We start from the raw sequence: 72089 nt of genomic DNA on the forward strand, positions 1-72089 counted from the left end.
CATGGAGGCCAAGAATCAAATGATTCATTGTGACATCAAGTGGCCTAAAAGGGCATGGGATGCATTGTGACAGCACAGGGGTTAAGAGAAGCAAGGAACCATTGTGACCCAATGCAGGCTAACAATCTAAGAATCCCTTTTTACACCAGGGGGCGCAAAAGGACCACGGATGAACTCTGACAGCATGGGGACCTATAGAAGCAAGGAAACATTATGACACCATGAAGGCCAAGAATCAAATGATTCATTGTGACATCAAGTGGCCTAAAAGGGCTTGGAATGCATTGTGACACCACAGAGGTTAAGAGAAGCAAGGATCCATTGTGACCCAATGGAGGCTAATAATCCCAGGATCCCATTTGACACCAGGGGGCGTAAAAGGGCCAGGGATGAATTGTTACAGCATGGGGCCGAATAGAAACAAGGAATCATTATGCCACCATGGAGGCCAAGAATCAAATGATTCATTGTGACATCAAGTGGCCAAAAAGAGCATGGGATGCATTGTGACACCACAGGGGTTAGGAGAAGCTAGGATCCATTGTGACCCAATGGAGGCTAACTAATCCCAGGATCCCATTTGACACCAGGGGGCGTAAAAGGGCCAGGGATGAATTGTGACAGCATGGGGCCCAATAGAAAGAAGGAACCATTATGACACCATGGAGGCCAAGAATCAAATGATTCATTGTGACATCAAGTGGCCTAAAAGGGCATGGGATGCATTGTGACACCACAGAGGTTAAGAGAAGCAAGGAACCATTGTGACCCAATGCAGGCTAACAATCTAATGATCCCTTGTGACACCAATGGGCCTAAAAGGGGCAGGGATGTATTGTGAAAGCTTGGGGCCCAAGTAAAACCTGGTACAATTACGCCACCATGGAGGCCAAGAATCAAATGATTCATTGTGACATCAAGTGGCCTAAAAGGGCATGGGATGCATTGTGACAGCACAGGGGTTAAGAGAAGCAAGGATCCATTGTGACCCAATGCAGGCTAACAATCTAAGAATCCCTTTTGACACCAGGGGGCGGAAAGGGACCACGGATGAACTCTGACAGCATGGGGACCTATAGACGCAAGGAACCATTATGACACCATGAAGGCCAAGAATCAAATGATTCATTGTGACATCAAGTGGCCTAAAAGGGCATGGGATGCATTGTGACACCACAGGGTTTGAGAGAAGCAAGGAACAATTGTGACCCAATGCAGGCTAACAATCTAATGATCCCTTTTGACACCAGGGCTTGTAATAGGGCCAGGGATGCATTGTGAAAGCATGGGGCACAATAAAAACATGGAAATATTATGACACCATAGAGGCCAAGACTCAAATGATTCATTGTAACACCAAGTGGCCTAAAAGGGCATGGGATGCATTGTGACACCACAGGGGCTAAGAGAAGCAAGGAATCATTGTGACCCAATGCAGGCTAAACATCTAATGATCCCTTGTGACACCAATGGGCCTAAAAGGGGCAGGGATGTATTGTGAAAGCATGGGGCCCAATTAAAACCTGGTACAATTACGCCACCATGGAGGCCAAGAATCAAATGATTCATTGTGACATCAAGTGGCCTAAAAGGGCATGGGATGCATTGTGACACCACAGAGGTTAAGAGAAGCAAGGAACCATTGTGACCCAATGCAGGCTAACAATTTAAGAATCCCTTTTGACACCAGGGGGCGCAAAAGGACCACGGATGAACTCTGACAGCATGGGGACCTATAGAAGCAAAGAAACATTATGACACCAAGAAGGCCAAGAATCAAATGGTTCATTGTAAGACCAAGTGGCCTAAAAGGGCTTGGAATGCATTGTGACACCACAGAGGTTAAGAGAAGCAAGGATCCATTGTGACCCAATGGAGGCTAATAATCCCTGGATCCCATTTGACACCAGGGGGCGTTAAAGGTCCAGGGATGAATTGTTACAGCATGGGGCCGAATAGAAACAAGGAATCATTATGCCACCATGGAGGCCAAGAATCAAATGATTCATTGTGACATCAAGTGGCCTAAAAGGGCATGGGATGCATTGTGACACCACAGAGGTTAAGAGAAGCAAGGAACCATTGTGACCCAATACAGGCTAACAATCTTATGATCCCTTGTGACACCAATGGGCCTAAAAGGGCCAGGGATGAATTGTGAAAGCATGGGGCCCAAGTAAAACCTGGTACAATTATGCCACCATGGAGGCCAAGAATCAAATGATTCATTGTGACATCAAGTGGCCTAAAAGGGCATGGGATGCATTGTGACAGCGCAGGGATTAAGAGAAGCAAGGATCCATTATGACCCAATGCAGGCTAACAATCTAATGATCCCTTGTGGCACCAGGGGGTATAAAAAGGGCCAGGGATGGATTGTTACAGCACGGGGACCAATAGAAGCAAGGATCTATTATGCCACCGTGGAGGCCAAGAATCAAATGATTCATTGTGACATCAAGTGGCCTAAAAGGGCATAGGATGCATTGTGACAGCACAGGGGTTAAGAGAAGCAAGGAACCATTGTGACCGAATGGAGGCTAATAATCCCAGGATCCCATTTGACACCAGGGGGCGTAAAAGGGCCAGGGATGAATTGTGACAGCATGGAGCCCAATAGAAACAAGGAACCATTATGACACCATAGAGGCCAAGAATCAAATGATTCATTGTGACATCAAGTGGGCTAAAAGGGCATGGGATGCATTGTGACACCACAGGGGTTAAGAGAAGCAAGGAACCATTGTGACCCAATGCAGGCTAACAATCTAAGAATCCCTTTTGACACCAGGGGGCGCAAAAGGACCACGGATGAACTCTGACAGCAAGGGGACCTATAGAAGCAAGGAAACATTATGACACCATGAAGGCCAAGAATCAAATGGTTCATTGTGACATCAAGTGGCCTAAAAGGGCTTGGAATGCATTGTGACACCACAGAGGTTAAGAGAAGCAAGGAACCATTGTGACCCAATGCAGGCTAACAATCTAATGATCCCTTTTGACACCAGGTCTTGTAATAGGGCCAGAGATGCATTGTGAAAGCATGGGGCACAATAAAAACATGGAAATATTATGACACCATAGAGGCCAAGACTCAAATGATTCATTGTAACACCAAGTGGCCTAAAAGGGCATGGGATGCATGGTGACACCACAGGGGCTAAGAGAAGCAAGGAACCATTGTGACCCAATGCAGGCTAAACATCTAATGATCCCTTGTGACACCAATGGGCCTAAAAGGGGCAGGGATGTATTGTGAAAGCATGGGGCCCAATTAAAACCTGGTACAATTACGCCACCATGGAGGCCAAGAATCAAATGATTCATTGTGACATCAAGTGGCCTAAAAGGGCATGGGATGCATTGTGACACCACAGAGGTTAAGAGAAGCAAGGAACCATTGTGACCCAATGCAGGCTAACAATCTAAGAATCCCTTTTGACACCAGGGGGCGCAAAAGGACCACGGATGAACTCTGACAGCATGGGGACCTATAGAAGCAAGGAACCATTATGACACCATGAAGGCCAAGAATCAAATGATTCATTGTGACATCAAGTGGCCTCAAAGGGCATGGGATGCATTGTGACACCACAGGGGTTAAGAGAAGCTAGGAACCATTGTGACCCAATGCAGGCTAACAATCTAAGAATCCCTTTTGAAACCAGGGCATGTAATAGGGCCAGGGATGCATTGTGAAAGCATGGGGCACAATAAAACAAGGAAATATTATGACACCATAGAGGCCAAGACTCAAATGATTCATTGTAACACCAAGTGGCCTAAAAGGGCATGGGATGCATTGTGACACCACAGGGGCTAAGAGAAGCAAGGAACCATTGTGTCCCAATGCAGGCTAATAATCCCCGGATCCCATTTGACACCAGGGGGCGTAAAAGGGCCAGGGATGAATTGTGACAGCATGGGGCCCAATAGAAACAAGGAACCATTATGCCACCATGGAGGCCAAGAATCAAATAATTCATTGTGACACCAAGTGGCCTAAAAGGGCATGGGATGCATTGTGACACCACAGGGGCTAAGAGAAGCAAGGAACCATTGTGACCCAATGCAGGCTAAACATCTAATGATCCCTTGTGACACCAATGGGCCTAAAAGCGGCAGGGATGTATTGTGAAAGCATGGGGCCCAATTAAAACCTGGTACAATTACGCCACCATGGAGGCCAAGAATCAAATGATTCATTGTGACATCAAGTGGCCTAAAAGGGCATAGGATGCATTGTGACACCACAGAGGTTAAGAGAAGCAAGGAACCATTGTGACCCAATGCAGGCTAACAATCTAATAATCCCTTGTGACACCAATGGGCCTAAAAGGGCCAGGGATGAATTGTGAAAGCATGGGGCCCAAGTAAAACGTGGTACATTATGCCACCATGGAGGCCAAGAATCAAATGATTCATTGTGACATCAAGTGGCCTAAAAGGGCATGGGATGCATTGTGACAGCACAGGGGTTAAGAGAAGCAAGGATCCATTGTGACCCAATGGAGGCTAATAATCCCAGGATCCCATTTGACACCAGGGGGCGTAAAAGGGCAAGGGATGAATTGTGACAGCATGGAGCCCAATAGAAACAAGGAACCATTATGACACCATGGAGGCCAAGAATCTAATGATTCATTGTGACATCAAGTGGCCTAAAAGGGCATGGGATGCATTGTGACACCACAGAGGTTAAGAGAAGCAAGGAACCATTGTGACCCAATGCAGGCTAACAATCAAATGATCCCTTTTGACACCAATGGGCCTAAAAGCGGCAGGGATGTATCGTGAAATAATGGGGCCCAATTACAACCTGGTACAATTACGCCACCATGGAGGCCAAGAATCAAATGATTCATTGTGACATCAAGTGGCCTAAAAGGGCATGGGATGCATTGTGACACCACAGGGGTTAAGAGAAGCTAGGAACCATTGTGACCCAATGCAGGCTAACAATCTAAGAATCCCTTTTGACACCAGGGGGCGCAAAAGGACCACGGATGAACTCTGACAGCGAGGGGACCTATAGAAGCAAGGAAACATTATGACACCATGAAGGCCAAGAATCAAATGGTTCATTGTAAGACCAAGTGGCCTAAAAGGGCTTGCAATGCATTGTGACACCACAGAGGTTAGGAGAAGCAAGGAACCATTGTGACCCAATGCAGGCTAACAATCTAATGATCCCTTGTGGCACCAGGGCATGTAATAGGGCCAGGGATGCATTGTGAAAGCATGGGGCACAATAAAAACATGGAAATATTATGACACCATAGAGGCCAAGACTCAAATGATTCATTGTAACACCAAGTGGCCTAAAAGGGCATGGGATGCATTGTGACACCACAGGGGTTAAGAGAAGCAAGGAACCATTGTGACCCAATGCAGGCTAATAATCCCAGGATCCCATTTGACACCAGGGGGCGTAAAAGGGCCAGGGATGAATTGTGACAGCATGGGGCCCAATAGAAACAAGGAACCATTATGCCACCATGGAGGCCAAGAATCAAATGATTCATTGTGACACCAAGTGGCCTAAAAGGGCATGGGATGCATTGTGACACCACAGGGGCTAAGAGAAGCAAGGAACCATTGTGACCGAATGCAGGCTAAAAATCTAATGATCCCTTGTGACACCAATGGGCCTAAAAGCGGCAGGGATGTATTGTGAAAGCATGGGGCCCAATTAAAACCTGGTACAATTACGCCACCATGGAGGCCAAGAATCAAATGATTCATTGTGACATCAAGTGGCCTAAAAGGGCATGGGATGCATTGTGACAGCACAGGGATTAAGAGAAGCAAGGATCCATTGTGACCCAATGCAGGCTAACAATCTAATGATCCCTTGTGGCACCAGGGGGTATAAAAAGGGCCAGGGATGGATTGTTACAGCACGGGGACCAATAGAAGCAAGGATCTATTATGCCACCGTGGAGGCCAAGAATCAAATGATTCTTTGTGACATCAAGTGGCCTAAAAGGGCATGGGATGCATTGTGACACCACAGGGGTTAAGAGAAGCAAGGAACCATTGTGACCCAATGCAGGCTAACAATCTAAGAATCCCTTTTGACACCAGGGGGCGCAAAAGGACCACGGATGAACTCTGACAGCATGGGGACCTATAGAAGCAAGGAAACATTATGACACCATGAAGGCCAAGAATCAAATGATTCATTGTGACATCAAGTGGCCTAAAAGGGCATGGGATGCATTGTGACACCACAGGGGTTAAGAGAAGCAAGGAACCATTGTGACCCAAAGCAGGGTAACAATCTAAGCATCCCTTTTGACACCAGGGGGCGCAAAAGGACCACGGATGAACTCTGACAGCAAGGGGACCTATAGAAGCAAGGAAACATTATGACACCATGAAGGCCAAGAATCAAATGGTTCATTGTGACATCAAGTGGCCTAAAAGGGCTTGGAATGCATTGTGACACCACAGAGGTTAAGAGAAGCAAGGAACCATTGTGACCCAATGCAGGCTAACAATCTAATGATCCCTTTTGACACCAGGGCTTGTAATAGGGCCAGGGATGCATTGTGAAAGCATGGGGCACAATAAAAACATGGAAATATTATGACACCATAGAGGCCAAGACTCAAATGATTCATTGTGACATCAAGTGGCCTAAAAGGGCATGGGATGAATTGTGACACAACAGGGGCTAAGAGACGCAAGGAACCATTGTGACCCAATGCAGGCTAAACATCTAATGATCCCTTGTGACACCAATGGGCCTAAAAGGGGCAGGGATGTATTGTGAAAGAATGGGGCCCAATTAAAACCTGGTACAATTACGCCACCATGGAGGCCAAGAATCAAATGATTCATTGTGACATCAAGTGGCCTAAAAGGGCATGGGATGCATTGTGACACCACAGGGGTTAAGAGAAGCAAGGAACCATTGTGACCCAATGCAGGCTGACAATCTAAGAATCCCTTTTGACACCAGGGGGCGCAAAAGGACCACGGATGAACTCTGACAGCATGGGGACCTATAGAAGCAAGGAAACATTATGACACCATGAAGGCCAAGAATCAAATGGTTCATTGTAAGACCAAGTGTCCTAAAAGGGCTTGGAATGCATTGTGACACCACAGAGGTTAAGAGAAGCAAGGATCCATTGTGACCCAATGGAGGCTAATAACCCCTGGATCCCATTTGACACCAGGGGGCGTAAAAGGGCCAGGGATGAATTGTTACAGCATGGGGCCCAATAGAAACAAGGAATCATTATGCCACCATGGAGGCCAAGACTCAAATGATTCATGGTAACACCAAGTGGCCTAAAAGGGCATGGGATGCATTGTGACACCACAGAGGTTAAGAGAAGCAAGGAACCATTGTGACCCAATGCAGGCTAACAATCTAATGATCCCTTGTGACACCAATGGGCCTAAAAGGGCCAGGGATGAATTGTGAAAGCATGGGGCCCAATTAAAACCTGGTACAATTATGCGACCATGGAGGCCAAGAATCAAATCATTCATTGTGACATCAAGTGGCCTAAAAGGGCATGTGATGCATTGTGACAGCACAGGGGTTAAGAGAAGCAAGGATCCATTGTGACCCAATGCAGGCTAACAATCTAAGAATCCCTTGTGACACCAGGGGGCGCAAAAGGACCACGGATGAACTCTGACAGCATGGGGACCTATAGAAGCAAGGAACCATTATGACACCATGAAGGCCAAGAATCAAATGGTTCATTGCAAGACCAAGTGGCCTAAAAGGGCATGGGATGCATTGTGACACCACAGAGGTTAAGAGAAGCAAGGAACCATTGTGACCCAATGCAGGCTAACAATCTAATGATCCCTTGTGGCACCAGGGGGTATAAAAAGGGCCAGGGATGGATTGTTACAGCACGGGGACCAATAGAAGCAAGGATCTATTATGCCACCATGGAGGCCAAGAATCAAATGATTCATTGTGACATCAAGTGGCCTAAAAGGGCATGGGATGCATTGTGACAGCACAGGGGTTAAGAGAAGCAAGGATCCATTGTGACCCAATGGAGGCTAATAATCCCAGGATTCCATTTGACACCAGGGGGCGTAAAAGGGCCAGGGATGAATTGTGACAGCATGGAGCCCAATAAAAACAAGGAACCATTATGACACCATGGAGGCCAAGACTCAAATGATTCATTGTGACATCAAGTGGCCTAAAAGGGCATGGGATGCATTGTGACACCACAGAGGTTAAGAGAAGCAAGGAACCATTGTGACCCAATGCAGGCTAACAATCTAATGATCCCTTGTGACACCAATGGGCCTAAAAGGGCCAGGGATGTATTGTGAAAGCATGGGGCCCAATTAAACCCTGGTATAATTACGCCACCATGGAGGCCAAGAATCAAATGATTCATTGTGACATCAAGTGGCCTAAAAGGGCATGGGATGCATTGTGACAGCACAGGGGTTAAGAGAAGCAAGGATCCATTGTGACCCAATGCAGCCTAACAATCTAAGAATCCCTTTTGACACCAGGGGGCGGAAAGGGACCACGGATGAACTCTGACAGCATGGGGACCTATAGAAGCAAGGAAACATTATGACACCATGAAGGCCAAGAATCAAATGGTTCATTGTAAGACCAAGTGGCCTAAAAGGGCTTGGAATGCATTGTGACACCACAGAGGTTAAGAGAAGCAAGGATCCATTGTGACCCAATGGAGGCTAATAATCCCTGGATCCCATTTGACACCAGGGGGCGTAAAAGGGCCAGGGATGAATTGTTACAGCATGGGGCCCAATAGAAACAAGGAATCATTATGCCACCATGGAGGCCAAGAATCAAATGATTCATTGTGACATCAAGTGGCCTAAAAGGGCATGGGATGCATTGTGACACCACAGAGGTTAAGAGAAGCAAGGAACCATTGTGACCCAATGCAGGCTAACAATCTAATGATCCCTTGTGACACCAATGGGTCTAAAAGGGGCAGGGATGTATCGTGAAAGAATGGGGCCCAATTAAAACCTGGTACAATTACGCCACCATGGAGGCCAAGAATCAAATCATTCATTGTGACATCAAGTGGCCTAAAAGGGCATGGGATGCATTGTGACAGCACAGTGGTTAAGAGAAGCAAGGAACCATTGTGACCCAATGCAGGCTAACAATCTTATGATCCCTTGTGACACCAATGGGCCTAAAAGGGCCAGGGATGAATTGTGAAAGCATGGGGCCCATGTAAAACCTGGTACAATTATGCCACCATGGAGGCCAAGAATCAAATGATTCATTGTGACATCAAGTGGCCTAAAAGGGCATGGGATGCATTGTGACAGCGCAGGGATTAAGAGAAGCAAGGATCCATTGTGACCCAATGCAGGCTAACAATCTAATGATCCCTTGTGGCACCAGGGGGTATAAAAAGGGCCAGGGATGGATTGTTACAGCACGGGGACCAATAGAAGCAAGGATCTATTATGCCACCGTGGAGGCCAAGAATCAAATGATTCATTGTGACATCAAGTGGCCTAAAAGGGCATGGGATGCATTGTGACAGCACAGGGGTTAAGAGAAGCAAGGAACCATTGTGACCCAATGCAGGCTAATAATCCCAGGATCCCATTTGACACCAGGGGGCGTAAAAGGGCCAGGGATGAATTGTGACAGCATGGAGCCCAATAGAAACAAGGAACCATTATGACACCATGGAGGCCAAGAATCAAATGATTCATTGTGACATCAAGTGGCCTAAAAGGGCATGGGATGCATTGTGACACCACAGGGGTTAAGAGAAGCAAGGAACCATTGTGACCCAATGCAGGCTAACAATCTAAGAATCCCTTTTGACACCAGGGGGCGCAAAAGGACCACGGATGAACTCTGACAGCAAGGGGACCTATAGAAGCAAGGAAACATTATGACACCATGAAGGCCAAGAATCAAATGGTTCATTGTGACATCAAGTGGCCTAAAAGGGCTTGGAATGCATTGTGACACCACAGAGGTTAAGAGAAGCAAGGAACCATTGTGACCCAATGCAGGCTAACAATCTAATGATCCCTTTTGACACCAGGGCATGTAATAGGGCCAGGGATGCATTGTGAAAGCATGGGGCACAATACAAACATGGAAATATTATGACACCATAGAGGCCAAGACTCAAATGATTCATTGTAACACCAAGTGGCCTAAAAGGGCATGGGATGCATTGTGACACCACAGGGGCTAAGAGAAGCAAGGAACCATTGTGACCCAATGCAGGCTAATAATCCCCGGATCCCATTTGACACCAGGGGGCGTAAAAGGGCCAGGGATGAATTGTGACAGCATGGGGCCCAATAGAAACAAGGAACCATTATGCCACCATGGAGGCCAAGAATCAAATGATTCATTGTGACACCAAGTGGCCTAAAAGGGCATGGGATGCATTGTGACACCACAGGGGCTAAGAGAAGCAAGGAACCATTGTGACCCAATGCAGGCTAACAATCTAAGAATCCCTTTTGACACCAGGGGGCGCAAAAGGGCAATGGATGAACTCTGACATCATGGGGACCTATAGAAGCAAGGAACCATTATGACACCATGAAGGCCAAGAATCAAATGATTCATTGTGACATCAAGTGGCCTAAAAGGGCTTGGAATGCATTGTGACACCACAGGGGTTAAGAGAAGCAAGGAACCATTGTGACCCAATGCAGGCTAACAATCTAAGAATCCCTTTTGACACCAGGGGGCGCAAAAGGACCACGGATGAACTCTGACAACAAGGGGACATATAGAAGCAAGGAAACATTATGCCACCATGGAGGCCAAGAATCAAATGATTCATTGTAACATCAAGTGGCCTAAAAGGGCTTGGAATGCATTGTGACACCACAGAGGTTAAGAGAAGCAAGGAACCATTGTGACCCAATGCAGGCTAACAATCTAATGATCCCTTTTGACACCAGGTCTTGTAATAGGGCCAGAGATGCATTGTGAAAGCATGGGGCACAATAAAAACATGGAAATATTATGACACCATAGAGGCCAAGACTCAAATGATTCATTGTAACACCAAGTGGCCTAAAAGGGCATGGGATGCATTGTGACACCACAGGGGCTAAGAGAAGCAAGGAACCATTGTGACCCAATGCAGGCTAAACATCTAATGATCCCTTGTGACACCAATGGGCCTAAAAGGGGCAGGGATGTATTGTGAAATCATGGGGCCCAATTAAAACCTGGTACAATTACGCCACCATGGAGGCCAAGAATCAAATGATTCATTGTGACATCAAGTGGCCTAAAAGGGCATGGGATGCATTGTGACACCACAGAGGTTAAGAGAAGCAAGGAACCATTGTGACCCAATGCAGGCTAACAATCTAAGAATCCCTTTTGACACCGGGGGGCGCAAAAGGACCACGGATGAACTCTGACAGCATGGGGACCTATAGAAGCAAGGAAACATTATGACACCATGAAGGCCAAGAATCAAATGGTTCATTGTGACATCAAGTGGCCTAAAAGGGCATGGGATGCATTGTGACACCACAGAGGTTAAGAGAAGCAAGGAACCATTGTGACCCAAAGCAGGGTAACAATCTAAGAATCCCTTTTGACACCAGGGGGCGCAAAATGACCACGGATGAACTCTGACAGCATGGGGACCTATAGAAGCAAGGAAACATTATGACACCATGAAGGCCAAGAATCAAATGGTTCATTGTAAGACCAAGTGGCCTAAAAGGGCTTGGAATGCATTGTGACACCACAGAGGTTAAGAGAAGCAAGGATTCATTGTGACCCAATGGAGGCTAATAATCCCTGGATCCCATTTGACACCAGGGGGCGTAAAAGGGCCAGATATGAATTGTTACAGCATGGGGCCCAATAGAAACAAGGAATCATTATGCCACCATGGAGGCCAAGAATCAAATGATTCATTGTGACATCAAGTGGCCTAAAAGGGCAAGGGATGCATTGTGACAGCACAGAGGTTAAGAGAAGCAAGGAACCATTGTGACCCAATGCAGGCTAACAATCTAATGATCCCTTGTGACACCAATGGGCCTAAAAGGACCACCGATGAAATGTGAAAGCATTGGGCCCAAGTAAAACGTGGTACATTATGCCACCATGGAGGCCAAGAATCAAATGATTCATTGTGACATCAAGTGGCCTAAAAGGGCATGGGATGCATTGTGACAGCACAGGGGTTAAGAGAAGCAAGGATCCATTGTGACCCAATGGAGGCTAATAATCCCAGGATCCCATTTGACACCAGGGGGCGTAAAAGGGCCAGGGATGAATTGTGACAGCATGGAGCCCAATAGAAACAAGGAACCATTATGACACCATGGAGGCCAAGAATCAAATGATTCATTGTGACATCAAGTGGCCTAAAAGGGCATGGGATGCATTGTGACACCACAGAGGTTAAGAGAAGCAAGGAACCATTGTGACCGAATGCAGGCTAACAATCTAATGATCCCTTTTGACACCAATGGGCCTAAAAGCGGCAGGGATGTATCGTGAAAGAATGGGGTCCAATTAAAACCTGGTACAATTACGCCACCATGGAGGCCAAGAATCAAATGATTCATTGTGACATCAAGTGGCCTAAAAGGGCATGGGATGCATTGTGACACCACAGGGGCTAAGAGAAGCAAGGAACCATTGTGACCCAATGCAGGCTAATAATCCCAGGATCCCATTTGACACCAGGGGGCGTAAAAGGGCCAGGGATGAATTGTGACAGCATGGGGCCCAATAGAAACAAGGAACCATTATGCCACCATGGAGGCCAAGAATCAAATGATTCATTGTGACACCAAGTGGCCTAAAAGGGCATGGGATGCATTGTGACACCACAGGGGCTAAGAGAAGCAAGGAACCATTGTGACCGAATGCAGGCTAAACATCTAATGATCCCTTGTGACACCAATGGGCCTAAAAGGGGCAGGGATGTATTGTGAAAGCATGGGGCCCAATTAAAACCTGGTACAATTACGCCACCATGGAGGCCAAGAATCAAATGATTCATTGTGACATCAAGTGGCCTAAAAGGGCATGGGATGCATTGTGACAGCACAGGGATTAAGAGAAGCAAGGATCCATTGTGACCCAATGCAGGCTAACAATCTAATGATCCCTTGTGGCACCAGGGGGTATAAAAAGGGCCAGGGATGGATTGTTACAGCACGGGGACCAATAGAAGCAAGGATCTATTATGCCACCGTGGAGGCCAAGAATCAAATGATTCTTTGTGACATCAAGTGGCCTAAAAGGGCATGGGATGCATTGTGACACCACAGGGGTTAAGAGAAGCAAGGAACCATTGTGACCCAATGCAGGCTAACAATCTAAGAATCCCTTTTGACTCCAGGGGGCGCAAAAGGACCACGGATGAACTCTGACAGCATGGGGACCTATAGAAGCAAGGAAACATTATGACACCATGAAGGCCAAGAATCAAATGATTCATTGTGACATCAAGTGGCCTAAAAGGGCATGGGATGCATTGTGACACCACAGGGGTTAAGAGAAGCAAGGAACCATTGTGACCCAAAGCAGGGTAACAATCTAAGAATCCCTTTTGACACCAGGGGGCGCAAAAGGACCACGGATGAACTCTGACAGCAAGGGGACCTATAGAAGCAAGGAAACATTATGACACCATGAAGGCCAAGAATCAAATGGTTCATTGTGACATCAAGTGGCCTAAAAGGGCTTGGAATGCATTGTGACACCACAGAGGTTAAGAGAAGCAAGGAACCATTGTGACCCAATGCAGGCTAACAATCTAATGATCCCTTTTGACACCAGGGCTTGTAATAGGGCCAGGGATGCATTGTGAAAGCATGGGGCACAATAAAAACATGGAAATATTATGACACCATAGAGGCCAAGACTCAAATGATTCATTGTGACATCAAGTGGCCTAAAAGGGCATGGGATGAATTGTGACACCACAGGGGCTAAGAGACGCAAGGAACCATTGTGACCCAATGCAGGATAAACATCTAATGATCCCTTGTGACACCAATGGGCCTAAAAGGGGCAGGGATGTATTGTGAAAGAATGGGGCCCAATTAAAACCTGGTACAATTACGCCACCATGGAGGCCAAGAATCAAATGATTCATTGTGACATCAAGTGGCCTAAAAGGGCATGGGATGCATTGTGATACCACAGGGGTTAAGAGAAGCAAGGAACCATTGTGACCCAATGCAGGCTGACAATCTAAGAATCCCTTTTGACACCAGGGGGCGCAAAAGGACCACGGATGAACTCTGACAGCATGGGGACCTATAGAAGCAAGGAAACATTATGACACCATGAAGGCCAAGAATCAAATGGTTCATTGTAAGACCAAGTGTCCTAAAAGGGCTTGGAATGCATTGTGACACCACAGAGGTTAAGAGAAGCAAGGATCCATTGTGACCCAATGGAGGCTAATAATCCCTGGATCCCATTTGACACCAGGGGGCGTAAAAGGGCCACGGATGAATTGTTACAGCATGGGGCCCAATAGAAACAAGGAATCATTATGCCACCATGGAGGCCAAGACTCAAATGATTCATGGTAACACCAAGTGGCCTAAAAGGGCATGGGATGCATTGTGACACCACAGAGGTTAAGAGAAGCAAGGAACCATTGTGACCCAATGCAGGCTAACAATCTAATGATCCCTTGTGACACCAATGGGCCTAAAAGGGCCAGGGATGAATTGTGAAAGCATGGGGCCCAATTAAAACCTGGTACAATTATGCCAGCATGGAGGCCAAGAATCAAATGATTCATTGTGACATCAAGTGGCCTAAAAGGGCATGGGATGCATTGTGACACCACAGGGGTTAAGAGAAGCAAGGATCCATTGTGACCCAATGCAGGCTAACAATCTAAGAATCCCTTGTGACACCAGGGGGCGCAAAAGGACCACGGATGAACTCTGACAGCATGGGGACCTATAGAAGCAAGGAACCATTATGACACCATGAAGGCCAAGAATCAAATGGTTCATTGCAAGACCAAGTGGCCTAAAAGGGCATGGGATGCATTGTGACACCACAGAGGTTAAGAGAAGCAAGGAACCATTGTGACCCAATGCAGGCTAACAATCTAATGATCCCTTGTGGCACCAGGGGGTATAAAAAGGGCCAGGGATGGATTGTTACAGCACGGGGACCAATAGAAGCAAGGATCTATTATGCCACCATGGAGGCCAAGAATCAAATGATTCATTGTGACATCAAGTGGCCTAAAAGGGCATGGGATGCATTGTGACAGCACAGGGGTTAAGAGAAGCAAGGATCCATTGTGACCCAATGGAGGCTAATAATCCCAGGATTCCATTTGACACCAGGGGGCGTAAAAGGGCCAGGGATGAATTGTGACAGCATGGAGCCCAATAAAAACAAGGAACCATTATGACACCATGGAGGCCAAGACTCAAATGATTCATTGTGACATCAAGTGGCCTAAAAGGGCATGGGATGCATTGTGACACCACAGAGGTTAAGAGAAGCAAGGAACCATTGTGACCCAATGCAGGCTAACAATCTAATGATCCCTTGTGGCACCAGGGGGTATAAAAAGGGCCAGGGATGGATTGTTACAGCACGGGGACCAATAGAAGCAAGGATCTATTATGCCACCATGGAGGCCAAGAATCAAATGATTCATTGTGACATCAAGTGGCCTAAAAGGGCATGGGATGCATTGTGACAGCACAGGGGTTAAGAGAAGCAAGGATCCATTGTGACCCAATGGAGGCTAATAATCCCAGGATTCCATTTGACACCAGGGGGCGTAAAAGGGCCAGGGATGAATTGTGACAGCATGGAGCCCAATAAAAACAAGGAACCATTATGACACCATGGAGGCCAAGACTCAAATGATTCATTGTGACATCAAGTGGCCTAAAAGGGCATGGGATGCATTGTGACACCACAGAGGTTAAGAGAAGCAAGGAACCATTGTGACCCAATGCAGGCTAACAATCTAATGATCCCTTGTGACACCAATGGGCCTAAAAGGGCCAGGGATGTATTGTGAAAGCATGGGGCCCAATTAAACCCTGGTATAATTACGCCACCATGGAGGCCAAGAATCAAATGATTCATTGTGACATCAAGTGGCCTAAAAGGGCATGGGATGCATTGTGACACCACAGGGGTTAAGAGAAGCAAGGATCCATTGTGACCCAATGCAGGCTAACAATCTAAGAATCCCTTTTGACACCAGGGGGCGGAAAGGGACCACGGATGAACTCTGACACCATGGGCACCTATAGAAGCAAGGAAACATTATGACACCATGAAGGCCAAGAATCAAATGGTTCATTGTAAGACCAAGTGGCCTAAAAGGGCTTGGAATGCATTGTGACACCACAGAGGTTAAGAGAAGCAAGGATCCATTGTGACCCAATGGAGGCTAATAATCCCTGGATCCCATTTGACACCAGGGGGCGTAAAAGGGCCAGGGATGAATTGTTACAGCATGGGGCCCAATAGAAACAAGGAATCATTATGCCACCATGGAGGCCAAGAATCAAATGATTCATTGTGACATCAAGTGGCCTAAAAGGGCATGGGATGCATTGTGACAGCACAGGGATTAAGAGAAGCAAGGATCCATTGTGACCCAATGCAGGCTAACAATCTAATGATCCCTTGTGGCACCAGGGGGTATAAAAAGGGCCAGGGATGGATTGTTACAGCACGGGGACCAATAGAAGCAAGGATCTATTATGCCACCATGGAGGCCAAGAATCAAATGATTCATTGTGACATCAAGTGGCCTAAAAGGGCATGGGATGCATTGTGACAGCACAGGGGTTAAGAGAAGCAAGGATCCATTGTGACCCAATGGAGGCTAATAATCCCAGGATTCCATTTGACACCAGGGGGCGTAAAAGGGCCAGGGATGAATTGTGACAGCATGGAGCCCAATAAAAACAAGGAACCATTATGACACCATGGAGGCCAAGACTCAAATGATTCATTGTGACATCAAGTGGCCTAAAAGGGCATGGGATGCATTGTGACACCACAGAGGTTAAGAGAAGCAAGGAACCATTGTGACCCAATGCAGGCTAACAATCTAATGATCCCTTGTGACACCAATGGGCCTAAAAGGGCCAGGGATGTATTGTGAAAGCATGGGGCCCAATTAAACCCTGGTATAATTACGCCACCATGGAGGCCAAGAATCAAATGATTCATTGTGACATCAAGTGGCCTAAAAGGGCATGGGATGCATTGTGACACCACAGGGGTTAAGAGAAGCAAGGATCCATTGTGACCCAATGCAGCCTAACAATCTAAGAATCCCTTTTGACACCAGGGGGCGGAAAGGGACCACGGATGAACTCTGACAGCATGGGCACCTATAGAAGCAAGGAAACATTATGACACCATGAAGGCCAAGAATCAAATGGTTCATTGTAAGACCAAGTGGCCTAAAAGGGCTTGGAATGCATTGTGACACCACAGAGGTTAAGAGAAGCAAGGATCCATTGTGACCCAATGGAGGCTAATAATCCCTGGATCCCATTTGACACCAGGGGGCGTAAAAGGGCCAGGGATGAATTGTTACAGCATGGGGCCCAATAGAAACAAGGAATCATTATGCCACCATGGAGGCCAAGAATCAAATGATTCATTGTGACATCAAGTGGCCTAAAAGGGCATGGGATGCATTGTGACAGCACAGGGATTAAGAGAAGCAAGGATCCATTGTGACCCAATGCAGGCTAACAATCTAATGATCCCTTGTGGCACCAGGGGGTATAAAAAGGGCCAGGGATGGATTGTTACAGCACGGGGACCAATAGAAGCAAGGATCTATTATGCCACCGTGGAGGCCAAGAATCAAATGATTCTTTGTGACATCAAGTGGCCTAAAAGGGCATGGGATGCATTGTGACACCACAGGGGTTAAGAGAAGCAAGGAACCATTGTGACCCAAAGCAGGGTAACAATCTAAGAATCCCTTTTGACACCAGGGGGCGCAAAAGGACCACGGATGAACTCTGACAGCAAGGGGACCTATAGAAGCAAGGAAACATTATGACACCATGAAGGCCAAGAATCAAATGGTTCATTGTGACATCAAGTGGCCTAAAAGGGCTTGGAATGCATTGTGACACCACAGAGGTTAAGAGAAGCAAGGAACCATTGTGACCCAATGCAGGCTAACAATCTAATGATCCCTTTTGACACCAGGGCTTGTAATAGGGCCAGGGATGCATTGTGAAAGCATGGGGCACAATAAAAACATGGAAATATTATGACACCATAGAGGCCAAGACTCAAATGATTCATTGTGACATCAAGTGGCCTAAAAGGGCATGGGATGAATTGTGACACCACAGGGGCTAAGAGACGCAAGGAACCATTGTGACCCAATGCAGGCTAAACATCTAATGATCCCTTGTGACACCAATGGGCCTAAAAGGGGCAGGGATGTGTTGTGAAAGAATGGGGCCCAATTAAAACCTGGTACAATTACGCCACCATGGAGGCCAAGAATCAAATGATTCATTGTGACATCAAGTGGCCTAAAAGGGCATGGGATGCATTGTGACACCACAGGGGCTAAGAGAAGCAAGGAACCATTGTGACCCAATGCAGGCTGACAATCTAAGAATCCCTTTTGACACCAGGGGGCGCAAAAGGACCACGGATGAATTCTGACAGCATGGGGACCTATAGAAGCAAGGAAACATTATGACACCATGAAGGCCAAGAATCAAATGGTTCATTGTAAGACCAAGTGTCCTAAAAGGGCTTGGAATGCATTGTGACACCACAGAGGTTAAGAGAAGCAAGGATCCATTGTGACCCAATGGAGGCTAATAATCCCTGGATCCCATTTGACACCAGGGGGCGTAAAAGGGCCACGGATGAATTGTTACAGCATGGGGCCCAATAGAAACAAGGAATCATTATGCCACCATGGAGGCCAAGACTCAAATGATTCATGGTAACACCAAGTGGCCTAAAAGGGCATGGGATGCATTGTGACACCACAGAGGTTAAGAGAAGCAAGGAACCATTGTGACCCAATGCAGGCTAACAATCTAATGATCCCTTGTGACACCAATGGGCCTAAAAGGGTCAGGGATGAATTGTGAAAGCATGGGGCCCAATTAAAACCTGGTACAATTATGCCACCATGGAGGCCAAGAATCAAATGATTCATTGTGACATCAAGTGGCCTAAAAGGGCATGGGATGCATTGTGACAGCACAGGGGTTAAGAGAAGCAAGGATCCATTGTGACCCAATGCAGGCTAACAATCTAAGAATCCCTTGTGACACCAGGGGGCGCAAAAGGACCACGGATGAACTCTGACAGCATGGGGACCTATAGAAGCAAGGAACCATTATGACACCATGAAGGCCAAGAATCAAATGGTTCATTGCAAGACCAAGTGGCCTAAAAGGGCATGGGATGCATTGTGACACCACAGAGGTTAAGAGAAGCAAGGAACCATTGTGACCCAATGCAGGCTAACAATCTAATGATCCCTTGTGGCACCAGGGGGTATAAAAAGGGCCAGGGATGGATTGTTACAGCACGGGGACCAATAGAAGCAAGGATCTATTATGCCACCATGGAGGCCAAGAATCAAATGATTCATTGTGACATCAAGTGGCCTAAAAGGGCATGGGATGCATTGTGACAGCACAGGGGTTAAGAGAAGCAAGGATCCATTGTGACCCAATGGAGGCTAATAATCCCAGGATTCCATTTGACACCAGGGGGCGTAAAAGGGCCAGGGATGAATTGTGACAGCATGGAGCCCAATAAAAACAAGGAACCATTATGACACCATGGAGGCCAAGACTCAAATGATTCATTGTGACATCAAGTGGCCTAAAAGGGCATGGGATGCATTGTGACACCACAGAGGTTAAGAGAAGCAAGGAACCATTGTGACCCAATGCAGGCTAACAATCTAATGATCCCTTGTGACACCAATGGGCCTAAAAGGGCCAGGGATGTATTGTGAAAGCATGGGGCCCAATTAAACCCTGGTATAATTACGCCACCATGGAGGCCAAGAATCAAATGATTCATTGTGACATCAAGTGGCCTAAAAGGGCATGGGATGCATTGTGACAGCACAGGGGTTAAGAGAAGCAAGGATCCATTGTGACCCAATGCAGCCTAACAATCTAAGAATCCCTTTTGACACCAGGGGGCGGAAAGGGACCACGGATGAACTCTGACAGCATGGGCACCTATAGAAGCAAGGAAACATTATGACACCATGAAGGCCAAGAATCAAATGGTTCATTGTAAGACCAAGTGGCCTAAAAGGGCTTGGAATGCATTGTGACACCACAGAGCTTAAGAGAAGCAAGGATCCATTGTGACCCAATGGAGGATAACAATCTAATGATCCCTTGTGACGCCAATGGGCCTAAAAGGGCCAGGGATGAATTGTGACAGCATGGGGCCCAATAGAAACAAGGAACCATTATGACACCATGGAGGCCAAGAATCAAATGATTCATTGTGACATCAAGTGGCCTAAAAGGGCATGGGATGCATTGTGACACCACAGAGGTTAAGAGAAGCAAGGAACCATTGTGACCCAATGCAGGCTAACAATCTAATGATCCCTTGTGACACCAATGGGCCTAAAAGGGGCAGGGATGTATCGTGAAAGAATGGGGCCCAATTAAAACCTGGTACAATTACGCCACCAGTGAGGCCAAGAATCAAATCATTCATTATGACATCAAGTGGCCTAAAAGGGCATGGGATGCATTGTGACAGCACAGTGGTTAAGAGAAGCAAGGAACCATTGTGACCCAATGCAGGCTAACAATCTAATGATCCCTTGTGACACCAATGGGTCTAAAAGGGCCAGGGATGCATTGTGAAAGCATGGGGCCCAAGTAAAACGTGGTACAATTATGCCACCATGGAGGCCAAGAATCAAATGATTCATTGTGACATCAAGTGGCCTAAAAGGGCATGGGATGCATTGTGACACCACAGAGGTTAAGAGAAGCAAGGAACCATTGTGACCCAATGCAGGCTAACAATCTAATGATCCCTTGTGGCACCAGGGGGTATAAAAAGGGCCAGGGATGGATTGTTACAGCACGAGGACCAATAGAAGCAAGGATCTATTATGCCACCGTGGAGGCCAAGAATCCAATGATTCATTGTGACATCAAGTGGCCTAAAAGGGCATGGGATGCATTGTGACAGCACAGGGGTTAAGAGAAGCAAGGATCCATTGTGACCCAATGGAGGCTAATAATCCCAGGATCCCATTTGACACCAGTGGGCTTAAAAGGGCCAGGGATGAATTGTGACAGCATGGGGCCCAATAGAAACAAGGAACCATTATGACACCATGGAGGCCAAGAATCAAATGATTCATTGTGACATCAAGTGGCCTAAAAGGGCATGGGATGCATTGTGACACCACAGAGGTTAAGAGAAGCAAGGAACCATTGTGACCCAATGCAGGCTAACAATCTAATGATCCCTTTTGACACCAATGGGCCTAAAAGGGGCAGGGATGTATTGTGAAAGCATGGGGCGCAATTAAACCCTGGTACAAATATGCCACCATGGAGGCCAAGAATCAAATGATTCATTGTGACATCAAGTGGCCTCAAAGGGCATGGGATGCATTGTGACACCACAGAGGTTAAGAGAAGCAAGGAACCATTGTGACCCAATGCAGGCTAACAATCTAATGATCCCTTGTGACAATAATGGGCCTAAAAAGGGCAGGGATGTATTGTGAAAGCATGGGGCCCAATTAAAACCTGGTACAAATATGCCACCATGGAGGCCAAGAATCAAATGATTCATTGTGACATCAAGTGGCCTAAAAGGGCATGGGATGCATTGTGACACCACAGAGGTTAAGAGAAGCAAGGATCCATTGTGACCCAATGCAGGCTAACAATCTAAGAATCCCTTTTGACACCAGGGGGCGGAAAGGGACCACGGATGAACTCTGACAGCATGGGGACCTATAGAAGCAAGGAAACATTATGACACCATGAAGGCCAAGAATCAAATGGTTCATTGTAAGACCAAGTGGCCTAAAAGGGCTTGGAATGCATTGTGACACCACAGAGCTTAAGAGAAGCAAGGATCCATTGTGACCCAATGGAGGCTAATAATCCCTGGATCCCATTTGGCACCAGGGGGCGTAAAAGGGCCAGGGATGAATTGTTACAGCATGGGGCCCAATAGAAACAAGGAATCATTATGCCACCATGGAGGCCAAGAATCAAACGATTCATTGTGACATCAAGTGGCCTAAAAGGGCATGGGATGCATTGTGACACCACAGAGGTTAAGAGAAGCAAGGAACCATTGTGACCCAAGGCTCGCTAACAATCTAATGATCCCTTGTGGCACCAGGGGGCGCAAAAGGACCACGGTTGAACTCTGACAGCATGGGGACCTATAGAAGCAAGGAACCATTATGACACCATGAAGGCCAAGAATCAAATGGTTCATTGCAAAACCAAGTGGCCTAAAAGGGCTTGGAATGCATTGTGACAGCACAGAGATTAAGAGAAGCAAGGAACCATTGTGACCCAATGCAGGCTAACAATCTAATGATCCCTTGTGGCACCAGGGGGTATAAAAAGGGCCAGGGATGGATTGTTACAGCACGGGGACCAATAGAAGCAAGGATCTATTATGCCACCATGGAGGCCAAGAATCAAATAATTCATTGTGACATCATGTGGCCTAAAAGGGCATGGGATGCATTGTGACAGCACAGGGGTTAAGAGATGCAAGGATCCATTGTGACCCAATGGAGGCTAATAATCCCAGGATCCCATTTGACACCAGGAGGCGTAAAAGGGCCAGGGATGAATTGTTACAGCATGGGGCCCAATAGAAACAAGGAACCATTATGACACCATGGAGGCCAAGAATCAAATGATTCATTGTGACATCAAGTGGCCTAAAAGGGCATGGGATGCATTGTGACACCACAGAGGTTAAGACAAGCAAGGAACCATTGTGACCCAATGCAGGCTAACAATCTAATGATCCCTTGTGACACCAATGGGCCTAAAAGGGCCAGGGATGTATTGTGAAAGCATGGGGCCCAATTAAACCCTGGTATAATTACGCCACCATGGAGGCCAAGAATCAAATGATTCATTGTGACATCAAGTGGCCTAAAAGGGCATGGGATGCATTGTGATACCACAGGGGTTAAGAGAAGCAAGGATCCATTGTGACCCAATGCAGCCTAACAATCTAAGTATCCCTTGTGACACCAGGGGGCGCAAAAGGACCACGGATGAACTCTGACAGCATGGGGACCTATAGAAGCAAGGAACCATTATGACACCATGAAGGCCAAGAATCAAAGGGTTCATTGCAAGACCAAGTGGCCTACAAGGGCATGGGATGCATTGTGACACCACAGAGGTTAAGAGAAGCAAGGAACCATTGTGACCCAATGCAGGCTAACAATCTAATGATCCCTTGTGGCACCAGGGGGTATAAAAAGGGCCAGGGATGGATTGTTACAGCACGGGGACCAATAGAAGCAAGGATCTATTATGCCACCATGGAGGCCAAGAATCAAATGATTCATTGTGACATCAAGTGGCCTAAAAGGGCATGGGATGCATTGTGACAGCACAGGGGTTAAGAGAAGCAAGGATCCATTGTGACCCAATGCAGGCTAATAATCCCAGGATTCCATTTGACACCAGGGGGCGTAAAAGGGCCAGGGATGAATTGTGACAGCATGGAGCCCAATAAAAACAAGGAACCATTATGACACCATGGAGGCCAAGACTCAAATGATTCATTGTGACATCAAGTGGCCTAAAAGGGCATGGGATGCATTGTGACACCACAGAGGTTAAGAGAAGCAAGGAACCATTGTGACCCAATGCAGGCTAACAATCTAATGATCCCTTGTGACACCAATGGGCCTAAAAGGGCCAGGGATGTATTGTGAAAGCATGGGGCCCAATTAAACCCTGGTATAATTACGCCACCATGGAGGCCAATAATCAAATGATTCATTGTGACATCAACTGGCCTAAAAGGGCATGGGATGCATTGTGACAGCACAGGGGTTAAGAGCAGCAAGGATCCATTGTGACCCAATGCAGCCTAACAATCTAAGAATCCCTTTTGACACCAGGGGGAGGAAAGGGACCACGGATGAACTCTGACAGCATGGGCACCTATAGAAGCAAGGAAACATTATGACACCATGAAGGCCAAGAATCAAATGGTTCATTGTAAGACCAAGTGGCCTAAAAGGGCTTGGAATGCATTGTGACACCACAGAGGTTAAGAGAAGCAAGGATCCATTGTGACCCAATGGAGGCTAATAATCCCTGGATCCCATTTGACACCAGGGGGCGTAAAAGGGCCAGGGATGAATTGTTACAGCATGGGGCCCAATAGAAACAAGGAATCATTATGCCACCATGGAGGCCAAGAATCAAATGATTCATTGTGACATCAAGTGGCCTAAAAGGGCATGGGATGCATTGTGACACCACAGAGGTTAAGAGAAGCAAGGAACCATTGTGACCCAATGCAGGCTAACAATCTAATGATCCCTTGTGACACCAATGGGCCTAAAAGGGGCAGGGATGTATCGTGAAAGAATGGGGCCCAATTAAAACCTGGTACAATTACGCCACCATGGAGGCCAAGAATCAAATCATTCATTGTGACATCAAGTGGCCTAAAAGGGCATGGGATGCATTGTGACAGCACAGTGGTTAAGAGAAGCAAGGAACCATTGTGACCCAATGCAGGCTAACAATCTAATGATCCCTTGTGACACCAATGGGTCTAAAAGGGCCAGGGATGAATTGTGAAAGCATGGGGCCCAAGTAAAACGTGGTACAATTATGCCACCGTGGAGGCCAAGAATCAAATGATTCATTGTGACATCAAGTGGCCTAAAAGGGCATGGGATGCATTGTGACACCACAGAGGTTAAGAGAAGCAAGGAACCATTGTGACCCAATGCAGGCTAACAATCTAATGATCCCTTGTGGCACCAGGGGGTATAAAAAGGGCCAGGGATGGATTGTTACAGCACGGGGACCAATAGAAGCAAGGATCTATTATGCCACCGTGGAGGCCAAGAATCCAATGATTCATTGTGACATCAAGTGGCCTAAAAGGGCATGGGATGCATTGTGACACCACAGAGGTTAAGAGAAGCAAGGAACCATTGTGACCCAATGCAGGCTAACAATCTAATGATCCCTTTTGACACCAATGGGCCTAAAAGGGGCAGGGATGTATTGTGAAAGCATGGGGCCCAATTAAACCCTGGTACAAATATGCCACCATGGAGGCCAAGAATCAAATGATTCATTGTGACATCAAGTGGCCTCAAAGGGCATGGGATGCATTGTGACACCACAGAGGTTAAGAGAAGCAAGGAACCATTGTGACCCAATGCAGGCTAACAATCTAATGATCCCTTGTGACAATAATGGGCCTAAAAGGGGCAGGGATGTATTGTGAAAGCATGGGGACCAATTAAACCCTGGTACAAATATGCCACCATGGAGGCCAAGAATCAAATGATTCATTGTGACATCAAGTGGCCTAAAAGGGCATGGGATGCATTGTGACACCACAGAGGTTAAGAGAAGCAAGGATCCATTGTGACCCAATGCAGGCTAACAATCTAAGAATCCCTTTTGACACCAGGGGGCGGAAAGGGACCACGGATGAACTCTGACAGCATGGGGACCTATAGAAGCAAGGAAACATTATGACACCATGAAGGCCAAGAATCAAATGGTTCATTGTAAGACCAAGTGGCCTAAAAGGGCTTGGAATGCATTGTGACACCACAGAGCTTAAGAGAAGCAAGGATCCATTGTGACCCAATGGAGGCTAATAATCCCTGGATCCCATTTGACACCAGGGGGCGTAAAAGGGCCAGGGATGAATTGTTACAGCATGGGGCCCAATAGAAACAAGGAATCATTATGCCACCATGGAGGCCAAGAATCAAACGATTCATTGTGACATCAAGTGGCCTAAAAGGGCATGGGATGCATTGTGACACCACAGAGGTTAAGAGAAGCAAGGAACCATTGTGACCCAAGGCTCGCTAACAATCTAATGATCCCTTGTGGCACCAGGGGGCGCAAAAGGACCACGGTTGAACTCTGACAGCATGGGGACCTATAGAAGCAAGGAACCATTATGACACCATGAAGGCCAAGAATCAAATGGTTCATTGCAAAACCAAGTGGCCTAAAAGGGCTTGGAATGCATTGTGACAGCACAGAGATTAAGAGAAGCAAGGAACCATTGTGACCCAATGCAGGCTAACAATCTAATGATCCCTTGTGGCACCAGGGGGTATAAAAAGGGCCAGGGATGGATTGTTACAGCACGGGGACCAATAGAAGCAAGGATCTATTATGCCACCATGGAGGCCAAGAATCAAATAATTCATTGTGACATCATGTGGCCTAAAAGGGCATGGGATGCATTGTGACAGCACAGGGGTTAAGAGATGCAAGGATCCATTGTGACCCAATGGAGGCTAATAATCCCAGGATCCCATTTGACACCAGGAGGCGTAAAAGGGCCAGGGATGAATTGTTACAGCATGGAGCCCAATAGAAACAAGGAACCATTATGACACCATGGAGGCCAAGAATCAAATGATTCATTGTGACATCAAGTGGCCTAAAAGGGCATGGGATGCATTGTGACACCACAGAGGTTAAGACAAGCAAGGAACCATTGTGACCCAATGCAGGCTAACAATCTAAGAATCCCTTTTGACACCAGGGGGCGCTAAAGGACCACGGATGAACTCTGACAGCAAGGGGACCTATAGAAGCAAGGAAACATTGTGACACCATGAAGGCCAAGAATCAAATGGTTCATTGTGACATCAAGTGGCCTAAAAGGGCTTGGAATGCATTGTGACACCACAGAGGTTAAGAGAAGCAAGGAACCATTGTGACCCAATGCAGGCTAACAATCTAATGATCCCTTTTGACACCAGGGCTTGTAATAGGGCCAGGGATGCATTGTGAAAGCATGGGGCACAATAAAAACATGGAAATATTATGACACCATAGAGGCCAAAACTCAAATGATTCATTGTAACACCAAGTGGCCTAAAAGGGCATGGGATGCATTGTGACACCACAGGGGCTAAGCGAAGCAAGGAAACAATGTGACCCAATGCAGGCTAAACATCTAATGATCCCTTGTGACACCAATGGGTCTAAAATGGCCAGGGATGAATTGTGAAAGCATGGGGCCCAAGTAAAACGTGGTACAATTATGCCACCATGGAGGCCAAGAATCAAATGATTCATTGTGACATCAAGTGGCCTAAAAGGGCATGGGATGCATTGTGACACCACAGAGGTTAAGAGAAGCAAGGAACCATTGTGACCCAATGCAGGCTAACAATCTAAGAATCCTTTTTGACACCACGGGGCGCAAAAGGACCATGGATGAACTCTGACATCATGGGGACCTATAGAAGCAAGGAAACATTATGACACCATGGAGGCCAAGAATCAAATGGTTCATTGTGACATCAAGTGGCCTAAAAGGGCATGGGATGCATTGTGACAGCACAGGGGTTAAGAGATGCAAGGATCCATTGTGACCCAAGGGAGGCTAATAATCCCAGGATCCCATTTGACACCAGGGGGCGTAAAAGGGCCAGGGATGAATTGTGACAGCATGGGGCCCAATAGAAACAAGGAACCATTATGACACCATGGAGGCCAAGAATCAAATGATTCATTGTGACATCAAGTGGCCTAAAAGGGCATGGGATGCATTGTGACACCACAGAGGTTAAGACAAGCAAGGAACCATTGTGACCCAATGCAGGCTAACAATCTAAGAATCCCTTTTGACACCAGGGGGCGCTAAAGGACCACGGATGAACTCTGACAGCAAGGGGACCTATAGAAGCAAGGAAACATTGTGACACCATGAAGGCCAAGAATCAAATGGTTCATTGTGCCATCAAGTGGCCTAAAAGGGCTTGGAATGCATTGTGACACCACAGAGGTTAAGAGAAGCAAGGAACCATTGTGACCCAATGCAGGCTAAACATCTAATGATCCCCTGTGACACCAATGGGTCTAAAAGGGCCAGGGATGAATTGTGAAAGCATGGGGCCCAAGTAAAAGGTGGTACAATTATGCCACCATGGAGGCCAAGAATCAAATGATTCATTGTGACATCAAGTGGCCTAAAAGGGCATGGGATGCATTGTGACACCACAGAGGTTAAGAGAAGCAAGGAACCATTGTGACCCAATGCAGGCTAACAATCTAAGAATCCTTTTTGACACCGCGGGGCGCAAATGGACCATGGATGAACTCTGACATCATGGGGACCTATAGAAGCAAGGAAACATTATGACACCATGGAGGCCAAGAAACAAATGGTTCATTGTGACATCAAGTGGCATAAAAGGGCATGGGATGCATTGTGACACCACAGAGGTTAAGAGAAGCAAGGAACCATTGTGACCCAATGCAGGCTAACAATCTAATGATCCCTTGTGGCACCAGGGGGTATAAAAAGGGCCAGGGATGGATTGTTACAGCACGGGGAACAATAGAAGCAAGGATCTATTATGCCACCGTGGAGGCCAAGAATCAAATGATTCATTGTGACATCAAGTGGCCTAAAAGGGCATGGGATGCATTGTGACAGCACAGGGGTTAAGAGAAGCAAGGATCCATTGTGACCCAATGGAAGCTAATAATCCCAGGATCCCATTTGGCACCAGGGGGCGTAAAAGGGCCAGGGATGAATTGTGACAGCATGGAGCCCAATAGAAACAAGGAACCATTATGACACCATGGAGGCCAAGAATCAAACGATTCATTGTGACATCAAGTGGCCTAAAAGGGCATGGGATGCATTGTGACACCACAGAGGTTAAGAGAAGCAAGGAACCATTGTGACCCAAGGCTCGCTAACAATCTAATGATCCCTTGTGGCACCAGGGGGCGCAAAAGGACCACGGTTGAACTCTGACAGCATGGGGACCTATAGAAGCAAGGAACCATTATGACACCATGAAGGCCAAGAATCAAATGGTTCATTGCAAAACCAAGTGGCCTAAAAGGGCTTGGAATGCATTGTGACAGCACAGAGATTAAGAGAAGCAAGGAACCATTGTGACCCAATGCAGGCTAACAATCTAATGATCCCTTGTGGCACCAGGGGGTATAAAAAGGGCCAGGGATGGATTGTTACAGCACGGGGACCAATAGAAGCAAGGATCTATTATGCCACCATGGAGGCCAAGAATCAAATAATTCATTGTGACATCATGTGGCCTAAAAGGGCATGGGATGCATTGTGACAGCACAGGGGTTAAGAGATGCAAGGATCCATTGTGACCCAATGGAGGCTAATAATCCCAGGATCCCATTTGACACCAGGAGGCGTAAAAGGGCCAGGGATGAATTGTTACAGCATGGGGCCCAATAGAAGCAAGGAACCATTATGACACCATGGAGGCCAAGAATCAAATGATTCATTGTGACATCAAGTGGCCTAAAAGGGCATGGGATGCATTGTGACACCACAGAGGTTAAGACAAGCAAGGAACCATTGTGACCCAATGCAGGCTAACAATCTAAGAATCCCTTTTGACACCAGGGGGCGCTAAAGGACCACGGATGAACTCTGACAGCAAGGGGACCTATAGAAGCAAGGAAACATTGTGACACCATGAAGGCCAAGAATCAAATGGTTCATTGTGACATCAAGTGGCCTAAAAGGGCTTGGAATGCATTGTGACACCACAGAGGTTAAGAGAAGCAAGGAACCATTGTGACCCAATGCAGGCTAACAATCTAATGATCCCTTTTGACACCAGGGCTTGTAATAGGGCCAGGGATGCATTGTGAAAGCATGGGGCACAATAAAAACATGGAAATATTATGACACCATAGAGGCCAAAACTCAAATGATTCATTGTAACACCAAGTGGCCTAAAAGGGCATGGGATGCATTGTGACACCACAGGGGCTAAGCGAAGCAAGGAAACAATGTGACCCAATGCAGGCTAAACATCTAATGATCCCTTGTGACACCAATGGGTCTAAAATGGCCAGGGATGAATTGTGAAAGCATGGGGCCCAAGTAAAACGTGGTACAATTATGCCACCATGGAGGCCAAGAATCAAATGATTCATTGTGACATCAAGTGGCCTAAAAGGGCATGGGATGCATTGTGACACCACAGAGGTTAAGAGAAGCAAGGAACCATTGTGACCCAATGCAGGCTAACAATCTAAGAATCCTTTTTGACACCACGGGGCGCAAAAGGACCATGGATGAACTCTGACATCATGGGGACCTATAGAAGCAAGGAAACATTATGACACCATGGAGGCCAAGAATCAAATGGTTCATTGTGACATCAAGTGGCCTAAAAGGGCTTGGAATGCATTGTGACAGCACAGAGGTTAAGAGAAGCAAGGAACCATTGTGACCCAATGCAGGCTAACAATCTAATGATCCCTTGTGACACCAATGGGCCTAAAAGGGGCAGGGATGTATTGTGAAAGCATGGGGCCGAATTAAACCCTGGTATAATTACGCCACCATGGAGGCCAAGAATCAAATGATTCATTGTGACATCAAGTGGCCTAAAAGGGCATGGGATGCATTGTGACACCACAGAGGTTAAGAGAAGCAAGGATCCATTGTGACCCAATGCAGGCTAACAATCTAAGAATCCCTTTTGACACCAGGGGGCGGAAAGGGACCACGGATGAACTCTGACAGCATGGGGACCTATAGAAGCAAGGAAACATTATGACACCATGAAGGCCAAGAATCAAATGGTTCATTGTGACATCAAGTGGCCTAAAAGGGCTTGGAATGCATTGTGACAGCACAGAGGTTAAGAGAAGCAAGGAACCATTGTGACCCAATGCAGGCTAACAATCTAATGATCCCTTGTGGCACCAGGGGGTATAAAAAGGGCCAGGGATGGATTGTTACAGCACGGGGACCAATAGAAGCAAGGATCTATTATGCCACCGTGGAGGCCAAGAATCAAATAATTCATTGTGACATCAAGTGGCCTAAAAGGGCATGGGATCTATTGTGACAGCAGAGGGGTTAAGAGATGCAAGGATCCATTGTGACCCAATGGAGGCTAATAATCCCAGGATCCCATTTGACACCAGGGGGCGTAAAAGGGCCAGGGATGAATTGTTACAGCATGGGGCCCAATAGAAACAAGGAACCATTATGACACCATGGAGGCCAAGAATCAAATGATTCATTGTGACATCAAGTGGCCTAAAAGGGCATGGGATGCATTGTGACACCACAGAGGTTAAGACAAGCAAGGAACCATTGTGACCCAATGCAGGCTAACAATCTAAGAATCCCTTTTGACACCAGGGGGCGCTAAAGGACCACGGATGAACTCTGACAGCAAGGGGACCTATAGAAGCAAGGAAACATTATGACACCATGAAGGCCAAGAATCAAATGGTTCATTGTGACATCAAGTGGCCTAAAAGGGCTTGGAATGCATTGTGACACCACAGGGGCTAAGAGAATCAAGGAACCATTGTGACCCAATGCAGGCTAACAATCTAATGATCCCTTTTAACACCAGGGCTTGTAATAGGGCCAGGGATGCATTGTGAAAGCATGGGGCGCAATAAAAACATGGAAATATTATGACACCATAGAGGCCAAGACTCAAATGATTCATTGTAACACCAAGTGGCCTAAAAGGGCATGGGATGCATTGTGACACCACAGGGGCTAAGAGAAGCAAGGAACCATTGTGACCCAATGCAGGCTAAACATCTAATGATCCCTTGTGACACCAATGGGTCTAAAAGGGTCAGGGATGAATTGCGAAAGCATGGGGCCCAAGTAAAACGTGGTACAATTATGCCACCATGGAGGCCAAGAATCAAATGATTCATTGTGACATCAAGTGGCCTAAAAGGGCATGGGATGCATTGTGACACCACAGAGGTTAAGACAAGCAAGGAACCATTGTGACCCAATGCAGGCTAACAATCTAAGAATCCTTTTTGACACCACGGGGCGCAAAAGGACCATTGATGAACTCTGACCTCATGGGGACCTATAGAAGCAAGGAAACATTATGACACCATGGAGGCCAAGAATCAAATGGTTCATTGTGACATCAAGTGGCCTAAAAGGGCATGGGATGCATTGTGACAGCACAGGGGTTAAGAGAAGCAAGGATCCATTGTGACCCAATGGAAGCTAATAATCCCAGGATCCCATTTGGCACCAGGGGGCGTAAAAGGGCCAGGGATGAATTGTGACAGCATGGAGCCCAATAGAAACAAGGAACCATTATGACACCATGGAGGCCAAGAATCAAATGATTCATTGTGACATCAAGTGGCCTAAAAGGGCATGGGATGCATTGTGACACCACAGAGGTTAAGACAAGCAAGGAACCATTGTGACCCAATGCAGGCTAACAATCTAATGATCCCTTGTGACACCAATGGGCCTAAAAGGGGCAGGGATGTATTGTGAAAGCATGGGGCCGAATTAAACCCTGGTATAATTACGCCACCATAGAGGCCAAGAATCAAATGATTCATTGTGACATCAAGTGGCCTAAAAGGGCATGGGATGCATTGTGACACCACAGGGGTTAAGAGAAGCAAGGAACCATTGTGACCCAATGCAGGCTAACAATCTAAGAATCCCTTTTGACACCAGGGGGCGCAAAAGGACCACGGATGAACTGTGACAGCATGGGGACCTATAGAAGCAAGGAAAAATTATGACACCATGAAGGCCAAGAATCAAATGATTCATTGCGACATCATGTGGCCTAAAAGGGCATGGGATGCATTGTGACACCACAGGGGTTAAGTGAAGCAAGGAACCATTGTGACCCAAAGCAGGCTAACAATCTAAGAATCCCTTTTGACACCATGGGGCGAAAAAGGACCACGGATGAACTCTGACAGCATGGGGACCTATAGAAGCAAGGAAACATTATGACACCATGAAGGCCAAGAATCAAATGGTTCATTGTAAGACCAAGTGGCCTAAAAGGGCTTGGAATGCATTGTGACACCACAGAGCTTAAGAGAAGCAAGGATCCATTGTGACCCAATGGAGGCTAATAATCCCTGGATCCCATTTGACACCAGGGGGCGTAAAAGGGCCAGGGATGAATTGTTACAGCATGGGGCCCAATAGAAACAAGGAATCATTATGGCACCATGGAGGCCAAGAATCAAATGATTCATTGTAACACCAAGTGGCCTAAAAGGGCATGGGATGCATTGTGACACCACAGAGGTTAAGAGAAGCAAGGAACCATTGTGACCCAATGCAGGCTAACAATCTAATGATCCCTTGTGACACCAATGGGCCTAAAAGGGCCAGGGATGAATTGTTACAGCATGGGGCCCAATTAAAACCTGGTACAATTATGCCACCATGGAGGCCAAGAATCAAATGATTCATTGTGACATCAAGTGGCCTAAAAGGGCATGGGATGCATTGTGACAGCACAGGGGTTAAGAGAAGCAAGGAACCATTGTGACCCAATGCAGGCTAACAATCTAAGAATCCCTTTTGACACCAGGGGGCGCAAAAGGACCACGGATGAACTCTGACAGCAAGGGGACCTATAGAAGCAAGGAAACATTATGCCACCATGGAGGCCAAGAATCAAATGATTCAGTGTAACATCAAGTGGCCTAAAAGGGCTTGGAATGCATTGTGACACCACAGAGGTTAAGAGAAGCAAGGAACCATTGTGACCCAATGCAGGCTAACAATCTAATGATCCCTTTTGACACCAGGGCTTGTAATAGTGCCAGGGATGCATTGTGAAAGCATGGGGCACAATAAAAACATGGAAATATTATGATACCATAGAGGCCAAGACTCAAATGATTCATTGTAACACCAAGTGGCCTAAAAGGGCATGGGATGCATTGTGACACCACAGGGGCTAAGAGAAGCAAGGAACCATTGTGACCCAATGCAGGCTAAACATCTAATGATCCCTTGTGACACCAATGGGCCTAAAAGGGGCAGGGATGTATTGTGAAAGAATGGGGCCCAATTAAAACCTGGTACAATTACGCCACCATGGAGGCCAAGAATCAAATGATTCATTGTGACATCAAGTGGCCTAAAAGGGCATGGGATGAATTGTGACACCACAGGGGCTTAGAGACGCAAGGAACCATTGTGACCCAATGCAGGCTAAACATCTAATGATCCCTTGTGACACCAATGGGCCTAAAAGGGGCAGGGATGTATTGTGAAAGAATGGGGCCCAATTAAAACCTGGTACAATTACGCCACCATGGAGGCCAAGAATCAAATGATTCATTGTGACATCAAGTGGCCTAAAAGGGCATGGGATGCATTGTGACACCACAGGGGTTAAGAGAAGCAAGGAACCATTGTGACCCAATGCAGGCTGACAATCTAAGAATCCCTTTTGACACCAGGGGGCGGAAAGGGACCACGGATGAACTCTGACAGCATGGGGACCTATAGAAGCAAGGAAACATTATGACACCATGAAGGCCAAGAATCAAATGGTTCATTGTAAGACCAAGTGTCCTAAAAGGGCTTGGAATGCATTGTGACACCACAGAGGTTAAGGGAAGCAAGGATCCATTGTGACCCAATGGAGGCTAATAATCCCTGGATCCCATTTGACACCAGGGGGCGTAAAAGGGCCAGGGATGAATTGTTACAGCATGGGGCCCAATAGAAACAAGGAATCATTATGCCACCATGGAGGCCAAGACTCAAATGATTCATGGTAACACCAAGTGGCCTAAAAGGGCATGGGATGCATTGTGACACCACAGAGGTAAAGAGAAGCAAGGAACCATTGTGACCCAATGCAGGCTAACAATCTAATGATCCCTTGTGACACCAATGGGCCTAAAAGGGCCAGGGATGAATTGTTACAGCACGGGGACCAATTAAAACCTGGTACAATTATGCCACCATGGAGGCCAAGAATCAAATGATTCATTGTGACATCAAGTGGCCTAAAAGGGCATGGGATGCATTGTGACAGCACAGGGGTTAAGAGAAGCAAGGATCCATTGTGACCCAATGCAGGCTAACAATCTAAGAATCCCTTTTGACACCAGGGGGCGCAAAAGGACCACGGATGAACTCTGACAGCATGGGGACCTATAGAAGGAAGGAACCATTATGACACCATGAAGGCCAAGAATCAAATGGTTCATTGCAAGACCAAGTGGCCTAAAAGGGCTTGGAATGCATTGTGACACCACAGAGGTTAAGAGAAGCAAGGAACCATTGTGACCCAATGCAGGCTAACAATCTAATGATCCCTTGTGGCACCAGGGGGTATAAAAAGGGCCAGGGATGGATTGTTACAGCACGGGGACCAATAGAAGCAAGGATCTATTATGCCACCGTGGAGGCCAAGAATCAAATGATTCATTGTGACATCAAGTGGCCTAAAAGGGCATGGGATGCATTGTGACAGCACAGGGGTTAAGAGAAGCAAGGATCCATTGTGACCCAATGGAGGCTAATAATCCCAGGATCCCATTTGACACCAGGGGGTGTAAAAGGGCCAGGGATGAATTGTGACAGCATGGAGCCCAATAAAAACAAGGAACCATTATGACACCATGGAGGCCAAGACTCAAATGATTCATTGTGACATCAAGTGGCCTAAAAGGGCATGGGATGCATTGTGACACCACAGAGGTTAAGAGAAGCAAGGAACCATTGTGACCCAATGCAGGCTAACAATCTAATGATCCCTTGTGACACCAATGGGCCTATAAGGGCCAGGGATGTATTGTGAAAGCATGGGGCCCAATTAAACCCTGGTATAATTACGCCACCATGGAGGCCAAGAATCAAATGATTCATTGTGACATCAAGTGGCCTAAAAGGGCATGGGATGCATTGTGACAGCACTGGGGTTAAGAGAAACAAGGATCCATTGTGACCCAATGCAGCCTAACAATCTAAGAATCCCTTTTGACACCAGGGGGCGGAAAGGGACCACGGATGAACTCTGACAGCATGGGGACCTATAGAAACAAGGAAACATTATGACACCATGAAGGCCAAGAATCAAATGGTTCATTGTAAGACCAAGTGGCCAAAAAGGGCTTGGAATGCATTGTGACACCACAGAGGTTAAGAGAAGCAAGGATCCAATGTGACCCAATGGAGGCTAATAATCCCTGGATCCCATTTGACACCAGGGGGGGTAAAAGGGCCAGGGATGAATTGTTACAGCATGGGGCCCAATAGAAACAAGGAATCATTATGCCACCATGGAGGCCAAGAATCAAATGATTCATTGTGACATCAAGTGGCCTAAAAGGGCTTGGAATGCATTGTGACACCACAGAGGTTAAGAGAAGCAAGGAACCATTGTGACCCAATGCAGGCTAACAATCTAATGATCCCTTGTGGCACCAGGGGGTATAAAAAGGGCCAGGGATGGATTGTTACAGCACGGGGACCAATAGAAGCAAGGATCTATTATGCCACCATGGAGGCCAAGAATCAAATAATTCATTGTGACATCATGTGGACTAAAAGGGCATGGGATGCATTGTGACAGCACAGGGGTTAAGAGATGCAAGGATCCATTGTGACCCAATGGAGGCTAATAATCCCAGGATCCCATTTGACACCAGGGGGCGTAAAAGGGCCAGGGATGAATTGTTACAGCATGGGGCCCAATAGAAACAAGGAACCATTATGACACCATGGAGGCCAAGAATCAAATGATTCATTGTGACATCAAGTGGCCTAAAAGGGCATGGGATGCATTGTGACACCACAGAGGTTAAGACAAGCAAGGAACCATTGTGACCCAATGCAGGCTAACAATCTAAGAATCCCTTTTGACACCAGGGGGCGCTAAAGGACCACGGATGAACTCTGACAGCAAGGGGACCTATAGAAGCAAGGAAACATTATGACACCATGAAGGCCAAGAATCAAATGGTTCATTGTGACATCAAGTGGCCTAAAAGGGCTTGGAATGCATTGTGACACCACAGGGGCTAAGAGAATCAAGGAACCATTGTGACCCAATGCAGGCTAACAATCTAATGATCCCTTTTAACACCAGGGCTTGTAATAGGGCCAGGGATGCATTGTGAAAGCATGGGGCGCAATAAAAACATGGAAATATTATGACACCATAGAGGCCAAGACTCAAATGATTCATTGTAACACCAAGTGGCCTAAAAGGGCATGGGATGCATTGTGACACCACAGGGGCTAAGAGAAGCAAGGAACCATTGTGACCCAATGCAGGCTAAACATCTAATGATCCCTTGTGACACCAATGGGTCTAAAAGGGTCAGGGATGAATTGCGAAAGCATGGGGCCCAAGTAAAACGTGGTACAATTATGCCACCATGGAGGCCAAGAATCAAATGATTCATTGTGACATCAAGTGGCCTAAAAGGGCATGGGATGCATTGTGACACCACAGAGGTTAAGACAAGCAAGGAACCATTGTGACCCAATGCAGGCTAACAATCTAAGAATCCTTTTTGACACCACGGGGCGCAAAAGGACCATTGATGAACTCTGACCTCATGGGGACCTATAGAAGCAAGGAAACATTATGACACCATGGAGGCCAAGAATCAAATGGTTCATTGTGACATCAAGTGGCCTAAAAGGGCATGGGATGCATTGTGACAGCACAGGGGTTAAGAGAAGCAAGGATCCATTGTGACCCAATGGAAGCTAATAATCCCAGGATCCCATTTGGCACCAGGGGGCGTAAAAGGGCCAGGGATGAATTGTGACAGCATGGAGCCCAATAGAAACAAGGAACCATTATGACACCATGGAGGCCAAGAATCAAATGATTCATTGTGACATCAAGTGGCCTAAAAGGGCATGGGATGCATTGTGACACCACAGAGGTTAAGACAAGCAAGGAACCATTGTGACCCAATGCAGGCTAACAATCTAATGATCCCTTGTGACACCAATGGGCCTAAAAGGGGCAGGGATGTATTGTGAAAGCATGGGGCCGAATTAAACCCTGGTATAATTACGCCACCATAGAGGCCAAGAATCAAATGATTCATTGTGACATCAAGTGGCCTAAAAGGGCATGGGATGCATTGTGACACCACAGGGGTTAAGAGAAGCAAGGAACCATTGTGACCCAATGCAGGCTAACAATCTAAGAATCCCTTTTGACACCAGGGGGCGCAAAAGGACCACGGATGAACTGTGACAGCATGGGGACCTATAGAAGCAAGGAAAAATTATGACACCATGAAGGCCAAGAATCAAATGATTCATTGCGACATCATGTGGCCTAAAAGGGCATGGGATGCATTGTGACACCACAGGGGTTAAGTGAAGCAAGGAACCATTGTGACCCAAAGCAGGCTAACAATCTAAGAATCCCTTTTGACACCATGGGGCGAAAAAGGACCACGGATGAACTCTGACAGCATGGGGACCTATAGAAGCAAGGAAACATTATGACACCATGAAGGCCAAGAATCAAATGGTTCATTGTAAGACCAAGTGGCCTAAAAGGGCTTGGAATGCATTGTGACACCACAGAGCTTAAGAGAAGCAAGGATCCATTGTGACCCAATGGAGGCTAATAATCCCTGGATCCCATTTGACACCAGGGGGCGTAAAAGGGCCAGGGATGAATTGTTACAGCATGGGGCCCAATAGAAACAAGGAATCATTATGGCACCATGGAGGCCAAGAATCAAATGATTCATTGTAACACCAAGTGGCCTAAAAGGGCATGGGATGCATTGTGACACCACAGAGGTTAAGAGAAGCAAGGAACCATTGTGACCCAATGCAGGCTAACAATCTAATGATCCCTTGTGACACCAATGGGCCTAAAAGGGCCAGGGATGAATTGTTACAGCATGGGGCCCAATTAAAACCTGGTACAATTATGCCACCATGGAGGCCAAGAATCAAATGATTCATTGTGACATCAAGTGGCCTAAAAGGGCATGGGATGCATTGTGACAGCACAGGGGTTAAGAGAAGCAAGGAACCATTGTGACCCAATGCAGGCTAACAATCTAAGAATCCCTTTTGACACCAGGGGGCGCAAAAGGACCACGGATGAACTCTGACAGCAAGGGGACCTATAGAAGCAAGGAAACATTATGCCACCATGGAGGCCAAGAATCAAATGATTCAGTGTAACATCAAGTGGCCTAAAAGGGCTTGGAATGCATTGTGACACCACAGAGGTTAAGAGAAGCAAGGAACCATTGTGACCCAATGCAGGCTAACAATCTAATGATCCCTTTTGACACCAGGGCTTGTAATAGTGCCAGGGATGCATTGTGAAAGCATGGGGCACAATAAAAACATGGAAATATTATGATACCATAGAGGCCAAGACTCAAATGATTCATTGTAACACCAAGTGGCCTAAAAGGGCATGGGATGCATTGTGACACCACAGGGGCTAAGAGAAGCAAGGAACCATTGTGACCCAATGCAGGCTAAACATCTAATGATCCCTTGTGACACCAATGGGCCTAAAAGGGGCAGGGATGTATTGTGAAAGAATGGGGCCCAATTAAAACCTGGTACAATTACGCCACCATGGAGGCCAAGAATCAAATGATTCATTGTGACATCAAGTGGCCTAAAAGGGCATGGGATGAATTGTGACACCACAGGGGCTTAGAGACGCAAGGAACCATTGTGACCCAATGCAGGCTAAACATCTAATGATCCCTTGTGACACCAATGGGCCTAAAAGGGGCAGGGATGTATTGTGAAAGAATGGGGCCCAATTAAAACCTGGTACAATTACGCCACCATGGAGGCCAAGAATCAAATGATTCATTGTGACATCAAGTGGCCTAAAAGGGCATGGGATGCATTGTGACACCACAGGGGTTAAGAGAAGCAAGGAACCATTGTGACCCAATGCAGGCTGACAATCTAAGAATCCCTTTTGACACCAGGGGGCGGAAAGGGACCACGGATGAACTCTGACAGCATGGGGACCTATAGAAGCAAGGAAACATTATGACACCATGAAGGCCAAGAATCAAATGGTTCATTGTAAGACCAAGTGTCCTAAAAGGGCTTGGAATGCATTGTGACACCACAGAGGTTAAGGGAAGCAAGGATCCATTGTGACCCAATGGAGGCTAATAATCCCTGGATCCCATTTGACACCAGGGGGCGTAAAAGGGCCAGGGATGAATTGTTACAGCATGGGGCCCAATAGAAACAAGTAATCATTATGCCACCATGGAGGCCAAGACTCAAATGATTCATGGTAACACCAAGTGGCCTAAAAGGGCATGGGATGCATTGTGACACCACAGAGGTAAAGAGAAGCAAGGAACCATTGTGACCCAATGCAGGCTAACAATCTAATGATCCCTTGTGACACCAATGGGCCTAAAAGGGCCAGGGATGAATTGTTACAGCACGGGGACCAATTAAAACCTGGTACAATTATGCCACCATGGAGGCCAAGAATCAAATGATTCATTGTGACATCAAGTGGCCTAAAAGGGCATGGGATGCATTGTGACAGCACAGGGGTTAAGAGAAGCAAGGATCCATTGTGACCCAATGCAGGCTAACAATCTAAGAATCCCTTTTGACACCAGGGGGCGCAAAAGGACCACGGATGAACTCTGACAGCATGGGGACCTATAGAAGGAAGGAACCATTATGACACCATGAAGGCCAAGAATCAAATGGTTCATTGCAAGACCAAGTGGCCTAAAAGGGCTTGGAATGCATTGTGACACCACAGAGGTTAAGAGAAGCAAGGAACCATTGTGACCCAATGCAGGCTAACAATCTAATGATCCCTTGTGGCACCAGGGGGTATAAAAAGGGCCAGGGATGGATTGTTACAGCACGGGGACCAATAGAAGCAAGGATCTATTATGCCACCGTGGAGGCCAAGAATCAAATGATTCATTGTGACATCAAGTGGCCTAAAAGGGCATGGGATGCATTGTGACAGCACAGGGGTTAAGAGAAGCAAGGATCCATTGTGACCCAATGGAGGCTAATAATCCCAGGATCCCATTTGACACCAGGGGGTGTAAAAGGGCCAGGGATGAATTGTGACAGCATGGAGCCCAATAAAAACAAGGAACCATTATGACACCATGGAGGCCAAGACTCAAATGATTCATTGTGACATCAAGTGGCCTAAAAGGGCATGGGATGCATTGTGACACCACAGAGGTTAAGAGAAGCAAGGAACCATTGTGACCCAATGCAGGCTAACAATCTAATGATCCCTTGTGACACCAATGGGCCTATAAGGGCCAGGGATGTATTGTGAAAGCATGGGGCCCAATTAAACCCTGGTATAATTACGCCACCATGGAGGCCAAGAATCAAATGATTCATTGTGACATCAAGTGGCCTAAAAGGGCATGGGATGCATTGTGACAGCACTGGGGTTAAGAGAAACAAGGATCCATTGTGACCCAATGCAGCCTAACAATCTAAGAATCCCTTTTGACACCAGGGGGCGGAAAGGGACCACGGATGAACTCTGACAGCATGGGGACCTATAGAAACAAGGAAACATTATGACACCATGAAGGCCAAGAATCAAATGGTTCATTGTAAGACCAAGTGGCCAAAAAGGGCTTGGAATGCATTGTGACACCACAGAGGTTAAGAGAAGCAAGGATCCAATGTGACCCAATGGAGGCTAATAATCCCTGGATCCCATTTGACACCAGGGGGGGTAAAAGGGCCAGGGATGAATTGTTACAGCATGGGGCCCAATAGAAACAAGGAATCATTATGCCACCATGGAGGCCAAGAATCAAATGATTCATTGTGACATCAAGTGGCCTAAAAGGGCTTGGAATGCATTGTGACACCACAGAGGTTAAGAGAAGCAAGGAACCATTGTGACCCAATGCAGGCTAACAATCTAATGATCCCTTGTGGCACCAGGGGGTATAAAAAGGGCCAGGGATGGATTGTTACAGCACGGGGACCAATAGAAGCAAGGATCTATTATGCCACCATGGAGGCCAAGAATCAAATAATTCATTGTGACATCATGTGGACTAAAAGGGCATGGGATGCATTGTGACAGCACAGGGGTTAAGAGATGCAAGGATCCATTGTGACCCAATGGAGGCTAATAATCCCAGGATCCCATTTGACACCAGGGGGCGTAAAAGGGCCAGGGATGAATTGTTACAGCATGGGGCCCAATAGAAACAAGGAACCATTTTGACACCATGGAGGCCAAGAATCAAATGATTCATTGTGACATCAAGTGGCCTAAAAGGGCATGGGATGCATTGTGACACCACAGAGGTTAAGAGAAGCAAGGAACCATTGTGACCCAATGCAGGCTAACAATCTAAGAATCCCTTTTGACACCAGGGGGCGCTAAAGGACCACGGATGAACTCTGACAGCAAGGGGACCTATAGAAGCAAGGAAACATTGTGACACCATGAAGGCCAAGAATCAAATGGTTCATTGTGACATCAAGTGGCCTAAAAGGGCTTGGAATGCATTGTGACACCACAGAGGTTAAGAGAAGCAAGGAACCATTGTGAGCCAAAGCAGGCTAACAATCTAATGATCCCTTTTGACACCAGGGCTTGTAATAGGGCCAGGGATGCATTGTGAAAGCATGGGGCACAATAAAAACATGGAAATATTATGACACCATAGAGGCCAAGACTCAAATGATTCATTGTAACACCAAGTGGCCTAAAAGGGCATGGGATGCATTGTGACACCACAGGGGCTAAGAGAAGCAAGGAACCATTGTGACCCAATGCAGGCTAAACATCTAATGATCCCTTGTGACACCAATGGGTCTAAAAGGGCCAGGGATGAATTGTGAAAGCATGGGGCCCAAGTAAAACGTGGTACAATTATGCCACCATGGAGGCCAAGAATCAAATGATTCATTGTGACATCAAGTGGCCTAAAAGGGCATGAGATGCATTGTGACACCACAGAGGTTAAGAGAAGCAAGGAACCATTGTGACCCAATGCAGGCTAACAATCTAAGATTCCTTTTTGACACCACGGGGCGCAAAAGGACCATGGATGAACTCTGACCTCATGGGGACCTATAGAAGCAAGGAAACATTATGACACCATGGAGGCCAAGAATCAAATGGTTCATTGTGACATCAAGTGGCCTAAAAGGGCATGGGATGCATTGTGGCAGCACAGGGGTTATGAGATGCAAGGATCCATTGTGACCCAATGGAGGCTAATAATCCCCGGATCCCATTTGACACCAGGGGGCGTAAAAGGGCCAGGGATGAATTGTTACAGCATGGGGACCAATAGAAACAAGGAACCATTATGACACCATGGAGGCCAAGAATCAAATGATTCATTGTGACATCAAGTGGCCTAAAAGGGCATGGGATGCATTGTGACACCACAGAGGTTAAGACAAGCAAGGAACCATTGTGACCCAATGCAGGCTAACAATCTAAGAATCCCTTTTGACACCAGGGGGCGCTAAAGGACCACGGATGAACTCTGACAGCAAGGGGACCTATAGAAGCAAGGAAACATTGTGACACCATGAAGGCCAAGAATCAAATGGTTCATTGTGACATCAAGTGGCCTAAAAGGGCTTGGAATGCATTGTGACACCACAGAGGTTAAGAGAAGCAAGGAACCATTGTGACCCAATGCAGGCTAACAATCTAATGATCCCTTTTGACACCAGGGCTTGTAATAGGGCCAGGGATGCATTGTGAAAGCATGGGGCACAATAAAAACATGGAAATATTATGACACCATAGAGGCCAAGACTCAAATGATTCATTGTAACACCAAGTGGCCTAAAAGGGCATGGGATGCATTGTGACACCACAGGGGCTAAGCGAAGCAAGGAACCAATGTGACCCAATGCAGGCTAAACATCTAATGATCCCTTGTGACACCAATGGGTCTAAAAGGGCCAGGGATGAATTGTGAAAGCATGGGGCCCAAGTAAAACGTGGTACAATTATGCCACCATGGAGGCCAAGAATCAAATGATTCATTGTGACATCAAGTGGCCTAAAAGGGCATGGGATGCATTGTGACAGCACAGGGGTTAAGAGAAGCAAGGAACCATTGTGACCCAATGGAGGCTAATAATCCCAGGATCCCATTTGACACCAGGGGGCGTAAAAGGGCCAGGGATGACTTGTTACAGCATGGGGCCCAATAGAAACAAGGAACCATTATGACACCATGGAGGCCAAGAATCAAATGATTCATTGTGACATCAAGTGGCCTAAAAGGGCATGGGATGCATTGTGACACCACAGAGGTTAAGACAAGCAAGGAACCATTGTGACCCAATGCAGGCTAACAATCTAAGAATCCCTTGTGGCACCAGGGGGCGCTAAAGGACCACGGATGAACTCTGACAGCAAGGGGACCTATAGAAGCAAGGAAACATTGTGACACCATGAAGGCCAAGAATCAAATGGTTCATTGTGACATCAAGTGGCCTAAAAGGGCTTGGAATGCATTGTGACACCACAGAGGTTAAGAGAAGCAAGGAACCATTGTGACCCAATGCAGGCTAACAATCTAATGATCCCTTTTGACACCAGGGCTTGTAATAGGGCCAGGGATGCATTGTGAAAGCATGGGGCACAATAAAAACATGGAAATATTATGACACCATAGAGGCCAAGACTCAAATGATTCATTGTAACACCAAGTGGCCTAAAAGGGCATGGGATGCATTGTGACACCACAGGGGCTAAGAGAAGCAAGGAATCATTGTGACCCAATGCAGGCTAAACATCTAATGATCCCTTGTGACACCAATGGGTCTAAAAGGGCCAGGGATGAATTGTGAAAGCATGGGGCCCAAGTAAAAGGTGGTACAATTATGCCACCATGGAGGCCAAGAATCAAATGATTCATTGTGACATCAAGTGGCCTAAAAGGGCATGGGATGCACTGTGACACCACAGAGGTTAAGAGAAGCAAGGAACCATTGTGACCCAATGCAGGCTAACAATCTAATGATCCTTTTTGACACCAGGGGCGCAAAAGGACCATGGATGAACTCTGACATCATGGGGACCTATAGAACCAAGGAAACATTATGACACCATGGAGGCCAAGAATCAAATGATTCATTGTGACATCAAGTGGCCTAAAAGGGCATGGGATGCATTGTGACAGCACAGGGGTTAAGAGATGCAAGGATCCATTGTGACCCAATGGAGGCTAAAAATCCCAGGATCCCATTTGACACCAGGGGGCGTAAAAGGGCCAGGGATGAATTGTGAAAACATGGGGCCCAATAGAAACAAGAAACCATTATGACACCATGGAGGCCAAGAATCAAATGATTCATTGTGACATCAAGTGGCCTAAAAGGGCATGGGATGCATTGTGACACCACAGAGGTTAAGACAAGCAAGGAACCATTGTGACCCAATGCAGGCTAACAATCTAAGAATCCCTTTTGACACCAGGGGGCGCTAAAGGACCACGGATGAACTCTGACAGCAAGGGGACCTATAGAAGCAAGGAAACATTATGACACCATGAAGGCCAAGAATCAAATGGTTCATTGTGACATCAAGTGGCCTAAAAGGGCTTGGAATGCATTGTGACACCACAGAGGTTAAGAGAAGCAAGGAACCATTGTGACCCAATGCAGGCTAACAATCTAATGATCCCTTTTGACACCAGGGCTTGTAATAGGGCCAGGGATGCATTGTGAAAGCATGGGGCGCAATAAAAACATGGAAATATTATGACACCATAGAGGCCAAAACTCAAATGATTCATTGTAACACCAAGTGGCCTAAAAGGGCAAGGGATGCATTGTGACACCACAGGGGCTAAGCGAAGCAAGGAACCAATGTGACCCAATGCAGGCTAAACATCTAATGATCCCTTGTGACACCAATGGGTCTAAAAGGGCCAGGGATGAATTGTGAAAGCATGGGGCCCAAGTAAAACGCGGTACAATTATGCCACCATGGAGGCCAAGAATCAAATGATTCATTGTGACATCAAGTGGCCTAAAAAGGCATGGGATGCATTGTGACACCACAGAGGTTAAGAGAAGCAAGGAACCATTGTGACCCAATGCAGGCTAACAATCTAAGAATCCTTTTTGACACCACGGGGTGCAAAAGGACCATGGATGAACTCTGACATCATGGGGACCTATAGAAGCAAGGAAACATTATGACACCATGGAGGCCAAGAATCAAATGGTTCATTGTGACATCAAGTGGCCTAAAAGGGCATGGGATGCATTGTGACAGCACAGGGGTTAAGAGATGCAAGGAACCATTGTGACCCAATGGAGGCTAATAATCCCAGGATCCCACTTGACACCAGGGGGCGTAAAAGGGCCAGGGATGGATTGTGAAAGCATGGGGCCCAATAGAAACAAGGAACCATTATGACACCATGGAGGCCAAGAATCAAATGATTCATTGTGACATCAAGTGGCCTAAAAGGGCATGGGATGCATTGTGACACCACAGAGGTTAAGATAAGCAAGGAGCCATTGTGAACCAATGCAGGCTAACAATCTAATGATCCCTTGTGGCACCAGGGGGTATAAAAAGGGCCAGGGATGGATTGTTACAGCACGGGGACCAATAGAAGCAAGGATCTATTATGCCACCATGGAGGCCAAGAATCAAATAATTCATTGTGACATCATGTGGCCTAAAAGGGCATGGGATGCATTGTGACAGCACAGGGGGTAAGAGATGCAAGGATCCATTGTGACCCAATGGAGGCTAATAATCCCAGGATCCCATTTGACACCAGGGGGCGTAAAAGGGCCAGGGATGGATTGTGAAAGCATGGGGCCCAATAGAAACAAGGAACCATTATGACACCATGGAGGCCAAGAATCAAATGATTCATTGTGACATCAAGTGGCCTAAAAGGGCATGGGATGCATTGTGACACCACAGAGGTTAAGAGAAGCAAGGAGCCATTGTGAACCAATGCAGGCTAACAATCTAATGATCCCTTGTGGCACCAGGGGGTATAAAATGGGCCAGGGATGGATTGTTACAGCACGGGGACCAATAGAAGCAAGGATCTATTATGCCACCATGGAGGCCAAGAATCAAATAATTCATTGTGACATCATGTGGCCTAAAAGGGCATGGGATGCATTGTGACAGCACAGGGGGTAAGAGATGCAAGGATCCATTGTGACCCAATGGAGGCTAATAATCCCAGGATCCCATTTGACACCAGGGGGCGTAAAAGGGCCAGGGATGAATTGTGACAGCATGGGGCGCAATAGAAACAAGGAACCATTATGACACCATGGAGGCCAAGAATCAAATGATTCATTGTGACATCAAGTGGCCTAAAAGGGCATGGGATGCATTGTGACAGCACAGGGGTTAAGAGAAGCAAGGAACCATTGTGACCCAAGGCAGGCTAACAATCTAAGAATCCCTTTTGACACCAGGGGGCGCAAAAGGACCACGGATGAACTCTGACAGCAAGGGGACCTATAGAAGCAAGGAAACATTATGCCACCATGGAGGCCAAGAATCAAATGATTCATTGTAACATCAAGTGGCCTAAAAGGGCTTGGAATGCATTGTGACACCACAGAGCTTAAGAGAAGCGAGGAACCATTGTGACCCAATGGAGGCTAACAATCTAATGATCCCTTTTGACACCAGGGCTTGTAATAGGGCCAGGGATGCATTGTGAAAGCATGGGGCACAATAAAAACATGGAAATATTATGACACCATAGAGGCCAAGACTCAAATGATTCATTGTAACACCAAGTGGCCTAAAAGGGCATGGGATGCATTGTGACACCACAGGGGCTAAGAGAAGCAAGGAACCATTGTGACCCAATGCAGGCTAAACATCTAATGATCCCTTGTGACACCAATGGGTCTAAAAGGGCCAGGGATGAATTGTGAAAGCATGGGGCCCAAGTAAAAGGTGGTACAATTATGCCACCATGGAGGCCAAGAATCAAATGATTCATTGTGACATCAAGTGGCCTAAAAGGGCATGGGATGCATTGTGACACCACAGAGGTTAAGAGAAGCAAGGAACCATTGTGACCCAATGCAGGCTAACAATCTAATGATCCCTTGTGGCACCAGGGGGTATAAAAAGGGCCAGGGATGGATTGTTACAGCACGGGGACCAATAGAAGCAAGGATCTATTATGCCACCGTGGAGGCCAAGAATCAAATGATTCATTGTGACATCAAGTGGCCTAAAAGGGCATGGGATGCATTGTGACAGCACAGGGGTTAAGAGAAGCAAGGATCCATTGTGACCCAATGGAGGCTAATAATCCCATGATCCCATTTGACACCAGGGGGCGTAAAAGGGCCAGGGATGAATTGTGACAGCATGGAACCCAATAGAAACAAGGAACCATTATGACACCATGGAGGCCAAGAATCAAATGATTCATTGTGACATCAAGTGGCCTAAAAGGGCATGGGATGCATTGTGACACCACAGAGGTTAAGAGAAGCAAGGATCCATTGTGACGCAATCCAGGCTAACAATCTAAGAATCCCTTTTGACACCAGGGGGCGGAAAGGGACCACGGATGAACTCTGACAGCATGGGGACCTATAGAAGCAAGGAAACATTGTGACACCATGAAGGCCAAGAATCAAATGATTCATTGTGACATCAAGTGGCCTAAAAGGGCTTGGAATGCATTGTGACACCACAGAGGTTAAGAGAAGCAAGGAACCATTGTGACCCAATGCAGGCTAACAATCTAATGATCCCTTTTGACTCCAGGGCATGTAATAGGGCCAGGGATGCATTGTGAAAGCATGGGGCACAATAAAAACATGGAAATATTATGACACCATAGAGGCCAAGACTCAAATGATTCATTGTAACACCAAGTGGCCTAAAAGGGCATGGGATGCATTGTGACACCACAGGGGCTAAGAGAAGCAAGGAACCATTGTGACCCAATGCAGGCTAAACATCTAATGATCCCTTGTGACACCAATGGGACTAAAAGGGCCAGGGATGAATTGTGAAAGCATGGGGCCCAAGTAAAAGGTGGTACAATTATGCCACCATGGAGGCCAAGAATCAAATGATTCATTGTGACATCAAGTGGCCTAAAAGGGCATGGGATGCATTGTGACACCACAGAGGTTAAGAGAAGCAAGGAACCATTGTGACCCAATGCAGGCTAACAATCTAAGAATCCTTTTTGACACCGCGGGGCGCAAATGGACCATGGATGAACTCTGACATCATGGGGACCTATAGAAGCAAGGAAACATTATGACACCATGGAGGCCAAGAATCAAATGGTTCATTGTGACATCAAGTGGCCTAAAAGGGCATGGGATGCATTGTGACAGCACAGGGGTTAAGAGAAGCAAGGATCCATTGTGACCCAATGGAGGCTAATAATCCCAGGATCCCATTTGACAGCAGGGGGCGTAAAAGGGCCAGGGATGAATTGTGACAGCATGGGGCCCAATAGAAACAAGGAACCATTATGACACCATGGAGGCCAAGAATCAAATGATTCATTGTGACATCAAGTGGCCTAAAAGGGCATGGGATGCATTGTGACACCACAGAGGTTAAGAGAATCAAGGAACCATTGTGACCCAATGCAGGCTAACAATCTAATGATCCCTTGTGACACCAATGGGTCTAAAAGGGCCAGGGATGAATTGTGAAAGAATGGGGCCCAAGTAAAACGTGGTACAATTATGCCACCATGGAGGCCAAGAATCAAATGATTGATTGTGACATCAAGTGGCCTAAAAGTGCATGGGATGCATTGTGACACCACAGAGGTTAAGAGAAGCAAGGAACCATTGTGACCCAATGCAGGCTAACAATCTAATGATCCCTTGTGGCACCAGGGGGTATAAAAAGGGCCAGGGATGGATTGTTACAGCACGGGGACCAATAGAAGCAAGGATCTATTATGCCACCGTGGAGGCCAAGAATCAAATGATTCATTGTGACATCAAGTGGCCTAAAAGGGCATGGGATGCATTGTGACAGCACAGGGGTTAAGAGAAGCAAGGATCCATTGTGACCCAATGGAGGCTAATAATCCCAGGATTCCATTTGGCACCAGGGGGCTTAAAAGGTCCAGGGATGAATTGTGACAGCATGGAGCCCAATAGAAACAAGGAACCATTATGACACCATGGAGGCCAAGAATCAAATGATTCATTGTGACATCAAGTGGCCTAAAAGGGCATGGGATGCATTGTGACACCACAGAGGTTAAGACAAGCAAGGAACCATTGTGACCCAATGCAGGCTAACAATCTAATGATCCCTTGTGACACCAATGGGCCTAATAGGGGCAGGGATGTATTGTGAAAGCATGGGGCCCAATTAAACCCTGGTAAAATTACGCCACCATGGAGGCCAAGAATCAAATGATTCATTGTGACATCAAGTGGCCTAAAAGGGCTTGGAATGCATTGTGACACCACAGGGGCTAAGAGAAGCAAGGAACCATTGTGACCCAATGCAGGCTAACAATCTAATGATCCCTTTTGACACCAGGGCTTGTAATAGGGCCAGGGATGCATTGTGAAAGCATGGGGCACAATAAAAACATGGAAATATTATGACACCATAGAGGCCAAGACTCAAATGATTCATTGTAACACCAAGTGGCCTAAAAGGGCATGGGATGCATTGTGACACCACAGGGGCTAAGAGAAGCAAGGAACCATTGTGACCCAATGCAGGCTAAACATCTAATGATCCCTTGTGACACCAATGGGTCTAAAAGGGACAGGGATGAATTGCGAAAGCATGGGGCCCAAGTAAAACGTGGTACAATTATGCCACCATGGAGGCCAAGAATCAAATGATTCATTGTGACATCAAGTGGCCTAAAAGGGCATGGGATGCATTGTGACACCACAGAGGTTAAGAGAAGCAAGGAACCATTGTGACCCAATGCAGGCTAACAATCTAAGAATCCTTTTAGACACCACGGGGCGCAAAAGGACCATGGATGAACTCTGACCTCATGGGGACCTATAGAAGCAAGGAAACATTATGACACCATGGAGGCCAAGAATCAAATGGTTCATTGTGACATCAAGTGGCCTAAAAGGGCATGGGATGCATTGTGACACCACAGAGGTTAAGACAAGCAAGTAACCATTGTGACCCAATGCAGGCTAACAATCTAAGAATCCCTTTTGACACCAGGGGGCGCTAAAGGACCACGGATGAACTCTGACAGCAAGGGGACCTATAGAAGCAAGGAAACATTGTGACACCATGAAGGCCAAGAATCAAATGGTTCATTGTGACATCAAGTGGCCTAAAAGGGCTTGGAATGCATTGTGACACCACAGAGGTTAAGAGAAGCAAGGAACCATTGTGACCCAATGCAGGCTAACAATCTAATGATCCCTTTTGACACCAGGGCTTGTAATAGGGCCAGGGATGCATTGTGAAAGCATGGGGCACAATAAAAACATGGAAATATTATGACACCATAGAGGCCAAGACTCAAATGATTCATTGTAACACCAAGTGGCCTAAAAGGGCATGGGATGCATTGTGACACCACAGGGGCTAAGCGAAGCAAGGAACCAATGTGACCCAATGCAGGCTAAACATCTAATGATCCCTTGTGACACCAATGGGTCTAAAAGGGCCAGGGATGAATTGTGAAATCATGGGGCCCAAGTAAAACGTGGTACAATTATGCCACCATGGAGGCCAAGAATCAAATGATTCATTGTGACATCAAGTGGCCTAAAAGGGCATGGGATGCATTGTGACACCACAGAGGTTAAGAGAAGCAAGGAACCATTGTGACCCAATGCAGGCTAACAATCTAAGAATCCTTTTTGACACCACGGGGCGCAAAAGGACCATGGATGAACTCTGACCTCATGGGGACCTATAGAAGCAAGGAAACATTATGACACCATGGAGGCCAAGAATCAAATGGTTCATTGTGACATCAAGTGGCCTAAAAGGGCATGGGATGCATTGTGACAGCACAGGGGTTAAGAGAAGCAAGGAACCATTGTGACCCAATGGAGGCTAATAATCCCAGGATCCCATTTGACACCAGGGGGCGTAAAAGGGCCAGGGATGAATTGTGAAAACATGGGGCCCAATAGAAACAAGGAACCATTATGACACCATGGAGGCCAAGAATCAAATGATTCATTGTGACATCAAGTGGCCTAAAAGGGCATGGGATGCATTGTGACACCACAGAGGTTAAGACAAGCAAGGAACCATTGTGACCCAATGCAGGCTAACAATCTAAGAATCCCTTTTGACACCAGGGGGTGCTAAAGGACCACGGATGAACTCTGACAGCAAGGGGACCTATAGAAGCAAGGAAACATTGTGACACCATGAAGGCCAAGAATCAAATGGTTCATTGTGACATCAAGTGGCCTAAAACGGCTTGGAATGCATTGTGACACCACAGAGGTTAAGAGAAGCAAGGAACCATTGTGACCCAATGCAGGCTAACAATCTAATGATCCCTTTTGACACCAGGGCTTGTAATAGGGCCAGGGATGCATTGTGAAAGCATGGGGCACAATAAAAACATGGAAATATTATGACACCATAGAGGCCAAGACTCAAATGATTCATTGTAACACCAAGTGGCCTAAAAGGGCATGGGATGCATTGTGACACCACAGGGGCTAAGAGAAGCAAGGAATCATTGTGACCCAATGCAGGCTAAACATCTAATGATCCCTTGTGACACCAATGGGTCTAAAAGGGCCAGGGATGAATTGTGAAAGCATGGGGCCCAAGTAAAAGGTGGTACAATTATGCCACCATGGAGGCCAAGAATCAAATGATTCATTGTGACATCAAGTGGCCTAAAAGGGCATGGGATGCATTGTGACACCACAGAGGTTAAGAGAAGCAAGGAACCATTGTGACCCAATGCAGGCTAACAATCTAATGATCCCTTTTGACACCAGGGCTTGTAATAGTGCCAGGGATGCATTGTGAAAGCATGGGGCACAATAAAAACATGGAAATATTATGACACCATAGAGGCCAAGACTCAAATGATTCATTGTAACACCAAGTGGCCTAAAAGGGCATGGGATGCATTGTGACACCACAGGGGCTAAGAGAAGCAAGGAACCATTGTGACCCAATGCAGGCTAAACATCGAATGATCCCTTGTGACACCAATGGGCCTAAAAGGGGCAGGGATGTATTGTGAAAGAATGGGGCCCAATTAAAACCTGGTACAATTACGCCACCATGGAGGCCAAGAATCAAATGATTCATTGTGACATCAAGTGGCCTAAAAGGGCATGGGATGAATTGTGACACCACAGGGGCTAAGAGACGCAAGGAACCATTGTGACCCAATGCAGGCTAAACATCTAATGATCCCTTGTGACACCAATGGGCCTAAAAGGGGCAGGGATGTATTGTGAAAGAATGGGGCCCAATTAAAACCTGGTACAATTACGCCACCATGGAGGCCAAGAATCAAATGATTCATTGTGACATCAAGTGGCCTAAAAGGGCATGGGATGCATTGTGACACCACAGGGGTTAAGAGAAGCAAGGAACCATTGTGACCCAATGCAGGCTGACAATCTAAGAATCCCTTTTGACACCAGGGGGCGGAAAGGGACCACGGATGAACTCTGACAGCATGGGGACCTATAGAAGCAAGGAAACATTATGACACCATGAAGGCCAAGAATCAAATGGTTCATTGTAAGACCAAGTGTCCTAAAAGGGCATGGGATGCATTGTGACACCACAGAGGTTAAGAGAAGCAAGGAACCATTGTGACCCAATGCAGGCTAACAATCTAAGAATCCCTTTTGACACCAGGGGGTGCTAAAGGACCACGGATGAACTCTGACAGCAAGGGGACCTATAGAAGCAAGGAAACATTGTGACACCATGAAGGCCAAGAATCAAATGGTTCATTGTGACATCAAGTGGCCTAAAAGGGCTTGGAATGCATTGTGACACCACAGAGGTTAAGAGAAGCAAGGAACCATTGTGACCCAATGCAGGCTAACAATCTAATGATCCCTTTTGACACCAGGGCTTGTAATAGGGCCAGGGATGCATTGTGAAAGCATGGGGCACAATAAAAACATGGAAATATTATGACACCATAGAGGCCAAGACTCAAATGATTCATTGTAACACCAAGTGGCCTAAAAGGGCATGGGATGCATTGTGACACCACAGGGGCTAAGAGAAGCAAGGAATCATTGTGACCCAATGCAGGCTAAACATCTAATGATCCCTTGTGACACCAACGGGTCTAAAAGGGCCAGGGATGAATTGTGAAAGCATGGGGCCCAAGTAAAAGGTGGTACAATTATGCCACCATGGAGGCCAAGAATCAAATGATTCATTGTGACATCAAGTGGCCTAAAAGGGCATGGGATGCATTGTGACACCACAGAGGTTAAGAGAAGCAAGGAACCATTGTGACCCAATGCAGGCTAACAATCTAATGATCCCTTTTGACACCAGGGCTTGTAATAGTGCCAGGGATGCATTGTGAAAGCATGGGGCACAATAAAAACATGGAAATATTATGACACCATAGAGGCCAAGACTCAAATGATTCATTGTAACACCAAGTGGCCTAAAAGGGCAAGGGATGCATTGTGACACCACAGGGGCTAAGAGAAGCAAGGAACCATTGTGACCCAATGCAGGCTAAACATCTAATGATCCCTTGTGACACCAATGGGCCTAAAAGGGGCAGGGATGTATTGTGAAAGAATGGGGCCCAATTAAAACCTGGTACAATTACGCCACCATGGAGGCCAAGAATCAAATGATTCATTGTGACATCAAGTGGCCTAAAAGGGCATGGGATGAATTGGGACACCACAGGGGCTAAGAGACGCAAGGAACCATTGTGACCCAATGCAGGCTAAACATCTAATGATCCCTTGTGACACCAATGGGCCTAAAAGGGGCAGGGATGTATTGTGAAAGAATGGGGCCCAATTAAAACCTGGTACAATTACGCCACCATGGAGGCCAAGAATCAAATGATTCATTGTGACATCAAGTGGCCTAAAAGGGCATGGGATGCATTGTGACACCACAGGGGTTAAGAGAAGCAAGGAACCATTGTGACCCAATGCAGGCTGACAATCTAAGAATCCCTTTTGACACCAGGGGGCGGAAAGGGACCACGGATGAACTCTGACAGCATGGGGACCTATAGAAGCAAGGAAACATTATGACACCATGAAGGCCAAGAATCAAATGGTTCATTGTAAGACCAAGTGTCCTAAAAGGGCTTGGAATGCATTGTGACACCACAGAGATTAAGAGAAGCAAGGATCCATTGTGACCCAATGGAGGCTAATAATCCCTGGATCCCATTTGACAGCAGGGGGCGTAAAAGGGCCAGGGATGAATTGTTACAGCATGGGGCCCAATAGAAACAAGGAATCATTATGCCACCATGGAGGCCAAGACTCAAATGATTCATGGTAACACCAAGTGGCCTAAAAGGGCATGGGATGCATTGTGACACCACAGAGGTAAAGAGAAGCAAGGAACCGTTGTGACCCAATGCAGGCTAACAATCTAATGATCCCTTGTGACACCAATGGGCCTAAAAGGGCCAGGGATGAATTGTGAAAGCATGGGGCCCAATTAAAACCTGGTACAATTATGCCACCATGGAGGCCAAGAATCAAATGATTCATTGTGACATCAAGTGGCCTAAAAGGGCATGGGATGCATTGTGACACCACAGAGGTTAAGACAAGCAAGGAACCATTGTGACCCAATGCAGGCTAACAATCTAAGAATCCCTTTTGACACCAGGGGGTGCTAAAGGACCACGGATGAACTCTGACAGCAAGGGGACCTATAGAAGCAAGGAAACATTGTGACACCATGAAGGCCAAGAATCAAATGGTTCATTGTGACATCAAGTGGCCTAAAACGGCTTGGAATGCATTGTGACACCACAGAGGTTAAGAGAAGCAAGGAACCATTGTGACCCAATGCAGGCTAACAATCTAATGATCCCTTTTGACACCAGGGCTTGTAATAGGGCCAGGGATGCATTGTGAAAGCATGGGGCACAATAAAAACATGGAAATATTATGACACCATAGAGGCCAAGACTCAAATGATTCATTGTAACACCAAGTGGCCTAAAAGGGCATGGGATGCATTGTGACACCACAGGGGCTAAGAGAAGCAAGGAATCATTGTGACCCAATGCAGGCTAAACATCTAATGATCCCTTGTGACACCAATGGGTCTAAAAGGGCCAGGGATGAATTGTGAAAGCATGGGGCCCAAGTAAAAGGTGGTACAATTATGCCACCATGGAGGCCAAGAATCAAATGATTCATTGTGACATCAAGTGGCCTAAAAGGGCATGGGATGCATTGTGACACCACAGAGGTTAAGAGAAGCAAGGAACCATTGTGACCCAATGCAGGCTAACAATCTAATGATCCCTTTTGACACCAGGGCTTGTAATAGTGCCAGGGATGCATTGTGAAAGCATGGGGCACAATAAAAACATGGAAATATTATGACACCATAGAGGCCAAGACTCAAATGATTCATTGTAACACCAAGTGGCCTAAAAGGGCATGGGATGCATTGTGACACCACAGGGGCTAAGAGAAGCAAGGAACCATTGTGACCCAATGCAGGCTAAACATCGAATGATCCCTTGTGACACCAATGGGCCTAAAAGGGGCAGGGATGTATTGTGAAAGAATGGGGCCCAATTAAAACCTGGTACAATTACGCCACCATGGAGGCCAAGAATCAAATGATTCATTGTGACATCAAGTGGCCTAAAAGGGCATGGGATGAATTGTGACACCACAGGGGCTAAGAGACGCAAGGAACCATTGTGACCCAATGCAGGCTAAACATCTAATGATCCCTTGTGACACCAATGGGCCTAAAAGGGGCAGGGATGTATTGTGAAAGAATGGGGCCCAATTAAAACCTGGTACAATTACGCCACCATGGAGGCCAAGAATCAAATGATTCATTGTGACATCAAGTGGCCTAAAAGGGCATGGGATGCATTGTGACACCACAGGGGTTAAGAGAAGCAAGGAACCATTGTGACCCAATGCAGGCTGACAATCTAAGAATCCCTTTTGACACCAGGGGGCGGAAAGGGACCACGGATGAACTCTGACAGCATGGGGACCTATAGAAGCAAGGAAACATTATGACACCATGAAGGCCAAGAATCAAATGGTTCATTGTAAGACCAAGTGTCCTAAAAGGGCATGGGATGCATTGTGACACCACAGAGGTTAAGAGAAGCAAGGAACCATTGTGACCCAATGCAGGCTAACAATCTAAGAATCCCTTTTGACACCAGGGGGTGCTAAAGGACCACGGATGAACTCTGACAGCAAGGGGACCTATAGAAGCAAGGAAACATTGTGACACCATGAAGGCCAAGAATCAAATGGTTCATTGTGACATCAAGTGGCCTAAAAGGGCTTGGAATGCATTGTGACACCACAGAGGTTAAGAGAAGCAAGGAACCATTGTGACCCAATGCAGGCTAACAATCTAATGATCCCTTTTGACACCAGGGCTTGTAATAGGGCCAGGGATGCATTGTGAAAGCATGGGGCACAATAAAAACATGGAAATATTATGACACCATAGAGGCCAAGACTCAAATGATTCATTGTAACACCAAGTGGCCTAAAAGGGCATGGGATGCATTGTGACACCACAGGGGCTAAGAGAAGCAAGGAACCATTGTGACCCAATGCAGGCTAAACATCTAATGATCCCTTGTGACACCAATGGGCCTAAAAGGGGCAGGGATGTATTGTGAAAGAATGGGGCCCAATTAAAACCTGGTACAATTACGCCACCATGGAGGCCAAGAATCAAATGATTCATTGTGACATCAAGTGGCCTAAAAGGGCATGGGATGAATTGGGACACCACAGGGGCTAAGAGACGCAAGGAACCATTGTGACCCAATGCAGGCTAAACATCTAATGATCCCTTGTGACACCAATGGGCCTAAAAGGGGCAGGGATGTATTGTGAAAGAATGGGGCCCAATTAAAACCTGGTACAATTACGCCACCATGGAGGCCAAGAATCAAATGATTCATTGTGACATCAAGTGGCCTAAAAGGGCATGGGATGCATTGTGACACCACAGGGGTTAAGAGAAGCAAGGAACCATTGTGACCCAATGCAGGCTGACAATCTAAGAATCCCTTTTGACACCAGGGGGCGGAAAGGGACCACGGATGAACTCTGACAGCATGGGGACCTATAGAAGCAAGGAAACATTATGACACCATGAAGGCCAAGAATCAAATGGTTCATTGTAAGACCAAGTGTCCTAAAAGGGCTTGGAATGCATTGTGACACCACAGAGATTAAGAGAAGCAAGGATCCATTGTGACCCAATGGAGGCTAATAATCCCTGGATCCCATTTGACAGCAGGGGGCGTAAAAGGGCCAGGGATGAATTGTTACAGCATGGGGCCCAATAGAAACAAGGAATCATTATGCCACCATGGAGGCCAAGACTCAAATGATTCATGGTAACACCAAGTGGCCTAAAAGGGCATGGGATGCATTGTGACACCACAGAGGTAAAGAGAAGCAAGGAACCGTTGTGACCCAATGCAGGCTAACAATCTAATGATCCCTTGTGACACCAATGGGCCTAAAAGGGCCAGGGATGAATTGTGAAAGCATGGGGCCCAATTAAAACCTGGTACAATTATGCCACCATGGAGGCCAAGAATCAAATGATTCATTGTGACATCAAGTGGCCTAAAAGGGCATGGGATGCATTGTGACACCACAGAGGTTAAGACAAGCAAGGAACCATTGTGACCCAATGCAGGCTAACAATCTAAGAATCCCTTTTGACACCAGGGGGTGCTAAAGGACCACGGATGAACTCTGACAGCAAGGGGACCTATAGAAGCAAGGAAACATTGTGACACCATGAAGGCCAAGAATCAAATGGTTCATTGTAAGACCAAGTGTCCTAAAAGGGCTTGGAATGCATTGTGACACCACAGAGATTAAGAGAAGCAAGGATCCATTGTGACCCAATGGAGGCTAATAATCCCTGGATCCCATTTGACAGCAGGGGGCGTAAAAGGGCCAGGGATGAATTGTTACTGCATGGGGCCCAATAGAAACAAGGAATCATTATGCCACCATGGAGGCCAAGACTCAAATGATTCATGGTAACACCAAGTGGCCTAAAAGGGCATGGGATGCATTGTGACACCACAGAGGTAAAGAGAAGCAAGGAACCGTTGTGACCCAATGCAGGCTAACAATCTAATGATCCCTTGTGACACCAATGGGCCTAAAAGGGCCAGGGATGAATTGTGAAAGCATGGGGCCCAATTAAAACCTGGTACAATTATGCCACCATGGAGGCCAAGAATCAAATGATTCATTGTGACATCAAGTGGCCTAAAAGGGCATGGGATGCATTGTGACACCACAGAGGTTAAGACAAGCAAGGAACCATTGTGACCCAATGCAGGCTAACAATCTAAGAATCCCTTTTGACACCAGGGGGTGCTAAAGGACCACGGATGAACTCTGACAGCAAGGGGACCTATAGAAGCAAGGAAACATTGTGACACCATGAAGGCCAAGAATCAAATGGTTCATTGTGACATCAAGTGGCCTAAAACGGCTTGGAATGCATTGTGACACCACAGAGGTTAAGAGAAGCAAGGAACCATTGTGACCCAATGCAGGCTAACAATCTAATGATCCCTTTTGACACCAGGGCTTGTAATAGGGCCAGGGATGCATTGTGAAAGCATGGGGCACAATAAAAACATGGAAATATTATGACACCATAGAGGCCAAGACTCAAATGATTCATTGTAACACCAAGTGGCCTAAAAGGGCATGGGATGCATTGTGACACCACAGGGGCTAAGAGAAGCAAGGAATCATTGTGACCCAATGCAGGCTAAACATCTAATGATCCCTTGTGACACCAATGGGTTTAAAAGGGCCAGGGATGAATTGTGAAAGCATGGGGCCCAAGTAAAAGGTGGTACAATTATGCCACCATGGAGGCCAAGAATCAAATGATTCATTGTGACATCAAGTGGCCTAAAAGGGCATGGGATGCATTGTGACACCACAGAGGTTAAGAGAAGCAAGGAACCATTGTGACCCAATGCAGGCTAACAATCTAATGATCCCTTTTGACACCAGGGCTTGTAATAGTGCCAGGGATGCATTGTGAAAGCATGGGGCACAATAAAAACATGGAAATATTATGACACCATAGAGGCCAAGACTCAAATGATTCATTGTAACACCAAGTGGCCTAAAAGGGCATGGGATGCATTGTGACACCACAGGGGCTAAGAGAAGCAAGGAACCATTGTGACCCAATGCAGGCTAAACATCTAATGATCCCTTGTGACACCAATGGGCCTAAAAGGGGCAGGGATGTATTGTGAAAGAATGGGGCCCAATTAAAACCTGGTACAATTACGCCACCATGGAGGCCAAGAATCAAATGATTCATTGTGACATCAAGTGGCCTAAAAGGGCATGGGATGAATTGTGACACCACAGGGGCTAAGAGACGCAAGGAACCATTGTGACCCAATGCAGGCTAAACATCTAATGATCCCTTGTGACACCAATGGGCCTAAAAGGGGCAGGGATGTATTGTGAAAGAATGGGGCCCAATTAAAACCTGGTACAATTACGCCACCATGGAGGCCAAGAATCAAATGATTCATTGTGACATCAAGTGGCCTAAAAGGGCATGGGATGCATTGTGACACCACAGGGGTTAAGAGAAGCAAGGAACCATTGTGACCCAATGCAGGCTGACAATCTAAGAATCCCTTTTGACACCAGGGGGCGGAAAGGGACCACGGATGAACTCTGACAGCATGGGGACCTATAGAAGCAAGGAAACATTATGACACCATGAAGGCCAAGAATCAAATGGTTCATTGTAAGACCAAGTGTCCTAAAAGGGCATGGGATGCATTGTGACACCACAGAGGTTAAGAGAAGCAAGGAACCATTGTGACCCAATGCAGGCTAACAATCTAAGAATCCCTTTTGACACCAGGGGGTGCTAAAGGACCACGGATGAACTCTGACAGCAAGGGGACCTATAGAAGCAAGGAAACATTGTGACACCATGAAGGCCAAGAATCAAATGGTTCATTGTGACATCAAGTGGCCTAAAAGGGCTTGGAATGCATTGTGACACCACAGAGGTTAAGAGAAGCAAGGAACCATTGTGACCCAATGCAGGCTAACAATCTAATGATCCCTTTTGACACCAGGGCTTGTAATAGGGCCAGGGATGCATTGTGAAAGCATGGGGCACAATAAAAACATGGAAATATTATGACACCATAGAGGCCAAGACTCAAATGATTCATTGTAACACCAAGTGGCCTAAAAGGGCATGGGATGCATTGTGACACCACAGGGGCTAAGAGAAGCAAGGAACCATTGTGACCCAATGCAGGCTAAACATCTAATGATCCCTTGTGACACCAATGGGCCTAAAAGGGGCAGGGATGTATTGTGAAAGAATGGGGCCCAATTAAAACCTGGTACAATTACGCCACCATGGAGGCCAAGAATCAAATGATTCATTGTGACATCAAGTGGCCTAAAAGGGCATGGGATGAATTGGGACACCACAGGGGCTAAGAGACGCAAGGAACCATTGTGACCCAATGCAGGCTAAACATCTAATGATCCCTTGTGACACCAATGGGCCTAAAAGGGGCAGGGATGTATTGTGAAAGAATGGGGCCCAATTAAAACCTGGTACAATTACGCCACCATGGAGGCCAAGAATCAAATGATTCATTGTGACATCAAGTGGCCTAAAAGGGCATGGGATGCATTGTGACACCACAGGGGTTAAGAGAAGCAAGGAACCATTGTGACCCAATGCAGGCTGACAATCTAAGAATCCCTTTTGACACCAGGGGGCGGAAAGGGACCACGGATGAACTCTGACAGCATGGGGACCTATAGAAGCAAGGAAACATTATGACACCATGAAGGCCAAGAATCAAATGGTTCATTGTAAGACCAAGTGTCCTAAAAGGGCTTGGAATGCATTGTGACACCACAGAGATTAAGAGAAGCAAGGATCCATTGTGACCCAATGGAGGCTAATAATCCCTGGATCCCATTTGACAGCAGGGGGCGTAAAAGGGCCAGGGATGAATTGTTACAGCATGGGGCCCAATAGAAACAAGGAATCATTATGCCACCATGGAGGCCAAGACTCAAATGATTCATGGTAACACCAAGTGGCCTAAAAGGGCATGGGATGCATTGTGACACCACAGAGGTAAAGAGAAGCAAGGAACCGTTGTGACCCAATGCAGGCTAACAATCTAATGATCCCTTGTGACACCAATGGGCCTAAAAGGGCCAGGGATGAATTGTGAAAGCATGGGGCCCAATTAAAACCTGGTACAATTATGCCACCATGGAGGCCAAGAATCAAATGATTCATTGTGACATCAAGTGGCCTAAAAGGGCATGGGATGCATTGTGACACCACAGAGGTTAAGACAAGCAAGGAACCATTGTGACCCAATGCAGGCTAACAATCTAAGAATCCCTTTTGACACCAGGGGGTGCTAAAGGACCACGGATGAACTCTGACAGCAAGGGGACCTATAGAAGCAAGGAAACATTGTGACACCATGAAGGCCAAGAATCAAATGGTTCATTGTGACATCAAGTGGCCTAAAAGGGCTTGGAATGCATTGTGACACCACAGAGGTTAAGAGAAGCAAGGAACCATTGTGACCCAATGCAGGCTAACAATCTAATGATCCCTTTTGACACCAGGGCTTGTAATAGGGCCAGGGATGCATTGTGAAAGCATGGGGCACAATAAAAACATGGAAATATTATGACACCATAGAGGCCAAGACTCAAATGATTCATTGTAACACCAAGTGGCCTAAAAGGGCATGGGATGCATTGTGACACCACAGGGGCTAAGAGAAGCAAGGAATCATTGTGACCCAATGCAGGCTAAACATCTAATGATCCCTTGTGACACCAATGGGTCTAAAAGGGCCAGGGATGAATTGTGAAAGCATGGGGCCCAAGTAAAAGGTGGTACAATTATGCCACCATGGAGGCCAAGAATCAAATGATTCATTGTGACATCAAGTGGCCTAAAAGGGCATGGGATGCATTGTGACACCACAGAGGTTAAGAGAAGCAAGGAACCATTGTGACCCAATGCAGGCTAACAATCTAATGATCCTTTTTGACACCAGGGGCGCAAAAGGACCATGGATGAACTCTGACATCATGGGGACCTATAGAAGCAAGGAAACATTATGATACCATGGAGGCCAAGAATCAAATGGTTCATTGTGACATCAAGTGGCCTAAAAGGGCATGGGATGCATTGTGACAGCACAGGGGTTAAGAGATGCAAGGATCCATTGTGACCCAATGGAGGCTAATAATCCCAGGATCCCATTTGACACCAGGGGGCGTAAAAGGGCCAGGGATGAATTGTGAAAACATGGGGCCCAATAGAAACAAGAAACCATTATGACACCATGGAGGCCAAGAATCAAATGATTCATTGTGACATCAAGTGGCCTAAAAGGGCATGGGATGCATTGTGACACCACAGAGATTAAGACAAGCAAGGAACCATTGTGACCCAAAGCAGGCTAACAATCTAAGAATCACTTTTGACACCAGGGGGCGCTAAAGGACCACGGATGAACTCTGACAGCAAGGGGACCTATAGAAGCAAGGAAACATTATGACACCATGAAGGCCAAGAATCAAATGGTTCATTGTGACATCAAGTGGCCTAAAAGGGCTTGGAATGCATTGTGACACCACAGAGGTTAAGAGAAGCAAGGAACCATTGTGACCCAATGCAGGCTAACAATCTAATGATCCCTTGTGACACCAATGGGTCTAAAAGGGCCAGGGATGAATTGTGAAAGCATGGGGCAAAATAAAACGTGGTACAATTATGCCACCATGGAGGCCAAGAATCAAATGATTCATTGTGACATCAAGTGGCCTAAAAGGGCATGGGATGCATTGTGACACCACAGAGGTTAAGAGAAGCAAGGAACCATTGTGACCCAATGCAGGCTAACAATCTAATGATCCCTTGTGGCACCAGGGGGTATAAAAAGGGCCAGGGATGGATTGTTACAGCACGGGGACCAATAGAAGCAAGGATCTATTATGCCACCATGGAGGCCAAGAATCAAATAATTCATTGTGACATCAAGTGGCCTAAAAGGGCATGGGATGAATTGTGACACCACAGGGGCTAAGAGACGCAAGGAACCATTGTGACCCAATGCAGGCTAAACATCTAATGATCCCTTGTGACACCAATGGGCCTAAAAGGGGCAGGGATGTATTGTGAAAGAATGGGGCCCAATTAAAACCTGGTACAATTACGCCACCATGGAGGCCAAGAATCAAATGATTCATTGTGACATCAAGTGGCCTAAAAGGGCATGGGATGCATTGTGACACCACAGGGGTTAAGAGAAGCAAGGAACCATTGTGACCCAATGCAGGCTGACAATCTAAGAATCCCTTTTGACACCAGGGGGCGGAAAGGGACCACGGATGAACTCTGACAGCATGGGGACCTATAGAAGCAAGGAAACATTATGACACCATGAAGGCCAAGAATCAAATGGTTCATTGTAAGACCAAGTGTCCTAAAAGGGCTTGGAATGCATTGTGACACCACAGAGATTAAGAGAAGCAAGGATCCATTGTGACCCAATGGAGGCTAATAATCCCTGGATCCCATTTGACACCAGGGGGCGTAAAAGGGCCAGGGATGAATTGTTACAGCATGGGGCCCAATAGAAACAAGGAATCATTATGCCACCATGGAGGCCAAGACTCAAATGATTCATGGTAACACCAAGTGGCCTAAAAGGGCATGGGATGCATTGTGACACCACAGAGGTAAAGAGAAGCAAGGAACCGTTGTGACCCAATGCAGGCTAACAATCTAATGATCCCTTGTGACACCAATGGGCCTAAAAGGGCCAGGGATGAATTGTGAAAGCATGGGGCCCAATTAAAACCTGGTACAATTATGCCACCATGGAGGCCAAGAATCAAATGATTCATTGTGACATCAAGTGGCCTAAAAGGGCATGGGATGCATTGTGACAGCACAGGGGTTAAGAGAAGCAAGGATCCATTGTGACCCAATGCAGGCTAACAATCTAAGAATCCCTTGTGACACCAGGGGGCGCAAAAGGACCACGGATGAACTCTGACAGCATGGGGACCTAGAGAAGCAAGGAACCATTATGACACCATGAAGGCCAAGAATCAAATGGTTCATTGCAAGACCAAGTGGCCTAAAAGGGCTTGGAATGCATTGTGACACCACAGAGGTTAAGAGAAGCAAGGAACCATTGTGACCCAATGCAGGCTAACAATCTAATGATCCCTTGTGGCACCAGGGGGTATAAAAAGGGCCAGGGATGGATTGTTACAGCACGGGGACCAATAGAAGCAAGGATCTATTATGCCACCGTGGAGGCCAAGAATCAAATGATTCATTGTGACATCAAGTGGCCTAAAAGGGCATGGGATGCATTGTGACAGCACAGGGGTTAAGAGAAGCAAGGATCCATTGTGACCCAATGGAGGCTAATAATCCCAGGATCCCATTTGACACCAGGGGGTGTAAAAGGGCCAGGGATGAATTGTGACAGCATGGAGCCCAATAAAAACAAGGAACCATTATGACACCATGGAGGCCAAGACTCAAATGATTCATTGTGACATCAAGTGGCCTAAAAGGGCATGGGATGCATTGTGACACCACAGAGGTTAAGAGAAGCAAGGAACCATTGTGACCCAATGCAGGCTAACAATCTAATGATCCCTTGTGACACCAATGGGCCTAAAAGGGCCAGGGATGTATTGTGAAAGCATGGGGCCCAAGTAAAACCTGGTACAATTATGCCACCATGGAGGCCAAGAATCAAATGATTCATTGTGACATCAAGTGGCCTAAAAGGGCATGGGATGCATTGTGACACCACAGAGGTTAAGACAAGCAAGGAACCATTGTGACCCAATGCAGGCTAACAATCTAAGAATCCCTTTTGACACCAGGGGGCGCTAAAGGACCACGGATGAACTCTGACAGCAAGGGGACCTATAGAAGCAAGGAAACATTGTGACACCATGAAGGCCAAGAATCAAATGGTTCATTGTGACATCAAGTGGCCTAAAAGGGCTTGGAATGCATTGTGACACCACAGAGGTTAAGAGAAGCAAGGAACCATTGTGACCCAATGCAGGCTAACAATCTAAGAATCCTTTTTGACACCACGGGGCGCAAAAGGACCATGGATGAACTCTGACCTCATGGGGACCTATAGAAGCAAGGAAACATTATGACACCATGGAGGCCAAGAATCAAATGGTTCATTGTGACATCAAGTGGCCTAAAAGGGCATGGGATGCATTGTGACAGCACAGGGGTTAAGAGAAGCAAGGAACCATTGTGACCCAATGGAGGCTAATAATCCCAGGATCCCATTTGACACCAGGGGACGTAAAAGGGCCAGGGATGAATTGTGAAAACATGGGGCCCAATAGAAACAAGGAACCATTATGACACCATGGAGGCCAAGAATCAAATGATTCATTGTGACATCAAGTGGCCTAAAAGGGCATGGGATGCATTGTGACACCACAGAGGTTAAGACAAGCAAGGATCCATTGTGACCCAATGCAGGCTAACAATCTAAGAATCCCTTTTGACACCAGGGGGTGCTAAAGGACCACGGATGAACTCTGACAGCAAGGGGACCTATAGAAGCAAGGAAACATTGTGACACCATGAAGGCCAAGAATCAAATGGTTCATTGTGACATCAAGTGGCCTAAAACGGCTTGGAATGCATTGTGACACCACAGAGGTTAAGAGAAGCAAGGAACCATTGTGACCCAATGCAGGCTAACAATCTAATGATCCCTTTTGACACCAGGGCTTGTAATAGGGCCAGGGATGCATTGTGAAAGCATGGGGCACAATAAAAACATGGAAATATTATGACACCATAGAGGCCAAGACTCAAATGATTCATTGTAACACCAAGTGGCCTAAAAGGGCATGGGATGCATTGTGACACCACAGGGGCTAAGAGAAGCAAGGAATCATTGTGACCCAATGCAGGCTAAACATCTAATGATCCCTTGTGACACCAATGGGTCTAAAAGGGCCAGGGATGAATTGTGAAAGCATGGGGCCCAAGTAAAAGGTGGTACAATTATGCCACCATGGAGGCCAAGAATCAAATGATTCATTGTGACATCAAGTGGCCTAAAAGGGCATGGGATGCATTGTGACACCACAGAGGTTAAGAGAAGCAAGGAACCATTGTGACCCAATGCAGGCTAACAATCTAATGATCCCTTTTGACACCAGGGCTTGTAATAGTGCCAGGGATGCATTGTGAAAGCATGGGGCACAATAAAAACATGGAAATATTATGACACCATAGAGGCCAAGACTCAAATGATTCATTGTAACACCAAGTGGCCTAAAAGGGCATGGGATGCATTGTGACACCACAGGGGCTAAGAGAAGCAAGGAACCATTGTGACCCAATGCAGGCTAAACATCGAATGATCCCTTGTGACACCAATGGGCCTAAAAGGGGCAGGGATGTATTGTGAAAGAATGGGGCCCAATTAAAACCTGGTACAATTACGCCACCATGGAGGCCAAGAATCAAATGATTCATTGTGACATCAAGTGGCCTAAAAGGGCATGGGATGAATTGTGACACCACAGGGGCTAAGAGACGCAAGGAACCATTGTGACCCAATGCAGGCTAAACATCTAATGATCCCTTGTGACACCAATGGGCCTAAAAGGGGCAGGGATGTATTGTGAAAGAATGGGGCCCAATTAAAACCTGGTACAATTACGCCACCATGGAGGCCAAGAATCAAATGATTCATTGTGACATCAAGTGGCCTAAAAGGGCATGGGATGCATTGTGACACCACAGGGGTTAAGAGAAGCAAGGAACCATTGTGACCCAATGCAGGCTGACAATCTAAGAATCCCTTTTGACACCAGGGGGCGGAAAGGGACCACGGATGAACTCTGACAGCATGGGGACCTATAGAAGCAAGGAAACATTATGACACCATGAAGGCCAAGAATCAAATGGTTCATTGTAAGACCAAGTGTCCTAAAAGGGCTTGGAATGCATTGTGACACCACAGAGATTAAGAGAAGCAAGGATCCATTGTGACCCAATGGAGGCTAATAATCCCTGGATCCCATTTGACACCAGGGGGCGTAAAAGGGCCAGGGATGAATTGTTACAGCATGGGGCCCAATAGAAACAAGGAATCATTATGCCACCATGGAGGCCAAGACTCAAATGATTCATGGTAACACCAAGTGGCCTAAAAGGGCATGGGATGCATTGTGACACCACAGAGGTAAAGAGAAGCAAGGAACCGTTGTGACCCAATGCAGGCTAACAATCTAAGAATCCCTTGTGACACCAATGGGCCTAAAAGGGCCAGGGATGAATTGTGAAAGCATGGGGCCCAATTAAAACCTGGTACAATTATGCCACCATGGAGGCCAAGAATCAAATGATTCATTGTGACATCAAGTGGCCTAAAAGGGCATGGGATGCATTGTGACAGCACAGGGGTTAAGAGAAGCAAGGAACCATTGTGACCCAATGCAGGCTAACAATCTAAGAATCCCTTGTGACACCAGGGGGCGCAAAAGGACCACGGATGAACTCTGACAGCATGGGGACCTATAGAAGCAAGGAACCATTATGACACCATGAAGGCCAAGAATCAAATGGTTCCTTGCAAGACCAAGTGGCCTAAAAGGGCTTGGAATGCATTGTGACACCACAGAGGTTAAGAGAAGCAAGGAACCATTGTGACCCAATGCAGGCTAACAATCTAATGATCCCTTGTGGCACCAGGGGGTATAAAAAGGGCCAGGGATGGATTGTTACAGCACGGGGACCAATAGAAGCAAGGATCTATTATGCCACCGTGGAGGCCAAGAATCAAATGATTCATTGTGACATCAAGTGGCCTAAAAGGGCATGGGATGCATTGTGACAGCACAGGGGTTAAGAGAAGCAAGGATCCATTGTTACCCAATGGAGGCTAATAATCCCAGGATCCCATTTGACACCAGGGGGTGTAAAAGGGCCAGGGATGAATTGTGACAGCATGGAGCCCAATAAAAACAAGGAACCATTATGACACCATGGAGGCCAAGACTCAAATGATTCATTGTGACATCAAGTGGCCTAAAAGGGCATGGGATGCATTGTGACACCACAGAGGTTAAGAGAAGCAAGGAACCATTGTGACCCAATGCAGGCTAACAATCTAATGATCCCTTGTGACACCAATGGGCCTAAAAGGGCCAGGGATGTATTGTGAAAGCATGGGGCCCAATTAAACCCTGGTATAATTACGCCACCATGGAGGCCAAGAATCAAATGATTCATTGTGACATCAAGTGGCCTAAAAGGGCATGGAATGCATTGTGACAGCACTGGGGTAAAGAGAAACAAGGATCCATTGTGACCCAATGCAGCCTAACAATCTAAGAATCCCTTTTGACACCAGGGGGCGGAAAGGGACCACGGATGAACTCTGACAGCATGGGGACCTATAAAAACAAGGAAACATTATGACACCATGAAGGCCAAGAATCAAATGGTTCATTGTAAGACCAAGTGGCCTAAAAGGGCTTGGAATGCATTGTGACACCACAGAGGTTAAGAGAAGCAAGGATCCATTGTGACCCAATGGAGGCTAATAATCCCTGGATCCCATTTGACACCAGGGGGGGTAAAAGGGCCAGGGATGTATTGTTACAGCATGGGGCCCAATAGAAACAAGGAATCATTATGCCACCATGGAGGCCAAGAATCAAATGATTCATTGTGACATCAAGTGGCCTAAAAGGGCATGGGATGCATTGTGACACCACAGAGGTTAAGAGAAGCAAGGAACCATTGTGACCCAATGCAGGCTAACAATCTAATGATCCCTTTTGACACCAAAGGGCCTAAAAGGGGCAGGGATGTATCGTGAGAGAATGGGGCCCAATTAAAACCTGGTACAATTACGCCACCATGGAGGCCAAGAATCAAATCATTCATTGTGACATCAAGTGGCCTAAAAGGACATGGGATGCATTGTGACACCACAGGGGTTAAGAGAAGCAAGGAACCATTGTGACCCAATGCAGGCTAACAATCTAAGAATCCTTTTTGACACCAGGGGGCGCAAAAGGATCACGGATGAACTCTGACAGCATGGGGACCTATAGAAGCAGGGAACCATTATGACACCATGAAGGCCAAGAATCAAATGGTTCATTGTGACATCAAGTGGCCTAAAAGGGCATGGGATGCATTGTGACACCACAGAGGTTAAGAGAAGCAAGGATCCATTGTGACCCAATGGAGGCTAATAATCCCTGGATCCCATTTGACACCAGGGGCGTAAAAGGGCCAGGGATGAATTGTTACAGCATGGGGACCAATAGAAGCAAGGATCTATTACGCCACCGTGGAGGCCAAGAATCAAATGATTCATTGTTACACCAAGTGGCCTAAAAGGGCATGGGATGCATTGTGACACCACAGAGGTTAAGAGAAGCAAGGAACCATTGTGACCCAATGCAGGCTAACAATCTAAGAATCCCTTGTGACACCAGGGGGCGCAAAAGAACCACGGATGAACTCTGACAGCATGGGGACCTATAGAAGCAAGGAACCATTATGACACCATGAAGGCCAAGAATCAAATGGTTCATTGCAAGACCAAGTGGCCTAAAAGGGCTTGGAATGCATTGTGGCACCACAGAGGTTAAGAGAAGCAAGGATCCATTGTGACCCAATGGAGGCTAATAATCCCTGGATCCCATTTGACACCAGGGGGCGTAAAAGGGCCAGGGATGAATTGTTACAGCATGGGGCCCAATAGAAACAAGGAATCATTATGCCACCATGGAGGCCAAGAATCAAACGATTCATTGTGACATCAAGTGGCCTAAAAGGGCATGGGATGCATTGTGACACCACAGAGGTTAAGAGAAGCAAGGAACCATTGTGACCCAAGGCAGGCTAACAATCTAATGATCCCTTGTGGCACCAGGGGGCGCAAAAGGACCACGGTTGAACTCTGACAGCATGGGGACCTATAGAAGCAAGGAACCATTATGACACCATGAAGGCCAAGAATCAAATGGTTCATTGCAAGACCAAGTGGCCTAAAAGGGCTTGGAATGCATTGTGACAGCACAGAGATTAAGAGAAGCAAGGAATCATTGTGACCCAATGCAGGCTAACAATCTAATGATCCCTTGTGGCACCAGGGGGTATAAAAAGGGCCAGGGATGGATTGTTTCAGCACGGGGACCAATAGAAGCAAGGATCTATTATGCCACCATGGAGGCCAAGAATCAAATAATTCATTGTGACATCATGTGGCCTAAAAGGGCATGGGATGCATTGTGACAGCACAGGGGTTAAGAGATGCAAGGATCCATTGTGACCCAAAGGAGGCTAATAATCCCAGGATCCCATTTGACACCAGGGGGCGTAAAAGGGCCAGGGATAAATTGTTACAGCATGGGGCCCAATAGAAACAAGGAACCATTATGACACCATGGAGGCCAAGAATCAAATGATTCATTGTGACATCAAGTGGCCTAAAAGGGCATGGGATGCATTGTGACACCACAGAGGTTAAGAGAAGCAAGGAACCATTGTGACCCAAAGCAGGCTAACAATCTAATGATCCCTTTTGACACCAGGGCTTGTAATAGGGCCAGGGATGCATTGTGAAAGCATGGGGCACAATAAAAACATGGAAATATTATGACACCATAGAGGCCAAGACTCAAATGATTCATTGTAACACCAAGTGGCCTAAAAGGGCATGGGATGCATTGTGACACCGCAGGGGCTAAGACAAGCAAGGAACCAATGTGACCCAATGCAGGCTAAACA

Source organism: Cinclus cinclus, chromosome 21, assembly GCF_963662255.1.
Source record: "Cinclus cinclus chromosome 21, bCinCin1.1, whole genome shotgun sequence".
In the NCBI taxonomy this organism is placed as follows: domain Eukaryota; kingdom Metazoa; phylum Chordata; class Aves; order Passeriformes; family Cinclidae; genus Cinclus; species Cinclus cinclus.